Here is a 72,089-nt window from a genome sequence, read left to right on the forward strand (position 1 = left end):
TTAGGAAAAATAACATCATGCCATCGTGGTTCGGTCAATGACTGGTAAACGCATCTGCCTCATGATTCTCAAGACCAGGGTTAAAATCCATCCTCCCCTGTGTGGAGTTTGCCTGGTCTCCCTGTGCCTGCATGAGTTTCCTCCGGGGACTCCGGTTTCCTCCCAAATCCCCAAAACACGAGTGGTAGGTTAATATAAGACTCTGAATTCCCCATAAGTGTAAATATCAATGCGCATGATTGTTTGTTTATATGTGCCCTCCGATTGACTGGCAACCAGTTCAGGGTTTACCCTGGCTCACACCCAGAATCAGCTGAGATAGGTTCCAATATGCCCCTGACCTTAGTGGAGGTAAGCGGTACAGAAGATGAACGAATGCATGAATATCTCATCAACAGTCAAATGTGGTGATGGTAGTGTGACAGTCTTTGGATGCTTCACTCATTCAGGACCTGGACAACTTGCTCTGATTGATTGAACCATTAATTCTGCTGTTTAACAGCAAATCCTAAAGAAGAATGTTCATCCGTCAGTTTATGACTTTACGGCAAGTCACCACCAGTAAGTCAACTTCAGAATCAGATTTATTGGCCAAGTGTGTAAAATTACACAAGGAATTTTTCACCGGCAGTTGGTGCTGCCCTGGTATGACATTCAGAACAAAGAAGAACAAAGTAACAAGAACAAAGAACAAGAGACATTTCCGTTTATATTAACTATTCCTTATGAGTCATAGATGTGCAAGATGTAAAGTCTTCTGAATTTAGAACATGTAGGAGATAAGAGTGTGTCTACATCCCACATTGTGTTAAGCTTGTACAGAGTGCCTTTACCCGTTTGCGGTTTCCGTTAAAGACCAGTGCAATGTAAACTGTGCAAGGGGACCAGTTTAAAGTGATGAATCGTGCGTTAGTCTACAACAGGGGTGCTCAATGTGTCAATCGATAGTGAGGCAGTTTTGGTCGATCACATGACGGCGTGCCCAAAGAAAACCCCAAAATGCTGTTAGCCAATGTTCCCTTCAAGCTGCGCACATGTACGATTGTGCACCGCTGATGTGGTTTCTGTGCACAGATATTCTGCAGAGAACAAGTTTGTGGCATTTTGCAATGTGATTAAGTGAGTGAGGGGTGACTGGTTGCTACATCCAATGCCACAATTGACATACATACTGTAAAAAATGAAAAGTAGAAGTCACTGGATTCCGTTAGGCGATGTTTAATGAACATTTTGACAGCACACAGAATTTTCTCTGACAACGATCTGGTGCTTGGCCACACAATCTCTTGCCTAGTTTTGCTTACACTACTGGCCTCCTCTGCCCCTAAAGCGGTACACTCCGTTCAAGATGGCAGCTTCAAACTCTCAACAACAAGGTTGTTTTAATTTTTTTTGACAACCACTTTTTAAAAAAAACTTTAAAACACTTTATATAATTCATCAATGTCAGTACAGCTTGTAACTCAGTTACAATGTAAAAGAAATCAGGACAAACGTTTCAGAGCGTGCCCATTATGTTTGCTAGCACTAGCATGCCTTTTGATCACAAGTGATGATGGCAAGGACAGATACTTGCAGAGGAAATTCCAAACAAACTTGCCCTCCCGAAGGAACCAACACTCTCCCAAATTTAAAAACAATGTATTCTCCGTCCAACGGATGCCGTTTGATGTTTGGCCAATCTCATCAATAGTAAAAATGACACCTTGAGAAAATATTGGGAGAGGTACGAGGTGAAATAAAAGCATTACATGAAGAGCTTGATAATATGGAAAAAAAAGATAAAATAAATGAAAATTCCACAATGAGGACTGTGAGCTAGATTTCCAAATTGGAGTGCTATAGTCGGAGATGGAATTTGAGGCTCCTTAGCGTACTGGAATCCAGAGAGGAGGATGTCAACATATGTCAAGATGTCCAGCCAGAAGAAAAGGAGAAGCTTGCTGATGCCATAGACATGACACAGCGAATGGGAAAACCAAGAGTGGATTAGACAAAACCCTGACGAGTTATCATTACTGTAGATTAATTTCCCGAAGATTCAGGGATCCAGTGTGGAAATCGATAAAATGGAGTCTAGAAATGCAGAAAATGGGCTTTAAGTTTGCAGAGGATTTAACTCAGGATGACAGGGAGAATAGACAGAAGCTGTGGCCCTTCATAAAGAAGGATTGAGATGCAGGGAAAACAGCTTACTTTGTGGGAGGTAAAGGTTATGTGAACGGCACAGAAATTTCTCAATGACGTCAGAATTCAGAGGTCAAATTTGGAATTAGAGACCTCTTCTCGGTTTTGTTAACCTTTCTAGATCTACGTATTCATCAAAGACATGGTGTTTTATGTATTAAAATTCATACATTTAATGTAGCAGTTACAGGTGGAATGTCCGTTGGATTAAAAATAATTCTTAGAAAGTACTGTATTGTTAATGTGCTGTTGATTTCAGCAGCTCTTGTTTCTTATTTACACTGTATGCTATCCTGCCTTTTATTTCTTTGTTCATTGATGTTATATTAATGTTTCATAAAAATGTTAAGAAGAAAGCATTTTGTCGTTTGCAAAACAATTTAAAGCAGATGTATTTCTTTCAAGAATGTCACTCCACAGTGGATAATGTCAACTTCTGGTGAATACAATGAGGTAACAGCATATGTTGCTCTTATGGAACTGAACATTCAGCTGGGGTAGCAAAGCTAAGTAATACTTTTAAAGGAAATGTTATGATCACAGAATGCGATCCAAATGGTCACTATGTATGTCAAGATATCAAATGTAATGATTCAACAGTTATTATTTCAAGTATAAAGTATATGGTTGAAACACAAGAAAGGAAAATGAAACTTTGATGTTAACCATAGATATTGCATTTTGTCAGAATGGCTGATTCAATTCACAAATGCACATTTGATTCACAGTGGGGATTTCAACAATATGTTGCACAGCTCTTTAGACAGATTTCCACCTTCTCAGTTATATAGAGCTGACTCATTTTCTATGAACTTTGTGGAAAAGTTTAATTTGATTGAAGATGGAGAGTGAAGACCAAATAGTAAATTGTTCACTTGGAGTGATGAACCGGGATCTCAGCAGTCTTGTACAGACTACTGGCTAATTTGGGCACTTTTAGACAAATAGTATCGTTGTCCGAATATGCCCAATACCTTTAACTGATCATAAAGCGATAAACGTATTAATGAATACCTCTTCTCATTCAAAACCTGTCACTCATTCTAGTTACTGGAAACTTAACCAGTCTACATTACATAATAATGAAAATCAAGCTCAGGGTGTAGTCTGCCTTTCGCCCAAAGTTTGTTTGGGTTTGGCTAGAGCACTCCCACAACGCTTGTGAGGATAGGCAGCTTGGAAAATGGATGGATGAATAGAGAGAGGTCAAAATTAGAGAGTCAAACACATTTTACTGGCTAAAAACATAAAAACACCTTTGGAGTGAATTGGGCGCTCCTTAAATATGACGTAGGATTTCCTTTTTTTTTTTTTTAACAAGTGGGGCTCAAGCTGTCAAAGTGAAAAAAAAAGCAGAAGAATTAAAGTTTATCTCAATCTTGACATACTTATTCGGAAAAGATCCTGACACCCTAATGGAGGACGAAAAAGAAAAAAAGTAACTACTTTCTAAAACTTGAACTATACTGCCAAAAGGCGCCTTTGTCGGATCTCGTACTATAAGGTTGGAACAAGGGGTAAAAAACTCTCATTACCTCTTTAACCCCGAAAAACACCGTCACCAACATTTCTAAATTAAATATAAAAGTTGTAACTGACAACCAGCATAAAATAGCAGATTTCTGTTTCAAATGTTATAAAGACATGAATCATTCTGAATTGAACCGATGTGCGGCTGAAATTTTTTTTAGAGGCTCTGGTTGCGAAAACAATAACTGAGGAAGATGGAGATTGCAAAGATAGATATACAGTTTTTCTCTGTAAGAAGTACAAAAAATTAACGGACTGATACAAAGTCTGGGGAGTGGGTTTCTGTTGTGGTTGCATGGAGGTTAGATTGGGCGTGCGTGGTGTGAGTGGTGTGAAGGTGGGGCTGTTCACAGTGTGATGACTGGTGTGTAAGTCCTGATCGTCGGGAGCTGTGGTGGTTGCTCCGCCAAAGGAAAAATGTGTCGGCGGTTCCTCCTGTAAGTTGCCCCATTTGACTGGATGAGGTAGGAGCGGGTCTCCTTGCTTTTCTCCATGACAACCCCCAGCTGATCGACCTCCTTGGGTGTTTGCATGTGAACCACCTGTCCTTTTGTTAAAGGCTGCAGGGATGACTTGGCTTGTCTTGCTGGTGTTTTAAAGTGAGCCTTTTGTTGAGGAGCTGAGCACTGACCTGCTGGCTACATTTAGATGTTGGTTCAAGCAGTTTGGTACAAACAGGGACGGCTGTGCTTGTTTGACGCGACAATGAGGCATTCTGCAGGTAAACCCAATGTTCGACCTTGAGGGACGTTCGTGAGATTCAAGATGCTGAGGAAGACATCTGATTCCTCTCTGTGAGACTTTTCCATAACGGCTTTGGTGCTGTGCACTGCTGTCCCTGCAAGGCCATTGGATTGTGGGAATTCAGGACTGCTGGTAGTGTGGATGAAATCCCATTGTTTGGAGAAATCTTTGAAGTGCTGACTGGTGTACTGTCTGGGATTATCGGAGATGAGGACATGTGGCGTGCAGAAAAGTGTCTCTTTAGTTTGGCTGTCAGCTGTTGATTTTTGCTGGTGGAGAAGGTCGATTTGAAACCAGCCAGAGTATGAATCCATTAGTACCTGATAGTGTTTGCCGTGCCATTCAAACATGTGGCTACTGTGGACTGGATGGAGTTGTTGAGGCTCTTTTTGTTGGTGCGACTTGGTGCTGTTACACACCGAGCAGGTAAGCACCTCTTCAGAAATGTCTTTTGACATTACAGGCCAGAATGTGATGCCTGCGGCTCTGCACTTAGTTGCTTCAACACCTGGGTGGCCTCTGTGCATGATGGTAGTATACTCCTTGTGTAACGAGCGAGGGATGATTGCTTAGTGGCCTTTCATAACAACACCATCATCCACACTTAGTTCGTCCCTGAAGGGAAAGAAGGGAACGACTGGTGGTTTGAGATGATTCTCTTTGGTGGGCCAACCACTCTTGTTGACTGCACAGAGGGTTCCTCTGTGGTGTGTTGCCTGAGCTCTTCCAGGCAGGCTGTCGAGATGTAACTCACTGACATGACTTCATAAGCCTCCTCCTCTGGATGGCTGCGAGAAGCTTGAGCACATGGAGCTCTGGAGAGATTGTCAGCCACGTACATGTTGCTGCCCATAGTGACCTGCTGAACATTGGAGCTCATCCTGACGATTCCCATGTCCACACACGCATGATATCCGAGAAGTGGCTGCACATCCGAGTCCACTATGAAAAAGGGTAATGTGTGATGTTTCTGCTTCAGGCTGCATGACAGCATAGCGAGCCCCATTGTTTCAATCCTGGTGTCTCCGTAGGTGTGGGGATTGCATCAGTCTTTTTTAGTGTGATTTCCTGTCTTGTAGACTCCTACATGAAAGTCTTTTGTGGAAGCACATTACACTTTGCTCCAGTGTCCACTTTAAGTTTCACAGTTTTTTCATCCAATTGCTTAGTAACAAATCCTTCATCCTTACCATCTATGTTGATTTGGAAGGCAACATCAACACCATCCAAATAGAACGTGATATCTTCCTGTGCTAATGTCTGCTCACTGACAATCCATGCACTAGCTGTTTGAAGCGTTTTCTGTGCCGTTTGTCCTGGTCCCACGGCTTGGATTTGAAACAGGTTTTGTAATGGTTCATTTTGTTGCACTTGTGGCACTACTGTCCGTAAGCAGGACATTTCTCTCTTTTAACAGTGTGGCTCCACCTGCAATTGTTGCATTTGGTTATGGTCTGACTGGGTGTCTGGGGCCTGGACTGCTGCTTTCTGAGGTAAGATGGCTTTACTGCATCTACGTGGTTGACCTGGGTGGCTAGTGTTTTACTGTTTTCCTCAGTCATTTCATGGATGCGACAGACTGAGATGACTTTGGCCAGGGTCAGTTCACTATCTCTCAGCAGAGATTTTCTCAAAGAGTCATTGGTAATGCCACACGCAATGCAATGACATATAAGTTTGTCAGTCAGATATCCAAAGTGGCAAGTTTTAGCTTTCATTTTCAAGTCACTTATGTCGGATTCAATGCTCTCACCTTGTCTTTGATTCTGTGATTGAAATCTGCGTCTGTCCATTGTCCTGTTGCTTTGAGGATTGCACATTTTCCTGAATTTCCTCTTCAAGCACTCTGGATCCTCTCTGGACTACGCCGGGGTGATAATTGCTCCATTATCTCCAGGCTCACGCACTTCAGCCGCATACACGAAGGAGCATCCGAGGTCTATGACTTTAGAGCTGGCCAGGTGAAGGAGAACCTACGCCTTTGTCTTTGCAGGATTCTCCAGGTGTGCTGCAGCAATAAAAATGTCGTACTCTCATTCAAAAGCACGCCAGCTTTTTGCAACATTTTCGTCAAAAACGATGGGGTCTTGTCTGCGAAAACCCTCCCCCATGACTGGGCAAAAAACAAACAATGTCCTTGGCTTGGCTAGCCAGTTAGCATAGCATCGAGTCTGCCGAAAAATGAAAACAAATGGCTCAGAAAAAAAAGTTACTCACAGGCGATAGTTCGTATCTGCTGTCTTCTGGCACCATGCATATGCTACTGGCTTCTTTTGTGTGCATAAGAGATCACATAGGTTTCTGTAGAAATTAGCGTTTATTGGAGTCCGAGGACATGTAACACAGCAAGTGGCGATCATGGACAGACGCAGGTATATACGTAGAACAACATCATAGATAACACAGATAAAGGACCTAATCCATAACACCCAGGAGAGGTGAGATCCCTGCTGGGCATAGTGACAACCAATAATCTACACAATTTATCTTCGTCTCCGGTCAGCATCCACGTATTACTGATGTCCTTTATCACCAATCCACAGCAGGCGGAAACTGCACTTTTCTTTTTCAGCTCTGTTTTTAAGCGGTCCCGTGAACATCAGTTCAGCAAGTTGCTTGAATCTCCGCCACGCATCTGCTAAATTGGATGAGTTGGAACACCGAACGGCTCCTCGTTGTCTTTGGGTTTTTTTTTTCGTGAGGGTTTTCTTCGTAGGTGCATGTCCACTGTTTGAGAGATAATATAAAAACAAAAATCCAGAAATCACAATGTATTTATTTGTGTGATGCAGCTGCAAATAAATATTTGAACTGTACATCATGTTTAGCTTCTTCCATTTTGTAATGATTGCTCCAACAGTGGACTTTTTTTCACCAAGCTTCTTGGCAATTTCTCCGTAGCCCTTCCCAGCCGTGTGGAGTTGTACAATTTTGTCTCCGGTGTCTTTGGACAGCTCTTTGGTCTTGGCTATGTTACAGGTTTGAGTCTTACTGATTGTATGGGGTGGACAGGTGTCTTTATGCAGCTAACAGCCTCACACAGGTGCATCTGATTCAGGATAATACTTGGAGTGGAGGTGGACTTTTAAAGGTGGACGAATAGGTCTTTGAGGGTCAAAATTATAGCTGATAGAGAGGTGTTCAAATACTTATTTGCAGCTGTATCACACAAATAAATTGTTAAAAAAAATCATACATAAGTGGGAGGGTGTTCAAATACTGATTTTCTTCATTGTATACGAGAAGTACGATAGCTCAATCTAACAATAACGAGACGATACTTGCTCTTAAATTTCACATGTGGCTTCTTTATTCCTCACTCCAGCACAAGTCCCTCAATCTCCTCTGGTTACAGTGTTTGTTTGTCAAAGGACTTTCAAGATAAAAGATAAACGATAACTGTAGCCAAAACATTACAGTATACATCAGGAGTGCTCAACGCGTCGATTGCAATCGCGATGCAGTCTTGGTCGATCGCAGGACAGCGTGCCCCCCAAAACAAACAAAAAAACAAAAAAAAACGTCAGCCAATGGTCCCTCTGAACTGCGCGCGTGCGCAACTAATTGTGCAACGGTGTTGCAGTCTTGCCTATATTTTGCATTGCGTGTGAAAAAAATCCAATGCAAAATGAACGTTTGACATACAGCTATTCAGTTTGTGGCATTTTGCAATGTAATTCAATGAGTGAGGGATGTTACAAACAATGGCACAATTCACATACATACTGTAAAAAAATAAAGGAAGCCACTAGTTTATTTAAGATAGCATGCGGAACTTTCTCTAACAATGACCGCTGCTCTGCCATACTTTCTTTTCCTAGTTTACCTTACACCAACCCCCCTGCCCCTTAAAGGGGTACACTCTTAATTAGAAATGTGGCAGCACTTACGCAGCCCATCAATGTGTTTTATAATGGAAAACATTTTCTCTTTTCCGAGTGGGAAAGGTCTGGTCAAGAAGCCAAAGCAGAAAATGCAGGATGAGTTGTGTAGTTTTAAAATTCCACATTGGCACAGCCTGATCCAGAATGAAAGCATAGACAATACACTGCACAAAAAGCTAATTCTGTATTTTAAATATCGGAGGCAAGATGCCATTAAGCTTAAAATGTTTTGGGAGCATCAACATCATCCCCCAGGTCGTCGGTAGCTCGTGAGAGGCTGGCTGCTTGAAAAGTAGATCTTGGGGTAAAAAGTCTGGGCACCCCTGGCATACATTTTTAACGCTTCCCAGCCAACAAAGAAAGGTGCAACAGATGGGTATCTGCCATGAAGAGGGACAACTGGGCACCCACCGTGTACTCTTGACTGTGCAACAAGCATTTCATTTCTGGTAGGCACATGTTCTGTACATATCTATGTCGGTGGTGGTGAGGGGATTGCTTGTATCTTTTCTGTTTAGTGTTGTTTGTGATAACTGTCCAACTGTTGTGAATTTCTGATAAAACTGTCAAGTTTAGGTCCGACGATGACGAGTCCGCCATGACAAGTAGATCCGATTATACCGTCCAAGATGGCGTTGTAAACAAAAAACACGTGCTCGGCGTGACGTCACTGAAAAGTATCCATTAGCTCCTCTTTGATCATTGTATGTCAGATGTCAGGCTGGCTTTTTAGCTATTAGTGTGGATTTTCATGTTAACCTAACTATAGTAATGCCTGTTCATAAGTGGAGAGGATTTTCAATTAGTTAACACTGTTCGTTTAGGTTGGTATTTTCATACATTTTATTGATGTACGGTCCAGGCTTAATTGACAACCCACCAAGTGCTGTATATTTCTTGTCACTGTTTACAGTTTCACTCTGCTTCAATTGTTCAATAAAGGAGCTATAGAACGCTCATCTCCTGACTCTTGAACAGAGTATGGCTGGCTGTTAATTCTTCGTTCTACACTGAGCACGTTAACATGTCGAAAGAACAGTACACTGGGTATCCCTGCTGAAGCTACTCCCCCCGTGACCCGACCCGGAAAAGTGGTAAAAATGGATGGATGGATGGATAGATAAATAATGTAATGTGAAATGTACTTTTTACTCTGTACATGTTGATAAAGTTACCCATTTATTTTGGCATTCCCCCATTGTCAGAAAACTGTGGAGTGAGATCTATGACTTTATCCATCCATTTTCTTATCCGCTTATCCTCACAAGGATCGTGGGAGTGCTGGAGCCTATCCCAGCTGTCATCGAGCAGGAGGAAGTAAACACCCTGAACTGGTTGCCAGCTAATCACAGGGCACATAGAGGCAAACAGCCACACTCACAATCACACCTAGGGGCAATTTAGTGTCCAATTAATGTTGCATGCTTTTTGTATGCGGGAGGAAACCGGAGTGCCCGGAGAAAACCCACGCAGGCACGGGGAGAACATGCAAACTCCACAGAGGGAGGGCTGGGATTGAAAAAAAAAGAGACGGTGGACAACCGTGCACAACATGAAAAGGAGACATATGAGTGGATGTTGAGGGAAGAGAGTTATGCGAGTATTCCACAAGCGCGGGTCATGACAAGCGAGACACCGGTGCCCCATTTCCAAGTCCTGGTTTATGTGCTGGTCTGGCCATTGGTTTTGGGTGATAGCCCAAGGACCAGGAAATGAACTGGGGCCCCCTCTCGGAAACCATGTCAGTGGGAAGACCATGGAACCTGGATATGTTAGTCATCATGAACTCGGCCGTCTATTTCACGGAGGGGGCTTTAGGTAGTAGAATAAAGTGAACCATTTTGGAGAAACGGTCCACCACTGAGAGAACAGTGGTGTGACCCTGCAAAGCCGGTAACCCGGTCATGTAACCCAGAGAGCTATGTGACCACGGTCGACAAGGAATGGACATAGGGCGTAACTCTCCTGAGGGGCATGGCCGGGAGGGTTTATTTGCTGCACAAGCACGCCATGTGTTGACGTATTTCCCGACATCTTTCTATATATTCGGCCACCAAAAGTGTTGTTCTATTACCGACTCCGTTTTGGCCATACCCGGGTGGCACACTGTGCAATTGGTGTGGACTCAGTCAATTACTCGACCCCTTAGTGGAGGAATGACATACAACTTGTCATCAGGGAACCCTTTAGGACTGTGAGAGTAGCTTTAGCCTTTAGCGCGTCTTTAACCTGTGTTTCATTTTCCCAGGTGAAAAGTGAGACAAAACAAGCTTCAGGGATGAAAGGCGCGGGGAATAATTCGGTTGTCTTCCTCATGGACGCGTGACAGCGCATGGGGTTTCCCGTTCTTGGTTCCTGGCCGATTGGAAATCACGAAGAAAAATCGGCTTGTTGTTCCACTGGCTTTTGGCTTCAAGAATGCGGAAGTCAATGGTGTTGTAGCAAATCCTGTGACTCACGAGACCAGGTACAGTTTGGGGAATGTATTTATTCGGTCCAAGGTTGGTACACAGGCAGGCAGTCCAAACAGGCAGCAGTGTCAGAATCAGTAGGCGGAGAAGCAGGGTCATCAACGAGGCGGGGTTCGGTTCACAGAGCATCAAAGACAAGGACATGGAGTTGCGGGAATGTGACATGGAAGTACAACGATTTGGCAAGGACCAGAATGCATGCATGGCAATATATCTGGACCCTAATTGACCCCTCCATAGAAATTGCTTCATTCGTGTCGCTGACCAATCAGAGGCCAGAGATCTGCATAAACCACACCCCCTTTTTGGTCCCTCAGACAACGTTGCATGGTCCAGTATGGCTTTTGTTAGCGTTTTATCGCGTATTTGGGTTCTTTAACAATAGATATGGTTAAGAGGTGTAGTCACGGACTTTATAATAGTGACAACAGGTATCCTGAAAGGCTAGTTGGTGGAGTTCAACTCGTACCCTTTCCAAAACCGAAGACCCAGTACGAAAAATGTCTTCGATGGATCAAACTTTGTGGAAGACCGCATCATCAACTGAATCCATCTAAAATCAACCAGAACAGATATGTTTGCATGAAGGTAAGCCCTATATGCGATTTTCAAGACATGTCTCATATAAATGAATTAGCAGTTCTTCGCTTGCATAACATAGCTACGTGTGAATGATAGACACACTTGATCTGTGTTGAGCGATATTTTGCGATGATCTGACTGCACAAACGTGTCTCTGTTCGGCGGCTCCCGAGCTAAGCTAAACCGGACTATGTTTGCACGAAGGTAAGCCCTATATTTGATTTTCAATACATGTCTCATATAAATGAATTAGCAGTTCTTCGCTTGCATAACATAGCTACGTGTAAATGATTGACACACTTGATCTGTGTTGAGCGATATTTTGTGATGATCTGACTGCACAAATGTGTCTCTGTTCGGCGGCTCCCGAGCTCAGCTAAACCGGACTAGCGAGTCCTAAAAGCCTTCGACGTGCACCGAGACACCAAGACTGAAGGAAGGATGTTTGAGGACACTATAAAGTAGTGATTGTCGTACTCGGTCGGGACTTACGTAGGTTCGGCACTAATTCAAGAATAATTATTGAGGGGAGCGCGTGACGTTACACAAAGAAAACGAGAGAAACAACTCGTAAATCAAGCCTCGCCTTCTTTTCCTTCATACAGCGGTTCACAAACGGCTATACAGATACACATACAGATTGTACACCCAAGTGTGATATGTAACACGAAAATAGGAAACTGTCAATGACGAATTCGTCTTTGGGTTATAATATATTATATTATGTGGCTTCTCGGTCTTCCTCTGACTCCGGAAAGATCTCGCGCTAATATCAATGGTTTCTCCGTCGATATGCATGTAAATACCATTGAAATACCCCTCGCTGAAATACTTGAAGCCCTGCTGTCTGCTTTTCAACAATATTTCACTATTCGCTAAGAATGCGAGTGAGAAATCAGCTGGTAAATCGGACAATTTCGCTCTGGTCTTTTCTTCCTGCGAGGACAGACACACCCATGACAGATTCAAAATGTTTCATATGATTCTTTTGGGCATGGATCTAATTACACACTTGCGTAGCCTGCGTCGATCGAACAGGCACTGAGTGTGGGGGCAAATATAAACCCACACCTGGTCTGTGCCTTTACCCATGGGTAACTCCAAGTCCAATCCCTCTCAAGAGGACTGGTACCAACTTCGCACACCAACTTGTGGTCCTTCTCTGCCAAAGAAGTAACAACTGAATTAGTGATTTCCAACCTTTATAGAGCCGAAGGACATATTTAAAAAATCTCACAGCACACAAACAAACAAAAATGTCACAGAAAGTGGATACAACAATGACGATATATACTTCCTCCTATCTAATAGAAGAGTATTTATTTGTTCTGTCTGTCACGATGCCTCAGTGACATAAGTAGATGACCAAAGACTGATTATTTCTTGTCAAGAAATAATTTTATGGAGCAATTACATAAATTTTGATAATTTCCCATGGCACATACTGTATGAAGGGTACATTAGGGCACCTCAGGACACCTTGTGTCCTAGCCCAATGGTTGAGAATCACTGCTTTGGAGCCAACTTTTGTCGCTGAGAATTGGACCAACAACCTCAACCTCAACTGTACACACTTTTTGTGAGATATTTTATTTGCCACATCTGATTTGTAACAAACCTGTTAGAGAGATTGTTATGAGAAGATATATCAAAATTATTTACGTATCTGGTAGGTTACTTGAACTCTAAATTGCCCGCAGGTGTTAATTTGAGTGTAAATGGTTGTTTGTTTATATGTTCCTTTTGATTGGCTAGCAACCAGTTCCAGTTGTACCCTGCTTCCGTCCTGAGGATACCTGGAATTGCACTCCTGTGATGCCAGTAGAGGCCCTGTAGCTCATTGGTTAGCGCACTGGTTTGGTAAACCAGGGGTTGTGGGCCTCCACTCCCTGAGAAGGGTTGCGTCAGGAAGGGCATCCGGTATAAAAATTGTGCCAAACATATATGTGCCTGTGGTGACCCGGTAAGGGACAAGCCGAAAGAAACTTACTTTTACTCCTATGATAAGCGGCTCAGAAAATGGATGGATAAATCCTTTACAATTAAATGAAACCTACATTCGATTTGTAACTACTGTACATCAATTAATATGATTACTCTAAATACGCGGGCACAGTGATTAACTGGTTTGAGCGTCTGCCTCAGAGTTCCGAGGACGATGCAGAGTTTGTATGTTTTACCAGTACCTGTGTACGTATGCTCTGGGCACTCTTGTTTTCTCCCATATTGCAAAAACATGCATTAATTGGAGACTCTAAAGAGCCCGTGGGTGTGAATGGTTGTTTGTTTTCTGTGTGCCCTGTGATTGGCTGGTGGTGACCATTTCGGGGTGTACCCTGCCTCTCAGATGATGACTGGGATAGGCACCAGTGCTCCTGCAACCCTTGTGAGGATAAGCGGATTCAGATAATGGATGGATGGAAGGGTTGCAATTCAGTGGTGGGAGTTTCTACTTGCTCCAATGATAGCTGGAGAAGAACATACCATGATATAAAATTAAAGTGAAGATAAAATTCATGGGCGGCACAGCGGTCCAGTTGTAAAGATTTTGCCTCACAGTTCTGAGGACCCGGGTTCAATCCCGCCACCACCTGTGTGACATTTGCATGTTCTCCCCGTGCCTGCGGGGGTTTTCTCCATGCAATCTGGTTTCCTCACACTTCTCAAAAGCATGAAACATTCATTGGACACTCTAAATTGCCCCTAGGTGTGATTGTGAGTGCGACTGTCATCTGCCTCCATGTGCCCTGCGATTGGCTGGCAACCAGTTCGGGGTGTACCCTGCCTCCTGCCCGATGACAGTTGGGATAAGCTCCAGCACTCCCGCAACCCTTGTGAGGATGAGCAGTGAAGAAAATGGATGGATGGATGATGAATAAAATTCACAATATAGATACTGCATTGTGTTGGTTTGGGAGACACACAGTTTCAGCTGGGAGGTGGGGGTTGGGGGGAGTAGCTCTACCATAGTAAGCACATTTAAATTTAAGATGTCGATTGTTGAGTTACATACCTGACTTTTGTTCTATTCCTCTAGATTTCTAAAAAAAAAAATGTCATCTAGGAATAGGGGTCCGTGTGTGTTGAGATCTACTAGTTTATAATTAAAAGTATGTGTGGGCATGTTTTAACAATAACAAGGAATACATTAAATTATTTGGTATTGTTTGTTATATTTACAAATGGCTTGTTAGAGCTGAAGTTCCATTTTGTCTCAGGACAAGTATAATTTACACAAGTGCACAATTTTGTGTATTTTGTGCATCAATTATGTGAAATGTAATATTTGTTTGTAGCTGCGATTGTACGCCACTAGACGGCGGGATATTAAAGCATTGAGTTATGTGATCTTGAGAATGCACTGAGTACACATTCTTCACTTTTAGTTGACCAAATACGTGAAAAAAAAACCCAAACATCTGATTTACGTTAAGGTACGATGACAATGAGGATTCAGCATGAATAAATCTTGTATTTCCCCATCTCTATGGTGGGGTGTATGCAGTATGTGACAGCTATAATGACAATAAACATGACAATGTTATTCAATAAATTATGGGGTGAAAAAACAGCCTGATAATTGATGACCTACTGTCATGTATTCATATCTCTGTGGTGGTGACATGCCCTGGCTTTAGACCTTTCTTTCTGTTCTCCATGTGTAAAGGCCCATCCAATGAAGCGCTGCCCTCCATTTAGGAAGGAGGAGCGTGACTCACATTGAGACGTCTGGCCACAGCGTGGACACCCGGAGACCTAAATATTAAGGCAAAGAGCAGCGTGTTTACTTCAGCACTAAGTATCCTAGAAATGTATTTATTTTCCCCTAATAAGGGCATCTGCTAAAACAATAAATATGTATGTTCGCAAAGTGTAGCACCTGTAAAGAATTCGTTTGATTGTACCTGTTTGAATGCACTTGTTATGATCTTGCTATATACGAGAAGTCGTATCGCTCAATCTAAGAATAACGGGATGATACTTGCTCTAGAGTTTACGGCCATGCTACTCTGAGAATGCTCGATCTCGTCAGATCTAGGAAGTTAAGCGGGCTTGGCCCTGGTTAGTACTTGGATGGGAGACCGCCTGGGAATACCAGGTGCTTCTCTCCCCAGCGAAAATGCAGAGTTGTTGCGTCAGGAAGGGCATCTGGCGTAAAATGGTGCCAAACAAATATGTGTTCATCTGAGATGTCACGCTGTAGTGAGCCCTAATGGGACAAGCCGAAAGGAGAAGAAGAAGAAGAAGATTTGCTCTAGAGTTTCACATGTGGCTTCTTTCTTTATTACCCACTCCAGCACAAGTGCATCAACCACCTCTGGTTAGAGTGTCCGTTTGTCAAATGACTTTCAAGATAAAAGAACAAACAATAACCGGAGTCAAAACATTACATCTCCCTGAAACAAAATTTAAGATGTGTGGATGGAAACATTTAAATGGCTTGCAGAAAAACTGAGGGTCTTGAAACACTATTCATTGGCATTTGAAAGTCATACTGTATTTTTTTTCCAGTGCAATTAATTTCAGAGCATGATACAGCATTGTTACAAATCTTTTTTTTTTCTCACGGGCAGTGTTGGAGGACGCTTTGTCCTCGGCGTGTATCGGGTCGTGAGAATGTTTGTTTTCCAAATACAGGCTGGAGACGATGAAAAGTTTCTTCAAAGCTTTTTATAGAATATTCTGGGCATAAATGAGTTACAAATGAGTTACAGACAATGGCTGTAGCAGATGACAAATGCGAAGATACAGAGGACTTACAGCATTCTTATACTATCAGAAGGGTCCGCATCGCAAAAGTATGAAAGGAAAATAAAGAGCATCACAAGAGATCCCCATCATAAAATAAAGAGCATCACAAAATATCTGCATCATAATGACTAAACCAATTCTAGCTGGTATGGTCTCCAGTAACAGTTCAGCAAGGTTCACTTAAGGTTAACGGATGAGTTGGCATGTTTTAAACATCTGATTACAATACAGTGTTTAACTGAGGCTATGAGGGAGTTATACAGTCATGACTAAATATGAACAGAAGACACACTTCAGCAGCGATCCGCCGACACCCTGCACAATCAACCATAAGTCAAGGATTTGCCTCGGCTTAATGATACGTCCAAACTTGTTGCGTTGGTAAGGCCTAGCATCATCAGGTTAGTACTCAGACCCGGTTTGATGATGTTGTGCATCTGTGTCTTCTTGCATAGAACTGGAGTTGGCCTCATTGGTTTCTGGTTGCTCTGTGGTAGTTGCGCTGTTGTCCAGGAGATGTCACCAGTTGTGTCTGAAGGACTGGCAATCACTGACCTGGATGTATTAGCTTTGAGGTGTCTCAGCTGGTCGAGTGACTGTCGGTGGTTTCCAGGTGCTATTTTCATGCCAGAAACGGACGGGTGCACCAACAGGTAGTGTCAACATCAGCCGAGTGGATCTGCTGTAGTGTCGGTTCTGGCGCTGTTGACAGTTCTCCCATCTTGCACGGACAGTTGCTTCAGGAACCACCTGAGGTCAGAGTTGCTGTGTTGTCGCAGGCAGGATAGAACGCAATCTACGGCACATCAAGATCTGGGCTGGTGATTTGAAGCCGTCAACAGGTGTCTTTGTATACTCCAGAAAACAGATATGTGTCTTTCTTATCCTATTTGGCCTTGGTGAGGATTCGCTTTGCAGTTTGGACAGTTTTTTCTGTCAACCCGTTCCTCTGCGGGTAATGTGGGCTCAAGGTGACGTGGTGGAAGCCCCATGACTCTGCAAACTGCTTGAATTCTCTGGAGTTATAACATGGTCGATTGTCGCTGAGAACCTGGCGGGCGATTCCATGCCTCGCAAACACTGCTTTCATCTTCTGGATAACGGCAGCTGTACTGATGTTGTGCAGATGCTCTATTTCAAGGTACCTACTGAGGTAATAACATATGATTATATAGTTTTCAGAGTTCCATGTGAATAGATCAGTTGCGATAGTATCCCATGGGGTCTCTGGGATGGCATGTGGGAGCATAAATTCCCTTATACTGGAACTGCGGTGTGATTGACATGTCACAATTTTTCACTCTTTCTTCAATCTGTTGTCCCATGCCTTGCAAAAACATCACGTCTCTTGCCCTGTGTTTGCTTTTCCCGACACCAAGATGCCCTTTGTGAATGCATTTCAGCGGTGGTCCAGTCACAATGATTTGACGGGTGTGTACGTGCCCACGCACCATCGCACTTGCAAATCTGCACAATCGAGCACAAAAAAATCACTCGCGCAAAATTTGTTAAGAGTAGAAATACATAAATATTGAAAGACGTCACTTATTTTGTCGAGTCTTGAGCAATGTTCCCTCTAAGATGTGCCATGGCACAATTGCGCACTTGTCGCACACTCTCAGCGCTCATGAAAACCGATCCAGCGCAGTGAACCACAGCCTGATGTCTTCTTTTTTCATTTTTTTTTTTTTTAACATGGAAGCACAGGTCTCTGCTCAGCCTACTTCTTCTTCCTAGTTTACCTGACTCCGCCCCCCTCCGCTTTTCAAGGGGTACACTCATAATTACAAACACAACACACACAGGCAGCTTTTTATCTGCGGGCATGACTGGTGGACCACACTTGGAACTTTATATCTGGGGGCACGACTGACCACATTTTTCTGACCACTGACCATTTTTCAAATATAAGCGACTGGTGGTCTGAGCTTGTGTGGAATGATTATTTTCTTACCCTTTAGTAGGATCCCATCAGCTTCTGTGATCTCATCACGGTGGTTCCAGTACTCCCTGATGAGTGGGTGACATTGTCTTTGAATCTCTGGTCTGCCTGACCAAATGACTTTCTTCAGAGTGGAGAGCTGCTCATTCAGAGCTGTCTTGTGCCCTGATGTCATTAGCCTATCAGCACTTATTGGGGCTATGCTGATGACAGTGTGGACTTCTGTCTCTGTAGCCTTGGTTAGAGACTCATCCCCTCAATCCAGGGATTTACCTGACAGTGTTTCGGACACCGGGATCACTTTGCCTGATCTGTGGATGAGAGTTATGCTGTAACTTTTGCAATGCAAGCATCATGCGCTGTAAGTGTGGTGGAGCAAGATCTAAGTGTTTTCAGAGTATGGTCTTCAGTGATTTGTGATCGGATTCCACAGTGATGTTTTGCCCGTAGAGATATTCGTGGAAGATCTTATACCTGTACAGGACTGCATAGAGTTCCTTTTCAATGTATAAGTAATTTTGTTCAGTCCTGTTGAGCATCTTGGATGCATATGCTACTGGATTGCCTTCCTGCACGATGGTTGCACCTAGGCCGTGTTTTGATGCATCCACTTGTTGTGTTACCTCTTTTCCAGGATTAAAGTAGGCTAACATAGGCCCAGGCTCTGCTGTGATGATCTCCTTCATCTTCTGGAATGCATTTTCATGTGTTGCCCTCCGCTTGAACTCGGTTTCCTGCCAAAGCAGTTGTCTGAGTGGTGCGCACACGTCAGCTAGATTGGGTGCAAATCTTGCCAGGTAAGTAACCATGCCAAGTACAGTTTCGAGCTTTGCTTCACTATTTGTATTTATATTTTATATGAGTGGGTCTGGTTTCAGACCGTCGGCTGTGAGCTTTTGGCTGTCACATTTGTCTGGGTTCAGCCGATGCTCTCTCTCTGGTGCGATTAAGCATGGCTGAGGGATTGGTGTCGTGCTCCTGCTTTGTTTTTCCAAACATGACGATAACATCCACAATGCACGCGACTCCTCTCAGACATTCATACATCTCATCCACTCCTCTGGAATTCGTCTTGAACAGACACGATGCCAAAGGGCAGCCTGAGGAACCGGTACCTTCCATATAATGTGTTAAACGGCGTGAACATTGAGGACTCCTCACTGAACTTGCTGGCCCAATACCCGGATCTTGCATCCAAAGTGCTGAAATACTTGCTGAAGTACCTGCTAACTTGGATGTCACATCCTCCAATGTGAATTGGGGACAGTGTGGCCTCATTATGTCTTTGTTTAATGGTCTTGGGTCTAAGCACTCCCTAGGTTTGTGTGTCTTTGGCTTTTCACACACAACCAGGGCATTCACTCACTTGGTCGGCTCTGTCACCTTTCAGATAATCCCGTCTCTTTCCATGTTCCATCTTAAACGCTCTTGAAGGTCAAAATGTACCCTTGCTGGTGGGCAAACAACTGGTGCTACGTTTGTGTCAATTCTAAAACTGCATTGGCCCGTTACTGTGCCAATGCCTTTGAAAATATTTGAATATTCATCAAGAATGTGGTCTGACTGGATGCTCTTTTCTTTTTCAGAGTTGACCGCATACACCACTTTGATGAGGCCCAGGGCTTTGCAAGCTTTGAAGCCAAGGATTGGCAGACCTTTGCAGTTAACTATATAGAACTACTCTATTGTTGACTTTGCTTTGTATGTGCTTGTTATTTTACAGTAGCCATTCACTTCCAGCACATGTCCGCATTAACTTGCGGTCAGCCGTCATCAATTGTTTTTTAGGCATCAATGCATTAAAGTCTTTTACTGGTATGATGTTGGCCAGACAGAGGAATAGAGATGGGAAGGATGTGCAACAAGTAAAGGCGATTAAGGATAGGCATACCAGTGGAGGTATGGAAGCCATTTGGAGAGGTGGCTGTGGAGGTTTTGACCAACATATTCAATAGAATACTGGCGGGAGAGAAGATGCCATTAGAATGGAGGAAAAGTGTGTTAGTCCCCATTTTTAAGAACAAAGGCGAGATTCAGAGCTTTGGAAACTATAGAGGAATAAAAATGACGAGCCCCACAATGACGTTATGGGAAAGAGTAGTGGAGGATAGACTCAGGACAGAAGTATCTGCGAGCAACAATATGGTTTCATGCCAAGAAAGAGTACTACAGATGCATTATTTGCCTTGAGGATACTTGTGCAAAAGTACAGAAAAAAGGTCAGAAGGAGCTACATTGTGTCTTTGTAGACCCTGAGAAAGCCTATGAGAGAGTACCAAGAGAGGAACTGTGGTACTGCATGAACAAGTCTGGTGGTGCGGGGAAATATGTTAGAATAGTACAGGACATGTATGAGGGCAGCAGAACAGCTGTGAGGTGTGCCGTTGGTGGGTCAGAAGAATTTAAGGTGGAGGGGGGATTGCATCAGGGATCTGCGCTGAGCCCCTTCCTGTTTGCGGTAGTAATGGATAGGCTGACAGACGAGGTTAGACTGGGTTCCCCTTGGATCATGATGTTCGCAGGTGATACTGTGATCTGCAGTGAAAGTAGGGAACAGCTGGAGGAACAGCTAGAAAGATGGAGGTACGCACTGGAAAGGAAAGGAATGAAGATTAGCCAAAGTAAAATATAATATATATGCATGAATGTGAGGGGCAAAAGAGGAAAAGTAAAGCTCCAAGGGAGAAGAGATAGTGAAGGTGGACAACTTCAAAAACTTGGGGTCAACAATACAGAGCAATGGATAGAGTGGTAAGTAAGTGAAGAAACGGGTCCATGCGGGGTGGAACAGTTGGCGGAAGGTATCTGGTCTTCTCTGTGACAGAAGAGTCTCCGGTCAGATGAAGGGCATAGTTTATAAAACAGTGGTGAGGCCAGCCATGATGTACGGATTAGAGACGGCGGTACTGAAGAAACAACAGGAAGCAGAACTGGAGGTAGCAGAATTAAAGATGCTGAAGTTCTCGCTTCGAGTGAACATGTTGTATAGGATTATAAATGAGCTCGTTAGAGGGACAGCCAAAGTTGGATGCTTTGGAGACAACCTTTGAGAGTGCAGACTTCAATTATTTGGGCGTGTCCAGTGGCGAGAGAGTGAGTATGTTGGTAGAAAGGTGGTGAGGATGGAGCTGCCAGGCAAAAGAGCGAGAGAAAGACCAAAAAAAGGTTGATGGATGTTGTGAGAGAGGACATGAGGACAGTGGGTGTTAGAGAGGAAGATGGACAAGAAAGGTTTAGATGGAAAAAGATGATACACTGTGGAAACCTCTAACGGGACAAGCCGAAAGGAAAAGAAGAACAAGACTGGTATGATGTTTACTTGTGCACCGGTTTCTAACTTAAAAATTAATTTTCTCTTTTGTGACCCCAAACCTATGGTTGCATATGCACTTTCCTCATCATCCCTTTTTGTAGTGACAGTGTCCACAGCTCCGGGTCATCTTCCCCATCATGTTTTTCAACTGTGTGGATTTCTTTGTGCACAATTTTACCTGGGGTGTAGGACTTGGTTTTGCATACTTTGGCGTAGTGGTTGAATTTTCGACACTTCAGGCATTGTTTACCTTTTGCTGGGCATTCTGCTGATTTGCTGTGGTATCCTCCACACTTGTTACATACTTATACGGAGGTCTTTGGGCTGTCAATATGCCTACTAGCACCTGCAGTGAAACTTAGCTGTTCAGGTTTGCGGTGGATAACGTTAACCTCGTGGCTGTTGCTAGTCTTAGCCTTAAGCTGCACTTTTGATAACCTGTGGGAGTGGGTTATGTCGATCGTTTTTTCGAGCGTGAGCTCCGGCCCCTGGCTGAGTAACTTTTCACACACATTTGGTGAGTTGGTAGCAAAAACTACGCGGTCCCTGACTATCTCATCACTGTTTGTGTAGTTACAGTCTTTAACCAACAGCTTGAGTTCTGTCACAAAGTGCTCAAATGACTCACTGTTACCTTGTGCCTTCTTGTGAAACTTATATCTTGTAAATATTGGATTTGCTTTCGGAGTGAGGTAATCAGAGAATTTTTCGAAATACGTTTTTAGCAACTTCTCTTCGTCTCCAGTCTGTGTCCGCATATTGCTGACATCCCCTCCTTTATTGCCGATCCACAGCAGGAGGAAACTGCACTTTTCCTCTTCAGCTCTGTTTTTAAGCGCTCCCGTGAACATAAGTTCAGTGTGTTGCTTGAATCTCCGCCATGCATCTGGTCAGTTGGATGAGTCCCAGTCCATCCTTGGGGTTGGAACACCAAACGCCTCCATCGTGGAATATTCCTCGTCATCTTGATTCATTTTTTCATTTTCCACTGTGAGTCCGTAGTTATACTACCAATACTCTGACACCATGTTATGATCTTGCAATATACAAGAAGTACTATAGCTCAATCTAAGAATAACAGGACGATACTTGCTCTAGAGTTTCACATGTGGCTTCTTTCTTTATTCCCTACTCCAGCACAAGTGCATCAATCACCTCTGGTTACAGTGTTCGTTTGTCAAAGGACCTTCAAGATAAAAGAACAAATGATAACCGTAGACAAAATATGAAAGCACTTGTTTCTTTTAATCGTTATAATGATAACTAACTGTTCTCTGTGTGGGGGAGATGGGGATAGGGTTGCATGTTTTACTTGCCAGGAGGTGACGTTGGGTTGTAATGCTGATGCAGTTGACTGAAGGAGAAGGAGAAAAGTGGGAGCCCGTCATATGGATGCTATGTGGCTAGTATTGCTGTGTGTGTACTTGCAAGCCGTTGTTTTCCAGAGTTTTCCTGCTGTGACGGGAATAAACTCACATTTTCCCCACACCACCTGAGGCGTCTGTCATGAGTGGTGTAACAATTTGGAGGTTCCACGAAGATTAATATTGCTTCATGAGGGATAACTGCCTGATTTTGAACAAAAGATATACATGGAAATTGCTAGAAAAGATGGCAGAAGACAGAGAACAGTACCTGCTGGAACCAAAAAGAAGTTACTTGAACTGATTATGAACGAACTTCACAAAGTATCTGAATACTGTTCAATTGGTGGCAAAGACAACAAACTCATACAAGGCAAAAGTTGTAGTGATGTGCTACTGCTGAGGGAAGACAAATGCATCTCTGTGTTTATGGATTTAAACGGCACATTGAAGCAGTGCTTGAGAGGCGGTGGGAGACAGACGTATTCATGTGTTGCCCTGCGGTCGGCGAGGGGGAAGAGAAGGCGATCCAGACAGCGAACATATGAGGAGAAGGACGGCACTTCACATTCATCGCCGCTGCTCAGACCGGGCAATGGGACTCTGTGCCGATGCAGAGAATCAATGAGCACCTGCTGTGCGTCTGCCCCCCCACATTGGTTTCTTGAAAGACTTCCGAACCAATGGACTTGTAGGTGAGTCCAACTCTAAAGACAATTGGAGCTTCAGCAGCCTTGAATACCAGATTGAAAATGGTTTAAGAAAGCAGATGTGGGAATTGTAGAGGCAGCGATACGTTCTGTGAGTGCTAGATTTACATTCAGGAGTTACATGGAGGGAAAAGTCCGGTCTCACTCGTGCCACTCTGACAAATCTTAAGAGCTCACTAAGCAGAAAAGGATGTACCAACAACTGACAGAAGCTGTGTAAGGACCTTGTGAAACATCCCTTGACTTGCTTATATGTGTACTTGATCTACGCCAAAAACTCCTGTTTGCATCTGAGATTAAGAAGTGATAAAAGAATTGTTGGTTTCAGGACAGTTGTTTGAAATATCATAAATATTGCTTATTAGTATATGGTAATATTTGTTGAGAGCAGGATGTGTGAAGATTTCACGTAGTCACATTATCATAGCTATTTACGGTAAAGGCCGAACTTTGAACATTTTTTAAAAACCCTTTACTTGTTTCTACCTTTCAAAAGAAAGCCATCGCTATCGACAAAGTGTTATAACGGAAAGCATATGTTAATTCCTACATTTGTTTAGTCCATGCTGGATATCAGATAGCGAAGGGCTAATGTTGAGGACAATCTTTATTTAGCAGAGGAGCAATGTAGAACCTGTAAAGTATTTGTTTTGTTGCAGCTCCATGAATGCACTTATTTCTTTTAATCGTTATGATGCTTTCGAACTGTTCTGTGTGTGAGAGATGGGGATAGGTTTGCATGTTTCAGCTATCAGGAGTTGGTGGTGGGTTGTATGCTGATGCATTTGACTGAAGGAGAAGAAAAGTGAGAGCCCGCCAAAGGGAGGCTATGTTGCGAGCGTTGCTGCGTGTGCACCTGCAAGCCGTTTTTTGTGCTCTGAAGGCAATAAATTGTTTTCCCCACACCACCTGAGGCGTCTTTCGTCAGTAGTGTAACAAAAGCAACATATTGGTTTAACAAGTAAAGGCTGTTAAAAACTGTCTGTTGATTAAGTATAATTATACTGTATAGAGGGCACGTGGATGGAAGAAAACAATTGAAATAATTTTTTTCATGGATTTTATTTCAGGACTGTTACATTTGAAATTGTATGACGCTGGACTTATGAATTTGGTCTTACAAAAAGGTACAGCACCATTCAAAACGAACCCATACACCCACTCACATAGCACTCATTTATTCAGTTGACCTTGAATGCATTATTATCCTCCACTTTGAGTTAAAAACATGGATTTGTCACAGTCTTGCACAGTCTTTCTCTTGTTGGTTTCAGCGGGTTAAAAGTCTTCAAACATTTCCAGTGTTGTAGTGAGCCAACATTACTTGAACTCAGACTTATAAAAGAAAGGAACACTCAGAAAAAGGGAAAGAAACTCATTTGCAATCACCGGAATTCCCTTCAAATCAATACACCAATCGAAAGAAAAATCACATCTATGTTTGATGAACATCTTCATAATCTTCCAGATAATATTCTGAATCGTCTCCTCAATGTTCATTGAAAGCTCGTTGATCCCATCACCTGCAAAGCAAACACATATTTGAATTATGATATAAGGTCTCCTTGTATGTACTGCAGAACCCCAAACACAAGGATCCCTCTTAAAATTAGCATGACCATTAGACTTGATTGACTGAATTTAATAAATCCAATAAAATGTGTATGGCTTTTGCCAGGGGTGTAAAACTCATTTTTGTCACAGGCCACATTGTAGTTACAGTTTCTCTCAGAGGGTCGTTATGACTGTGAAAACCTAAAAATCTGAAATGGCCTCATCATATGCACACATGGAATTTATGGACTACTTTTGGAATCAGAAATCAAGGGTGATGTGTTTTTCTACTATTGTTGATGTCTGGTAACACAAAAATGCTTGCAATATCTCAATTTTATATTTTTTGATATGACTGTTTGAAATTTTGATACAGATTGGAACAAAAATCATGTAAGTTGGCACACATGACTTGCGTTCGTGGTCCACATAAAATCATGTGGTTTGGCCGAATTTTGCCCCCAGGCCTTCAGTTTAACACCTGTGGCTTATGGTTAAGATGGGGGATTTTCACTGTCAGTGTACAACTGCATGTGGACGTATATATCTGTGATTGGCTGGCGACCAGTTTGGGGTACCCGCCTCCTGCCCGATGACAGCTGGGATTGGCTCCAGCAGTCCCGTGACCCTCGTGAGGAAAAGCGGCTCAGAAAATGGATGTATGGATAGACTGCATGTTTGAATTTCAACTTAACCAAGCCTAAAACTAAATCAATGTGACTTACTTGGCGCAGGGGGATGTGTACTCTGTCACGGCCACATCACCTGCAAATAAAGTAAGGGCATAGTACTGTAAATGTTTGTGTACAGGGAAGTTTATTTTCTTCTTTCTGCAAAGACAAAATTCACTTGTTGGGAGCAGCAAAGTAACAACAAGCACAATTTTGAACTCTTTAAAAGCCAGTTTTATCAGAAAAACAATGACGGACACGGAACAGGGGGCCATCATAACAGAAGAGGGAGGCTCTTACTTGTCTGGTAGTAGTCATACACTTTGACCACAGCTGCTTTCAGGTTCCTGACGGGCACATCTTCCTCCAGAGTGATGCTGTAAACACTCATCTTACCTTTCTTCAGCTGAAAAGACAAACCAAACCCCACTGAAGCCACGTTTTGTCCATGTGGACACAGTTATACTCGTCATGACAAACCATATCTGATCGGGTTTGCGCTCACACCGCAAGGCGTGGAGGTGAGAGGCTGATAATTGTATCAGTACTACACAGTAAATTGAAGGAAACAATCCTTTTTTGGGCTCATTTGGGCACAGACAAAATGAGCAAAGATACACAGCCAGTGGTGCAATCAAGATTCACCAGTTTTTGCACCTTGCTCCAGATGCACATTTTATTAAAAAAGAGCCTTATGTGTTAAAATCAAGAGCAAAACTCACAAAAGGTGTGTTCCCTAAATGTTTACACTTCCCGGAGAAGTTAAAATTTGTATTTCAACAGTACTCTTCGACATTCTGTTCAGATGTTTACATCATAGGACCAAGATGTCACGTAAAAAATGATTGAAAGTACTTGTCACTGCAAGACTTCCAACTGGATTTTTCTCAGAGTGCCATCAGCAGATCATGATAAAAATTGATGTCACTGCAAAGTTTCATGGTTCAAACACCTGTTGTTAATTGTCCAGTTGGATATGCTCGTTCAAAAGTTTCGATTAGGTCAAACAAAATTTCCTCTGAAGGGTTTTGCATTTCAGGGGATCCAGGAAATTTAATCCAAAACCCACCCCGAACACCTTGTGAGTAGTCTAATCAAATTGAAAGTTTGAATATGTATGTGTGTAAAGTATGTTACAAAGATGTCAACTAAAGAAGCATTTTTTTCATTTATAAAATCCAACTCCTCTTTTTAGATATTATAGATTATGTAGATTGAAAACAAAAATGTTCATACCTCATCCAAATAGATGTTGATATAACCTTTGTCCAGTTCAACGCGCTTCACTGAGGGGTTTCTCTTTAACTAGAACGTCACACAGTAAATTGTCATCAGCGTAATTCCAATGCCATAAGGTGGCACAAACACGTATGTGAGGGCCATAGAATAAATACACCCACCGACTCCAAAGAGTTTTTATCCACAACGTATCCGGACAGGAGTTTGATGTTAATGATGACCATGTTGGTCTCATCTCGACTGCCCTGGTACCTGCAACCATAACACAATTCTTTCTCTCACTCATAATATCTTGCAGATTACTGTAGGGGGAAAGAGTGTGTCATTTGATTTGGGTATCAAAATATATATTCAGTCCATGAAGGGGCTCCAATAAAAACAGTTACTATGACAGAGCATTTTATTGTTCTGTTCTTGCCCTGAGGGAAAAACAGGAACAAAACTTTCAATGTCGATGGCCTGACAGCAGCAGTGTTTTGGAGCTAAAACAAAATCTTACACAAAACAGCCTTTTTTGGAGGTGTTTTTATGGATGCAAATCAGATGCTTATTCTACGAATGGACAGATATGCACACACACTGACCTGACGTGGACAAAAAGGATGATCTGTGGCCTAATGGGGTTGCACTTGGAAATGGTATTAGTGGAGATGTTGAAGGCGGAAAAGTCAGGAGGAGGGGGAACGTTGTAATGCATGGAGATCTGCCAGGGGACAGAAAGTGCTATTCAACCTTTCATCTCACAAATGCATGATGTTAAATGAGACAATCAAAAAACAGAGATGGAGCAGGAGTCAAATTATTTCCCTCAATGTAAAATCTACCCAATCGAACCAAAATGGACGAATTATTAGATCCTTGGTATCCATTTTTACCTCTTCTAGGCCCCAAAAGATACAAATTCCCAAGCAGAACCTTAATGGGTACTTAGAATTGTCTTAAGTCATTTTGTCCAAATGAGCATTATTAGCATGCCGAGGGGAGCCTTGTTAAGAACTGCTAAGATACCCGTTAAGATCGCACCTGTGCCAGAACACAACTCTGTCCCACTGCTCTGATCGTGTACTCTCCGGGGACATCGCTTAGCTTCTCCTCCTGGTACAGGAGCCGATTGCTCTGGTCAACGATGAACTGCTTGTTCAGACCTCCTAACGAGGTCACCGTCACGATAGTCCTGCCTTCGACACTATAGGTGGCAGCAGCATATTTAGCCAGCGCTTGGAGGGCCACCACGGTGTCCTAAAGAGCACATCAGTACAGAGTCATTGAGTCTTCTCACAAGTCCCGCTTCCAGTTTTTCCTACCTGTGTGGAAGAAAATCCACCGTAAGGATTTTGCTGCTGTGTGAGCCAGCGCACAATGCCAGAGCTGTAGCCCAGACCAAAATCTGGGAGGGAAGGCCCAGAGAGCAATGCCAGCAGTACATAGGAAGTCATCTCCACCTCCAGGGAGTCCAGTCCTTTCTGAGATGCCCCCACTCGCTCCCAGTGGCGGGTTCCCCCTGTCGCAAACATATTATGTATGTAAAATGTATTACAGAAAGGACTGGGAAACATGACTTTGGCTGAGAGCACAAAAAACTACTGGAATTGATCAAAATTTACTTAAATGTTCTAAAAATAAATTATTCCCTCCAAATAATGCCTCCTTGTTCAGATATTTCTGCCTGCGATGTACAGTGACAGGCCGAAATATTAAATATTCTTCCACTAAATTGTAGAAGGGACTTAATTATGTACTTTATAAAATCTGCAACACTTTAGTTTTGGTTTGGGGGGGGTTGTTGCCATGAGATTTTTTCTAATGTAAAATATGCAACTCGAACCAATACACGTTTGGAAACTCTGGCATGAGGCACGTGGAATCCAGCTCAGACTGTAGCTGAAGTTAAACAGAAATACTGCAACAGTTAGGCTATAAAATACTTTGAATAATCCTGTTTGGATAAATAATTTAAGTTCACTCTGCCTTTAGTTAACAGTCATCTTTGGTAACCTAATTTTGATACAAATACAACCACAATAAATCCATTCTCCCAACCTCAAATTCCAATTGTTCTTCCGTCTGTATACATTTAGCCTTCGTACCTTTTGAACAAACACCTGCACAGTGTAATGAGATATACAGTACAAGACTTATGTCAAATATTGCGATATTATTGTGAAAGTCTGTTTTGACTGACACTGTCAGAGATTCCTCTTTATCATAACTGGAGTCTACATGGAGCTGTTTCCATTCAACAAAAACCAAATGAGATTTGAAAGGAATCCAACAATGTGCAATTTGTGGAAGGTGATGATGTCCGTACCCATCGTGCTGGACTGCTGGTGCAGGTAGCTGACTAGCTTGATTCTCATCTCCTCGTCCCTAGCCAGAGTGAAGGTGTAGGACATAAGCGCTGTGGTGTACAAATTGTCCATTTGGCCGGCTGCCTCCTTCAGACAGCCCAAACACCTCTGGATCACAGAATCCTGGCATAAAACACACACAAAGATATGAGGGCTTGAGCAGTTTCAAGACCTAGAACTCAAAATATGACACCACGGTGACACTGCCTATCTGTTGAAAAATTTAACTGAAATTCCCACAGACTACTAGAGAAAATTGTAATTGTGTAAATCATGAGAGCTGACACCAGATGGTTACTTACACTGCGCAAAAATAATGTACATGCTTTTTGTCTAACTTTGTGACAGGAAATCAGATTAACCTGTTTTGATCAATTGGGAGTATTGTACCAGCATTTTTTATTTGCTAAATGTCACAAAAGTGAGAATTATTTGTAATGCAAATTTTTCATTACTTTCCACTTTGTATGAAATTTATGAACGCTCTGTTTCCCTTTTTCCCAAAGTAAAATTGTGTCAAATGGCCAACGCAATCAGTGCTAACCAGAACCAAGCACTGTCATATACTAACTCTACCATCTTTTGTAAGATGTACTGTATAAAGTTTGAAGGGGCTGTTTTGAGAATCATGGTTTGGAAAGCATCGACAGCGAACAGCTACAGTATGAACTCAGCACGCTGTGTGGGATTAATACAACAGTATGAACTCATTTAAAATGGATATCTAGCAATACATGACACCAGATGAGGTTGGGCTCCAAGTGCTGGATACAAAAGGCGAGCGACGTTCCACTCACTTCAATGTCAGAGTCCAGTTCTAACAGGGCGGCAACGATGTAAGCCGTCAGGGATACGTCGTCGCTCACACCTCCCTGATGGGATGGCCAAATATGCATTCATGTTGCTCTGTAAATCATATTCTATACCTTTTTTTGCTCTGTAGCATGCCAATGGCCATACTGACATCATTACCTTCATTCCATTGTGGATGAGTTTCCCCACAGATTGGATGCAGCCATTACGCCCCTGTTGAGCGTACAACCATTTCTTGGCCTCTAAAATGTGCTTGGGATCGACAAAGATGTAAGGCCTCGCCCCGCCAAATGACTTCATCACAAAGGAGGTCAGCCTAGAGAGAGATTGACACACGGATTCAAGGTTTTGAATAAAATAAGTATTTGAACACCTGTCTATCAGCTAGAATTCTGACCCCTCAAAGACCTGTTAGTCTATCTTTAAATGTCCACCTCCACTCCGTGTATTATTCTGAATCGGATGCACCCGTGTGAGGTCGTTAGCTGCAAAAAGACACCTGTCCACCCCATACAATCAGTAAGACTCAAACTTGTAACATGGCCAATACCAAAGAGCTGTCTAAAGACACCAGATACATAATTGTACAACTCCACATGGCTGGAAAGGTCTACGGAGCAGCTCGGTGAAAAAAGGTCCACTGTTGGAGCAATCATTCGAAAATGGAAGAAGATAAACATGACGGTCAATCTCAATCGGAGTGGAGCCCCATGCAAGATGTCACCTCGTGGGGTCTCAATGATCCTTAGAAAGGTGAGGAATCAGCCCAGGACTACACTACAGGACTTGGTCAATGACCTGAAAAGAGCTGGGATAACTGTTTCCAAGGTGACTGTTGGTAATACACTAAGACTTCATGATTTGAAATCATGCCTGGCACGGAAGGCTCCCCTGCTTAAACCAGCACACGTCAAGGCCTGTCTTAAGTTTTCCAATGACCATTTGGATGATACAGAGGAGCCCAGAAACCTGTCTGATCTGTGAAGATCTGTGTGGAGGAGTGAGCCAAAATCACTCCTACAGTGTGATTTCTAAGTGGGAGAACTTGCAATATAGCAGGGTGTTCAAATTCTCATTTTCATCACTGGATTTTTATATACCGTACTCCTCCAGCGAGGTGCGAAATCAACTGCACAGGTATTAAGCACACTTAGCAAGTGCAAACAAACTTGTTTTGCCCTCATTACAGTCCATCATGACTTCAAGAAAACACATTCAAGATATTTTGTCCAACCTTTTGGTGCAAATATGAATGTGATTGGACACTTGAGTCCTTGTTTCCACAAACAGGCACCCCCATACATACTCGCCAAGTCCCAAACTGGCCAGCCTCCAAAACGCTTGTTAAATGCCCCCAAGCGATGTGCTTTAAGACCATTTTAAGGAAATATTAACATTTTATGGCAGCCGCCTCATGAAGTAAACTTTATTAAGTGTGAACTTTAAGATGAATAAAGTCAATGTAAACAAAGTGCTCAGTCCTTAAAAATATTCGATGACATCTGAAGCAACTGCACTATTGTGTGTTACATCATTTATTCTGGTATTTTGGGTCTTTTCAGATAACCATCAAAGCTTCACGGAATATACGGTGAGAGTCTCAAATACACTAAATATTTTGGTGACATGAAAAAGTGTAACAATGCCAGATGAAAGAAAGAAAAATCAAACAATCACAATGTAAAACCAGCAATCTTTTGGCACTTCAAATTTAAAAACATGCCGACTAACATTTGACACAAATCTTCAAAAACTGCATTTAATTTTTTTAAGTGTACCAAGGCCTTAATATACAGAACACTGGAACCTCAAAAGTAGAACTGCAATAAAAATATCTTTAATTATTATTATTATTGTTATTATTTTTATAAAATACTTGTTTCTTCTTTTGTGCATTACTGTATTTTCAAGAATTTGTAAAGTGTTTTCAAGAGGACAGTTGAGTGTTAATAGGAATCTGCAGAAGATGGAAAAAAATCCGAGGAGATTCATGAATCCTTTAATTTGTAAATATAATCTAAAACAAATGTGGTCAACACCAGAGATTTCACCTATTGCGGGGGTGCTCTGAATCCTAACCCTCGCAATAAATGAGGGATTACTGTCATAATTTTTTTTTTTTTACTTTGCCTTATTAGCAGTCATTTTAAGTTACAATTCAGTTTAGCTTTACTTGACTTTTTTATTAATTCTCAAGAAAAAGTTATTTACATTATTTTTTGTATGAATAATGATTGCGTCAGCATATTCTTACATGCATTTTCTTTTCTCCTTTCAAGATGGTAGATTCTCACCACTGTTTCCACAAGTGAGCCATGTTTGATTTTTCAATTGTGACAAATTGCGACATCACTGATTATCTCCACTGCATTTCTACTGACCAGGTGTTGCCGGATGCATCGTTTTTCCCAAAGGCACTGTAGGAGCCATCGTCATGTTTGTAGGTGAGCTCCCTTTGGTATCCTGGAACACACGTATACACAAATACACGTCACATTCTCAATTGTGAACACATGCTATAGGAAATATGACCTCATTGTGTTTCACATACACAAACTGCAATCTTTCCTCTTAGTTTAGAATTATGGCTGCATGTTGTTATAGAGGACTAAAATCGTATGGCCATCATGCAATAGTTTCCACCCACCAAAAAAAAGTACTTAGCTCCCAAAAGTACCACGATCATGACCACAGTTACGATATAATAGCATAGTAGACCCATGTGTTCATCAAAAATGAAACAGATGTGAGTATAAATTGTAAGCCACTGTGACATGAAATAAACTTTGAATATTAGTAGGGCACATCATAATAGGAAATACTGTAGTTAAATAAGAGATCAGTTAAAATGTATTGCACATAAATGTTTGGAAAAAATGGCGCATCAATGAAGTGTAAAAAAATCCATTCATCCACATCCAATTTCTGTCACATTTATCCTCACTTGGGCCTATCCCAGAAATTGTGGGCAGGAGGCAGAATACACCCTGAACTGGTTACCTAAATGGTCACCTTAAATACAACTGAGCTGTGCAGTGACTCTTTCTCCTACCACAAGTGGTACATATACACTAAGGGTATATGTACCGTATGTTGAGATGCCATTTCATAATGTACGCAAATAATGTGTGTCTTAAATGTGCAAAATTGAGTTATGATTATTCACTTCCATATTAACAAGTGGCAAACAAACAAATTCACATTCGTTACTGGGTTGGTTTAGACTATCTACTTAGGTTATCATGTGTTTCAAGCTATTTTGATGATGAAAATTAGCTTGCATTTTACTGTACCAGGGTTAGGGTTCGGGTTTGATTCATTTTGGAGAGTCTTGTTTTGTGAGCTATTCTCTAAAGGTGGGAATGATGACTCACCGCTCTCAAGGAAGCGCTTTGCTTTCTCCAGAATCTCAGCAGTCAGTTGACCCGTGCTTTTCAGGTAGTTGAGAATGAAGATGTTGGGAGCAAACAGCAACATGTTCTGCTCCCCACAGCCATACGGCATTGCCAGGAGTTGGTCGAGGTTCTTAATGGCTCGGCCCATCAGGTCACCTTCAGTCAAAGCATCTCATGAGGGAGGGTTCCATGAAGAGAACCTTGATGAAAATGCTATCTGACGGAATAACAGGTATTTTTACCCAGTACAGAGACAGTGGCTCTGGCAGATCCAGCAACAAACATCTCTGGCATCACAAGAGAGATTTCCTTTTCCACTGGTCCCTCTGGCAACAAGACGTAATCAAAAAGAGCCAGTGAGTGTCATTACTTAGCTTTTCTTATTAAAAAAAAAAAAAAGGCCCACCTATTTCATCTCATATTGGCAAAAGGGTTTCAACATCCAATGGGAGAACTCACACCAAGACTAACATTGTCAAAACACTACTTGGACGTTGTGTACAGGACGTCCTACAGGACAATTAAACTGATTTAAGTTAATATAGCAAAGAATAATATAGAATTTAAACAGTAACTGCGACCATCTAAGATCTGGAAGAGAGGTAAAGTTTAATCAAATTTCATCTGGATCCAAAACGAACAAGATGAAAAATTGCAACCTCATCTTTAACCATGTTAAAGTGATTCTCCAAGTTTAATTCAACTCCAGCCAATTGCGCAACTTGCATTTGCGGTTTGTCATCAGAACTTCTGTTTCTGGACAGAGAAGAGCAAATTGTCTTTCTTTGTGAGAAGACAAGACTGCGATAAGAGTGTCTGAACAGGTTAAATTGGATCTTTAAGGAGCTTTCTTTTATTATAAACAAAAGGAACTCATCTTTTTTCATTACATCAAAAAATTTGTAGAAATTAGGTCGCACACAAACAATGAGCAAGGCTGCCCTTTGGTGACAAAATGAAAATGAATATGAACTCGTCAGATGCCAATGTATGTAAAATGTCAATGAGTCGAATTCAACCCCCCAAAATTGTGGCGCAGATTTCTCAAACAACTTCTAGATGGGAAAGCTCACCTGCAGGACAGAGCAGCGCGTTGTGACTGACTGACTGAGGTGTTCCTTCAGCCTAGAATGGAGACCAACATAGAAAATATTACAGTGGAACGGATCACAGCAGAGGTGTCAGAATCATTTATCTCACTGGCCACATTTTAGCTACGATTTCTCTCAGAAGGCCGTTCTCACTCAAATCACAGAAATATTGAATCAGTCCCTGATTCTATTACACCATCAGCAAATGATTACTTTTGAACTCAAAAGCCAAGGGTAATACTTTGTAATTGTTCTTCAGGTTAGTGTACTAAAAAGAAGTTTGGTAACAAAAAAAATGATTGCAAATACTTATTCTGTATGACGGTTTCAATTTTTTTCGTACAGATATTAGCAAGCAGAGTGGCGGTTCAAGCACATGATTTGCTTTCTTATGTGGCAGGATGGATCTGGCCCCCGGCCCTTGAGTTTGTCACCAGTGCATTACAGCGAAGCCTGATTCAAATTAGACATAGTTCATGTGTTCATCTACAGTTTGATATAGCCTTTGTGCACCTTAATTGTTTACCTCTGTTCAATTAGATTGTCATTTATCTAATTATTCTTAAACAGAGGGCACTGAAGAGATGCATGCTGCTGAAGGAAAAAAAAAAAAAAGTAAAAGGCTACAGTTTTGGCTTTCATTCTGGTCCACACTCCCAACTTGGTAAAACCAAGTGGACGAATATAGCCACATATGTCCATGTTTGATTTTGTTTATTTTTATTTTATTTCACTGGTGTTTCCTGACATTTTTCATCACTTACGCATCTAATGTCAACTGTGTCTGTTTGTTCCATGTCTGTTGAAACCCTTTTTTACTGGGTAAGAACTTTGTACTGCCGTGTACTGCTTGACAATGCCGTGACATTAAGATTGAGTTTGATTTGTTGTGGTTTGAAGTGACAACCTAGAGTGCGTTGCACCTGACACGTACTAACCTCCACCACCAGGCTGCGGACCACAGTGTCAATACGGCCGGCGTCAGGGACAGACGCCACCTCTTTGCCACACAGAAAGTTGGTCTTCAGGGCCTCGGCGCTCACCTTCAGGTCGACCTTGCCTTTGTGCAAATAAATTGAGAGGACACGCTAAGGCGTTAGGGTTAGTCCACAGCCTTCAACAAATTTACCATGAACATCTTTCCAGTCCAATTTATTTTTAGGGTTTTTGCTTTCTCCCCAAGAATTCTCTCTTATTCACTGTCATTAATCCCCATTTGTTTCCTCATAATGCACACTCTTCCCAAAGGTCTTTATCTCCCACCCCCTCCCTGTCTTTCACAGCCCAAAATTGTTCTCACTGAGGCCAAGTACAGATCAGCCCCTGAGGAAGACGTTTCCGAGTGTTTCATCAGAGATGCTACCTGACGTATTAGTACAAGTGATTGTCAGCATGTCTCCAAAAGGAAATGGAGCAGCACCATTTGACATTCAGCAGAGCCTCGTCTTCATCGCCGCTTCATGGAAGCAATTAAAACTCCGCAGCTTTCCGGCCAGCTTGCGTGCCAAATACAGCATTTGCACCATAATCTACCCAATTTTGTTTCACATTGTCATTCCCTCGCTCCCTTTTAATTTACTAAATTTGAAACACATTTTTGTCATGGTTCCGGAATACTCTGTTGTTGTAGTTTATACTCAGTCCACGCGGGAAGATATGTACTATTTATAGTGTATAAATCACATTCATTCATTTGCAGGTTTTTTTTTGTCTCAACCCATGGAGAAATATTTGCATTATAATATGTGATATTTCATGTTGTTTTTAAATAATTTAAAACGGAGGTGGACTTAAGTACTCTGATTTTCTCCTATACATCTTTTAAGTCTATGTTGGAACTTGGAGAGCTCAACATTCTTTGAGGTGGTACTTGGTGGAAAATGCTGCTAAACTGCAAAATGACTGTGATGACTATGAGGAACATGAACACCACCAATATGGGCAGCACGGTTGGGCAGCTGGAAAGCATTGGCCTCACAGTTCTGAGGAACCAGGTTCAAACCCGGCCCCACCTGTGTGGAGTTTGCATGTTCCCCTCGTGCCTGGGTGGATTTCCTCCGGGCACTCCAGTTTCCTCCCACATTCCAAAAACATGCAACATTAATTGGACCCTCTAAATTGCCCCGAGGTGTGATTGTGAGTGTGGGTGTTCATCTCTATGTGCCCTAATGTACTTTTCCGCTTTTATTATTTGAAAACTACAGGTATCTAAAACGTCTTCATAGTTTGTCTCACATATCGCTTCCACTTCATATTTCCATATCCTTGCTTGTTTTCATTTTGTTATTGTCTTAAAGTTGTCAAATATTGGATGTATTTAAACTATGATGAGTTCTTGCAAATGTAGTTCTGTGGTGCGCAAAAAAACCCAAAATATATAAAACAACCGGTGAGTTTGACGACCATGACATCAGTGATCTCCAACCTTTATCGAGACAAGGCACATATTTTACAATTGAAAAATCCCACGGCAAACCAACAAATGTAAATGTCACCAAAAATGGATAGATTAATTACTTTATGTATTTTCTGCCATCTAATAGAAGAGGATTTTTTTTTGTTCTGCCTGTCATTGTGCCTCACTGGCATAAATAGATGAATAAAGATCATCATCCAAAATCATTTCAAGTGATGTAGTCGGTATTACCAAGGGCACTTGGAGTGACAATCCACTCGAAGGTTCTGCTCTCATCTCCGCAAAGACACACAGCGTATAGGCAGTCGTCACAGTTCTTGAAGTTATACATGTCAGACTGAGCGAGCGTAACTTTCACCTGCAGACAAACAAACACAGACAGAATCTCTAAGAAAACCAGTATAGTCGAAAAAATAAATGCCTTGAGGAAGAGCTGGTTGCTCCTTGCATATGGGTGGAAAAAGCAACCTAAAATTCCAGCAGTTACTATGCACTCTATATGCTAAAAAAAGTAGGTGGGATGTCAGATTTCATAAAACAGTCCAATTTAAATTATTTTGCATCCTATTCAAAAGGTTAATTAATCTTGTTTTTATTCCACAGCTTGCTAATTCATATTTACCATGATGCATTTGGAGAGATAGTTGAAGACGGTGGCTTTTAGAGTAAAAGCTTCCCCACGGATGACAGAGTAGGGCAGCGTTAGACTGACAAAGAAGGGCTGGAAGGCAGTCAGTCCAATGGTGGGTGCCACACCGAAGCCCACAGAGGAGACACAGAAAGCTCCGGCAGCCCACTTGGTGATGGTGTCTGGGACGGTCTTCTCCACATTCACTAAACCCTTGTCTCTGTTCACACGCACACACAAGAGACAAATCAACATATTTTATTGAGATTAAAGAATATAGATAGAAAATTTAAAAATCTAGATGTGACAGAGAAAAATTTTAAAAATCTCAAAAGTTTTGATTTTCTGCATTTCGTCATCTTTACCCAACAGAAACTAGGTCCCACATCCACGTCTCCGGGAAGAATGTTCTAATGGTCTCCTTCTTCTCCTCATTGTTTTTCCTAAAATTACCACCTAATCCCGCCTCATTGAAAGCCACGGGGACTGGAGCTTCTACAACATTTCCAAAGAAGAGAGAAAATAATTTACCTTTCATTGGAAACCACTCTAATTAGTTGTCAGATTGCAGTCATTGTCACTACAGTTGGCTGAATAGAGGACAAAACCAGTGGCAAATCGAAATACAGCAAACTCTTTTCTGCAAGCGGGAACTATGTTCTTTGGCATACTGAGATGGGATGTTACATGCAACACCAGTGACTATTCGGTGAGCTGTATTTCCTCTGTAAAAGGAATCACTCTGTAACCTTTCCCAGCAAAGCAGAACATTTTCATGTCTTCAGAATAATATAGTTCAATGTAAACAACACAAGGTAGACATCAGATGACTTTCTATCAGCAGTAGAATTGATGAACAAAGATAAGTATGTTCCAATGTGAAATCCGTGAGCAACATGATTACTGTAAAAAGCAAACATACCTCGAAGGAAATACGGAAATGGATAATGTAGGCACTCATTGGGTTTCTTCACATCAGAATTTGTTACAAGCTTGACTCCAATTTCCTGGAAGAGAGATACATTTTCAAATTACAAAACGTTCCTGTCATCGGAGCATGCATTGATGGACTTTATTTTGTGCTTTGGGAAACTGTCATGTGGGAGCAGAAATACACATTTTCCAAAGTTAAAAATGATTCAAATGTAACATCTTATTGATAAAGCAAGGCATCTGGGGTATCACAGTTAGCATGGTGGGCATTTCATATTCCCAGGGGGCCCACTCGAAAACCTGCATGATGTAGAGCAGTGATTCCCAAACTGTGTGCCGTGAGTGCTATTCCGGTGTGCCGTGGGAAGTTATCCAATTTTATGTAATTGCTAAAAAAAACATTCATTTACAAGAAATAATGTATCTTTATTCATCTATTTATGACAGTGAGGCACAATGACAGACAGAACAAAAAAATCCTCTTCTTTTAGATGGCAGGAAGTATATACAGTCAATAATCTATCCTTTTTTGGTGAAATTTACTTTTGTTGGTGTGCTGTGGGATTTTACATTTGTAAAATATGTGGCTTGGCTCTATAAAGGTTGGAAATCACTGCTGTAGAGGTTCTCGACAATCACACCTCATGTGCTATATTAATCTTAATATGGGTCAGGTGGTAAAGTGGTCATCTCACAATCATATTTTTGTTCCATCCATTCATTTTTTTCGGCGCTTATCCCAATAAGGGTGGTGGGAATGCTGGAGCCAATCCCAGCTGTCATCAGGCAGGAGGCAAGGTACACCCTGAACTGGTTGCCAGCCAATCACAAGGCACACAGAGACAGACGACAGTCGCACTCACAGACCTCGGGGCAATTTAGGGTCACCAATGAATGCATGTTTTTGGAAAGTGTGAGGAAACCGGAGTGCCCCTGAGAAAACCCACACAGGCACAGGGAGAACATGCAAACGCCACACAGATAAAAGATAAGGGCCGGGATTGAACCCGGGACCTTAAAACTAGAGGCTAACACTCTTCAGCTTCACAACTGTGCCACCCACATTTTTGTGCCAGATTGTGTAAATGTGTGTTGGTATGACACTAAAATTCCTTCAATCTTTTCCTGAAAATATTCATTACATCGACAACGCCATGAGCACCCTGCTCATTGGTGGGATGCAGAACGGCAATGAATGTGTTAGATCTGCGTGGAAACTATTGCAAGTCAATGGACTGGATGGAATGCAAGCCAGGCTGCATGTGGCCCACGGCCCTGTCCTATACTGTAATTCCACCTCAGAAAGGCATTAAAAGCAGATAATGTCAGTACTTAATGTAGCCTACTTGATTTCCAAGTCTTACTTTAAAGATGCTGTAAACATCGTTCTTCTGAGAGGATGGTCCAAAGTAAGGTGAGCGCTTGCTCCGCCGTTCTAGAGCCACCAGCATCTTGGGTTCAGGCCTTGGGAATGGCCCAGGAAAGCAGTCTTCAAAGTCCTCAATCTCATATGAGTATCCTGACAGCTTCTGGAGAGGGAGTTGATCGTACACCTGCAAACACATATAATTCACAATCCATCACACAATTTGTAATCCATTGTTATTGTCGTCACAATGGTAATGAGTGTAACTGGTTGCGTTCGAGTTGAGAAGATAAAGTCGTGTTCCTAGAAAACAGGATGCGGTGGTATCGAATATGAGATTTTTATGGAGAAGTTTTACATAGTGCAAACGTGAAAGACCAAATTTGTCTTGAAGTTTGATTCCGGCATTACTTGCTATGTGTCCCACACTACCGCCATGTTTTTTCAAACCACCTTTATTGGTGGTCCGACATTTATAGCACTTTGTCAAACGTCACACAAGGCTAGAAACAAACAAACTATAAATTCATCAAAATGATTTTTACATTTCATGATTATGTATTACGTTACAGTCTGTATGAAAGCTGTCTTGAATTTGTTGGAAAAAAAAATAAAAAGTATCTCTGCCGTAGGTGTACTGCTAACAAGTGGATTTGGCATTTCATCTATAATCCAAAAGGGTTGTACAGTAATGTGATTTTTTTCATCTCTTCACCACACTGCAGGAATTTTCGTCCTTTAAAAATGTTTTCAGTGATAATAAGATGCAGGGGGAGCCTTGGTTAACGACAGAGCTCCATTGTGACGATGTGACGATAATTTGTAAGCAAGTCAGAATGTGCCATTGTCCATCATCAACACAGTCGTGGTAAATTACCTTAAAAATACAGCAATTACACATTTATTTGTATCACAAAAACTTCTATATGTATGTATTTCTTTTGACTTCTCCCATTCTTGGTCACCACAGAATGTAATCTCAGATGAACGCTCATATTTGTTTGGCAGTTTTTACGCCGGATGCCCTTGCTGACGCAACCCCTCTGCACAAAAATTTCTATATCATACTAGAAATATATAACAATCAAATTAAAATGGTAAGAAAAATAGTAAATAAGTCTGTTTTCTTGTGCCAGGAATACACGATGTGTATGTATGTATTACACAATATTCTTATTTTGCTTCGCACCGATACATTGTATAATTTTCCATGTTTTAGACAATGGAAAAGAGCCAGAGTGCCTAATATGAATCCCCACAGGCAGAGGGACTCATTTAAATTCCATTTAGGAAAGCCCAGGAGAACGGATTTGATCCCTGAACCTGAGACGCCTTGATTGCCAATCCAATCTTGTCAAATTTCATACAGGGAAGGGATCTTACATATTCAACAGTGAGTTCCCTCTCCGACTGCAGCAACAGGATGCTTTGATCAATGGCCCGAACAGAGCACAAGGAGCCTGGCTCAGCCTGGAGTTTCAATGTGCTCTTCTCTGCTGGAAGCTCTTGGAGAGATGAAAACTGAACAGAAACCTGTATAGAAGACAACAGTGGGTCAGTGGCGATAAATCCAGTGTTCAAAAGATCTTAATTCCATTGAAACAAGCATTTTTAATTTTTTATTGTACATTTAAAAATTAAACAGCTCCATCCTTGTTCTTGAGACAGAGCTGGATGGTGAAATCCTGACTGTCTGCCACAACCTCGCCACCAGGCAACACAGTGTAAACTACAACCTGTGCAAAAGGCGCCAGGTTGATCACTTCATGGAGGGAGATGGACAACTCTCCTTTGTTCACTGACAGAGGTAAGAACATACGTGAAATATTGTAGAAACCTAATAAAAATATTGCAAGCAATCCAAAATGTTTTGTTTTAATTATCTCTGTTTTCATGTTCGATGCATCTGCGACGCAACACAAAACCTACTGTATCTTTATTTTGGGGCAAGCGCAAGGTTCGCTGCGCGCTTTTACTAATTTGGCATACAGGTCTGGGAAAAGATGATCCTACTCGTCAAACGAGGTTATGTACTTTGACATGTGCCAGGCTCATGTGGTCATTTGGCTAATCTTACATCTGCACATGTAACGCGATTTTGTTGGATTTGGTCGTTGTCTTGGCCAGACAGATTTTGAAGTCTCTGTACCTGTAGTGGATTTTGGACATATTCTCTTTAAAAAATGTGTGAACAGCTCACATCAAGCCCGGTGAATCATTGTACAAATAAATTCACTGAAAGCATCCGTCCATCGATTTTCTTAGGTTCTTATCTTCACAAGGGTCGCAGGGAGTGCTGGAGCCTATCCCAGCTGTCAAAGGGCAGGAGGCAGGGAACACCCTGAACTGGTTGCCAGGCAATCACAGGGCACATCGAGACAAACAGCCGCACTCACAATCACACCTAGGGGCAATTTAGAGTGTCCGATTAATGTTGCATGTTTTTGAAATGTGGGAGAAAACCGGAGTGCCCGGAGAAAACCCACCCAGGCACGGGAAGAACATGAAAACTCCACACAGGCGGGTCTGGGATTGAACCCGGGACTTCAGAACTGTGAGGCCAACGGTTTCCAGCTGCCCCACCGTGCCGACTTTGTTGCAATTTTATCATTATAATTTAGACACGCAGCAGAACCTTCTCTCTCCACAAAGGCTGTTCATTCTTGATGAAAACTTCAGTACTGTCATCTTTTTTCTTTGAGCAACCTTTGTGAAAAGCGTTTCCATGATTCGTTGTTCCCACCCGATCTGCGTTTGACCCTTCTACACCTGCGCACATCGACTGCCACAGAAAACTACGGCAAACCCACTCAGACAAACTGTCTACATCATTTGTCTTGCCTGCACGACAGAAATTACAGTACAGTATGTCGTTATGAAGGCTCTGACCCCTCATATAGACCAACACAAGAGATAATGACTTGATGGATCGTTTTGGGAAATTAAATTGTTTCAAGGTGGCCCTTGCTAAAAAAAAATGTATGAGAGTCTTTGATTCAACTACCACATCTTAAGAATATGAATCCAGCCTACCCAGTAACAATCTACATGCGTATCAAAAAGAATAAATGTCATATTGAATCACCTGTACCCACACGAACAGCCATTTGGATATGACCGTGCTGCATGACTGCACCTTTGGACATCACCTTCGAAGTACACACACAACAAGAGGTCAAGTGCGAGTTGTCCCACACAGACATTTGGAACTTGTATATTCATTGGACACAGTGATGGCATTTCTCGTCAGACTGACTTTGGAGATATTGACAGTAACAGGACTCACCAAATAGAAAAAGTCAAGGGTCTTCTGTCCCTTCTTGAGCTCCTCTCCCTGGATGATGTACTTAGCTCTTACTGCGGCATCTTTGTCACAGGAGATCATTTCGTTGACCTGCATGAACTTCAAAAAACTACTGCTCTTGGAGTAGAAGGGAGAAACACTGTGGTAAGCTGTCCAGTACTCTGGTTTCCGTATATCTGGAACATACAGTTCATTGTCTTCATCTGGTTTGGATTTGGCCTGTTAACATCAAAACAAAACCATTGTGAAATTCTCAAGAGGAAGCATTAACGTGACCAGAAGCAAAGAGCCACTTTGAATTTAGTTTGGGCCAAGTTGACTTAGTTTAGTTTAGCTTTCAAACTGAAGGTCAGGGGCCACCCAAGGAATCCCAAGGAATAATGTTTGCAATTGGGGGGATCAAACTTTCATCTCAACAAAGGCGGGCTGCAAAAAGATTTTCAGAACTACTGTCTTAGGTAGAGTTTTCTTATACTTCTTTCTTTCAAAGGTATTTGAACACATAGCAGTGATTAACACAATACGTCATCATCTCATGTTCCCCATGTTGTGTGGGAAATAATCTTCTGAGTGTGTCTGTTTGATTTTCTATTCCTGCCTCTTTTCTTGTTGGGCTTTGTGCTAATATTATTGTGTCCCATAAATTCTGCCTAACAAGTGGCCAGGAGGCCATGCGACAAGACCAGGAAACAGAATCTGGCCAATGGGTGCGTCTTCCATATAGTTACAAAATGTATTCCAGTTGCAAAGATTTTGTCATGAATCAACTTGTTCGTAATGTACCACAGTTGCCGAAAAGAAAGGACTAGTCACAAACCTCCAGATTTACATGGTCCCTCCAGTTGCTGGTGTCCAGTGAAAACCAGGCCACGCCTTTTGTGTTTGTGGTGAGTGTTAACTTGACCGAGTTTGGGGCAAATAAGTACACAGGCTCATTGGCCACAGGTTCGCTGTCTGGACCAGTCATTTTGATCTGCAAGCAATATGTATCAGGACAAAATGGTCTGTTGTTAAAAAGAACATTCTTTAACCTTAAAAATGTCACTGAAATACCCTACAAAATTAAATATGTATACATTGTGCATGTCAGTAAGCTTATATTGGTGATGTTGCAAAATATGGTTGGGCTTGGGTTTAATACTTTGGTTGCTTGAGAGGCATCCTGGCTCCTGAAAGGCAGGAGACCCTGGTAAGTTGCAACAAAAGCCATAACTAGAGTGCCACCATCTTGACCCTTTTGTTTGATGTACTTGCTCCTCAAGAGCCACCTCAATGTAAATACTCTCTGTAAAACTAAAACAGCCCAATATTTCCGTCATGCTAATTCCCAATAATTGACCCAATAAGACCATAATAATCACAAAAATACATGACCACAATGGATTTTAAACAAATAAGATGTTTAGATTTCCACCTTTCAGAGATTTAGAAAAAAAAAATGATATTTAGCATTTCGGAATTGCAGCAATTTTATTAAGGATTAGGGATCCAAAAGGATTTGGATGGAATTGTAAATTTTTAACCCAAGAGAACCCATGGGGTGACATATGACCCAAAGTAATTAATGGCCCATTGTATAAACACAACACACCACAGTTACTCTTTTTACCCTTAAACCCCAACGTCTCTTATGTGTCTCCATTAAATCCATTGTTTTTTAGAAGTTAAGGACCACTGGGTCATATGTGACCCATTATCTCTTGGGTTAATGACAAAGCACTAGAGACAATGGACACATTCTAACTTTTCTACCTGGAGATACTTTGCTAGAACATTTAAGTTAATTTCACTTTTTTGTGAAACAAGTAACAAGGGCGCACTGTTGGGTTGAGGTCGTTTTTTTTTTTCAACTCGTGTGCAACTCAAGTCATTTGGAAGGTTAAAAAAATTCAAATTTTTCAGAAGTTTTTCATCCTTGCTTGGATCCCAGAAGGGAAAGTCAAGTTCAAACTTTTGTGCACTGAAGACAAAAGTAATGCGTACAAGCTAGCGTCACAAGTGAGGAAAACCTTTTCAATTAAAGCTTAAAGGCTACACTTCAATAACATCAACAGGACTGTCATTCATCGCCATTCCGGATATGTATTCATCTAAAATGCTGTCCAAATACATCTGGACTTGACTGTACTTTATCTTTTGATTCTTGGATTGACATGGTTTTAGACTAACTTTCATAATGCTTAAAAAATTAACTACCTTTCCCTCAAATGGGATGCCGGGCTTGTATGCTTGAGGTATATCTTCAAAAGTGACTGTTCTGATCTGGGCACTGAAAGTTGCCCGCCCTGTACCTACCAGGATCACCCCTACATGGGAAATATGATAAGGCAGGCATTAAAGTCACAGAATGAACATTACGGGAAGTTGAATATTCCACTGGTTTACCTGTGCCTTCCTCCTCAATTTCGGCATCCACCTCAAAATTATCGTCATACATATTGTTGTTGAGGGCAAAGTATGCCATGTTCACAATTTGTGTAGCACAACCACTCCGGTCAGTCTAGAAGAGTGTCACATTTAGACTCAAACACTTGATTGAAGCAACAATCAATAGTATGATGTCAAATACTCACATTTTATATGTCTTGCAGAGGTCCTTTACTAATGAGGGACGCCAGTAAAAGGGAAAAGCATTCCTACAAAACTCTGCTTTGACTGAGCCCACAACTGGTTTTCCATAAGTGTATCTGCAGGGAGAAGCACAAGTTTATTTCATACAGACTTTTTTATCTTTACTATTCGAACTCACATCAGTGATGATTGCCGTCTGCTGACAATTTCACACACACACACGCACGCACACACGCATACACACACGCACCCACACAAAACTGGTGATAAGGCAAAACAAGAACTATCAGACTGACTACTACAAAATGTGGGCAATAAATTGCTTACTCACAACCTACAAGACGTATTACTGATGAAGATGAAGAGCATGGAATAACATTAAATTATTAGTACAAAGCAATGATTTTCATACCATTTGCAAAACATTTAATGGAAACATGTTTTTTTTCTACAAGCTAAAAGTTTCAACACCTCCCTGAAGCTTTCTTTCCCTTTAAAAAGTGACGGCGAAGAGGCAGAGTAAAACTAAAACACTCACTTCCCACAAATCTTCAACGTGATCTGCTGGTCCAAAATTGAAATCACACTTGGGAGGCGAACACTCACCTCAAATTTGGGCAAAACTGAAAGAAAGCTCAAAATAAATAAATGTGAACAAAAAGAGATCACAACTGCATAGTAACTATAGCAGACCATATTCCTTGATGTCAAAGGTGTGAGAGATCTTCTCTCCTTTTTCTGTTGTGGCAGTGATTACGTAGGTTCCTTGTGCTGCCTCTGGAATTATGGGATGGGAAAGATCAAGGATTCCAGCGGCAACAAATTTATCCAACCACTGAGCAATTCGATTGGAATTGGAATCCTACATTAAAACAGACAGAAGAAAGAAGCTTATTAACATTGTAGTGGCCTCGTTTGGGGTTGAATAGTCACAATCACCAAACAACCTGAAGAGGGACAATATTACTGTTTACTTCCTGGAGCACATGATTGGTAACAATGTCCAGCTTTGTCTAATATCTGACTGAATAAAAAAAAACAAGTATTTCCACTGTATGTTGTGTATCGAGTGAGTGAATGAGTGAGTGAGAAGAGACCATTAGGATACGCAAGATTCTCCTGAGATTCATAGCAGTGATTCAGTGAAATCCCCCTTGAAGAAACATACCCATTATACCAGGTTTTAAACACAACAAAATTTCCCTTTCAGTGTGGCTCTCAATGACCACGCGGGCGAACAGAATGTTTCGGCGAGGCCCAAATTGGGCTTCTTACCTGAAGCTCCACCACTGTGTACTGAAAAAGAACAAAAACATGCCAAAGTCATGACTTGCTGTAATTTACAATAAAATACTTTGATATAATTTTACAGTCATGAAGTAGTTTCCATTGCACCGAGGAACCTTTATTGTCACACAGGTGCATGCAACAGAAGTGTGAAGCCGTGTACCTCCATCATGCATTCCGCCTTAAAATGTTGAACTTTTACCTTAGTAAAGATTTTTTCTCCTTCATCTTCATGAACGTGAAGGATAAACCACATCATTGATCATTTATATTCAAGGTACCCACAGTTCAATGAATGCTACTCTTAATTAACGCTCACTTTATATATTGTTTTTAATGAAACCCAGGCTGTGGGTTGTGTGCACCAGAGTGACAACCCAGACAGTTTTGGAAAGGGTTCAACTTTAGAACAGGTAAAAGAAAAGTGAGCCTCAAGTACTAATAAATGCAGAGAAATGTTCTTACTCTGCGCTCAAGTGGACCACCTATGCGAAGTCACTGTCAGAATCATGACACTTTTGCCAGCCAGATGGCAAAAGTATGGGAATGAAGTACTTTCGGAAAAGTTTTGATACTTGCCCAAAAAACAACAGTGGCGAAAGTGCTCAAACCTTTCCCTGGAAGTAAAAAATGTACAGAATTGTACATAAAGTCCCACTGACATCCCTATATACATTGTAAAATAGATTTGTGTGTTTTGACAATTACATATAATATTATTCACTTTAATGTCTATACACAAAAAATAAATATGGGCGGATGGCGTGTCATTCATGCGCAAAGTTGTGGAAGTCTCACTCGACATCCACATGGCTACCACTTGGTCGCCATATTTCCTGCTACATCATTTACAGCTGTCACACTAATACAGTCGCTATTGAGAAGATGCTGTGCCACCTGCTATGCTGTCGTCTATGGGAGACGAATAACAGCGATTTTCAGACTTTTCCAACGCCCCTTCTGATATGGAAGCTCTTTTCGAAGAAGAGAACAGCTCACAATCGAGTGAAGTGACAGGGGCAATATTACCCTATCATATAGAGCTATATTTAGTTGATATGCGGATCACCACAGGCTCCCGACCGTAGGTATGACAGTATGTAGCGTACTCAGCTGCGAGCGACGACAATGCCATAAAGCGGCCCGGCCTGGCCCCGATGAGCCATCGTCGTGTATCCCTGGGTGTACCCCGTCTCTTAACCAAAGTCCACTTACCTTCAGCTTGCCTATGTCCCTAACGAGGATAAGCAGTTCAGAAAATGGATGGAGATTTTCTGATCTGCCCAGATTATTGTAATGTTTTTACTCGGCGCCAAAATGGATAAAATAAATTAAAATAAAAACAGGTCAGATTAAATGAAAAGACCACTATTAATTTCTACTTTGGAAATTGAGTTTTTTACAGAACAACATAATCTTCCTTTCGGGTTGTCCCGTTAGTGGTCGCCACAGTGTGTCATCTTTTTCCATCTAAGGCAATGTCCTGCATCTTGCTCTCTAACACCAACTGCCCTCATGTCTTCCCTCACAATATAAACCAACCTTCTCTTTGGTCTTCCTCTTGCTCTTTTGCCAGGCAGCTTTATTCCCAGCACCCTTCTACCAAAATACTCACTCTCTCGCCTCTGGACATGTCCAAACCATCAACGTCTGCTCTCTTGAATATTGTCTCAAAAACATCCAACTTTGGCTTTCCCTCTAATGAGCTCATTGCTAATCCTATCCAACCTGCTCACTCCTAGTGAGAACCTCAAAATCTTCATTTCTGACAGCTCTGCTTCATGTTGTCACTTCAGTGCCTCTCTCTCTCTTCCACACATCATGGAGGCCTCACCACTGTTTTATAAACTGTGCCCTTCACCCTAGCAGAAACTCTTCTGTCACAAACACACCAGACACCTTCCGTTCCAACCTGCCCTGTTTCAACCTGCTTGGACTCATTTCTTCACTTCCTTACCACACTCACCATTGCTCTGGATTGATGACCCCAAGTATTATAATTCATCCACCCTTGCTATCGCTTCTCCCTTGAGCCTCGAACTCATCTCATTCACGCACATATATTCTGTTTTACTTCAGCTTCTCTTTATTCCTCTCCTTTCCAGTGCATGCCTCCATCTTTCTAATTGTTCCTCCACCTGCTCCCTGCCTGTCTGACAAATCGCAATGTCATTGGCGAACAACATGGTCCAAGGGAATTCCAGTCTAACCTCATCTGTCAACCGACTTATTACCACAGCAAACAGGAAGCGGCTCAGAGCTGATCCTTGATGAAGTGCCACCTCCACTTTAAGTTCTTCTATCATACCTACTACACACTTCATAACTGTTCTGCTGCCCTCATACATGTTCTGTACTATTCCAACATATTTTTCTGCAACACCAGACTTATGCAGGTAGTACCACAGTTCCTCCCTTGGTTATCTGTCATGGGCTTTCTCTAGATCCACAAAGACAAAATGTAGCTCCTTCTGACCTTCTCTGTACTTTTCTACTAGCATCCTCAAGGCAAATAATGCATCTGTGGTACTCTTTCTAGGCATGAAACCATACTGTTGCTCGCAGATACTTACTTCTGTCCTGAGTCTAGCCTCCACTACTCTTTCCCATAAATTAACTGTGTGACTCATCAACTTTATTCCTCTCTAGTTCCCACAGCCCTGTAAGTCACTTTTCCTCTTAAAAATGGGAATGAGCACACTTTTCCTCCATTCTTCACGCATCTTCTTGCCACTAGTGTTCTGTTGAATAAGTTGAATGAGTTGGAGAAAACCTCCACAGCCACTTCTCCTTAATTGCCTCAATCCCTCCACAGGTATGTGATCAGGACCAACTGCCTTTTCATTTTCCATCCTCTTTAGTGTGTTTCTAACCTCCCCTTTACTAATCATTGCCACTTCCTGGTCCTTCACACTTGCCTCTTGTACTCTTCCTTCTCTCTCATTTCCTTCATTCATCAACTTCTCAAAAATTTTCCTTCCATCTGTTTAGCATACCACTGGCACCAGTCAACACATTTCCTTCTCCATCCTTTGTCACCCTTACCTGGTGAACATCCTTCCCATCTCTATCCCTCTCTCTGGCCAACCTTCTCCTTCTTTCGTGTCAAACCTACTGTACATGTCGTCATCAGCCTCTTTAGCCTTTGCCACCTCTACCTTTGCACTACGTCGCATCTCAATTGATTCCTTTCGCCTCTCCTCAGTCCTCTGTGTCCCACTTCTTTTCTTGTATGACTTCCTGCATTTTGGGGTTCTACCACCAAGTCTCCTTCTCCCCTTTCCTACCAGAAGACACACCGAGTACTCTCCTGCGTGTATCTCTGATCACCATGGCTGAGATCACAGATAACGACTTCAAGACGGCTTAGAGGAAATTCTGGTCCACCAAGCTCCTCCCACACCTTTTTTTTTCTTCTCAGGAGGGGGAAGAAGTGCTACATCGACACCGTGTGTAGTGAAGATCTGGCACTGGTAACCTCAACTGGGGACGTTTTGAGTTGGTCGGGAGAATACTTCGAAGACTTCATCAATTCCACCGACACGCCTTCCCATGAGGAAGCAGAGTCTGGGTTCACTGAGGTGCTCTCAGAGGTGGTTCAAAGCTCCTCGGTTGCAGGGGCCCAGGGGTGGACGAGATTCGCCCGGAGTTCCTATAGGCTTCGGATGTTGGGTCGCTGTCCTTGTTGACATGCCTTTACAACATTGAGTGGACATCAGGGACAGGGCCTCTGGTTTGGTAGACTGGGGTGGTGGCCCCCCTTTTTTAAAATGAAGACTGGAGTGTGTGTTCCAACTACAAGGGGATCACACTCCTCAGCCACCCAGGTAAGGTCTAATTCAGTGGTCCTGGAGAGGAGGGTCCAACGAGAAGATAGATCTCTGATTAGCGAGGAGCAATGTGGTGGTTGTCCAAGCTGTGGAAAAGTGGATCAGCTTTATATCCTCTGCAAGATGCTCAAGGGTTAGTGGGAGTTCTCTCACCAGTTTACATGTGTTTTATGGACTTTATGTTTTGACCGTGTCCCTTGGGGATTCCTGTGGAGGGGAGTTTGGGGTACCGAAGGGTTGTTTATTCCCTGTACAACCAATGTCAGAGGTATGTTCACCGGCAAAAAGTCACACCTGCTTCCGTGTAGGGTTGGAGTCTGCCAAGGCTGCCCTTTGTCATCAATTCTGTTCAGAACTTTTATGGACAGAATCTTGAGGTGCACCCGAGGCGAAGAGGGTGTCCGGTTTGGTGGCTTAAGCATTGCATCTCTGCTCTTTGCAGATTATGTGGGTCTGTTGGGTAGATCAAGATATGATCTCCAACAGTCACTGCAGCGATTTGAGACTGAGTGTGAAGCAGCTGGGATGAAAATCAGCACCTCCAAATCTGAGACCATATTCCTCGGTCGGAAAAGGGTGGCGTGCCCTCTCCGGGTCAGGGATGAGACTCTGCTGCAAGTGGAGGAGTTCAAGCATCTTGGAGTCTTGTTCACGAATGAGGGAAGAATGGATCGGGAGATCGACTGCCGGCTTGGTGCAGCATCGGCAGTGATGCAGACTTTGTATCAGTCCGTTGTGGTAAAGAGGGCACTAAATTGAAAGGCGAAGCTCTCAATTTACAAGTCAATCTACTTTCCTAACCTCGCATATGGTCACAAGCTGTGTGTTGTGACCGAAAGAACAAGATTCTGGAGCTAAGCGGCAAAATCCCTCTGCAGGGTATATGGGCAATCTCTTAGAGATCGTGTGAAAGCTTGATATCAAGCCGCTGCTCCTCTGCATTGAGAGGACCCAGATGAGGTGGGTAGTGCATCTGATTCATCCCGAGACGACCCATAAAAGCGGAAGAAGATGGATGGATGGATGGATGGATGGATGGATGGATGGATGGATGGATGGATGGATGGATGGATGGATGGATGGATGGATGGATGGGTCAGATGCAGTGTGAGGCAAATGAACTGACAGCATGTTTATCACACTACTCCACACAGGACGTCACACGAACGCTGGCTTCAAAAAACAAAAAACAGCCCTCTTTTCACAACCCACTCTCTTCCACAAAAATAGAGGCTACTCCTTAATATTTCTCAGAAATCACAATAGAGAAAGTTTCCCATTAAATTCAGGTAAAGAACCCTTTGAAAGAGAAAAACTAATTGAAAACTTACCATTCGGTCCACAGGGATGAAACCGGAATCCATGGAAACAATTCGGAATTGCACTGTCGAGGAATGTAGTCAGTTAATCAAAAAGTCTTCAAGCATTGCTTTAAGTGCATTCCATAAAGGTAAAATATTAAAGCAAAAAGGAAAGGGGACATTTCTGTCCATGTTATGCCTCAAAACATGGTTCTCAAGTAGAAAATGAGCGTGCAAAATAAATTTGTGGAATAAAGAGCAGAATAGAGAATGAATGTAAAAAGAAGCCAAAGGAACAAGAATTGTGTCTTTTGCCTTGTGAAAAGACATTCCGACCAGCAACGGGGCCCAACCTTTCTTTCACTACAGACGAGTAACACACACAACAATAACTACACGGACAAGTGTGTTACAAAATACATTTCACAATGTACTTATCACGATGAGAATATAATAAGTACACGTAAAGTAGTATTTTATAATATTGTATTTGAATTGGTCAGTGCTGTCTGAGGAAAATCCCATGCATTTCACGATTTTCAATCTGCCACAGAGCTATGTTTGCTGTTCTCCATTGTGCACTGTAAGTCCCAAAAATACAAACTTTAAACAAGATGAGTAACAAAAGTGACAAATAAATATTTGTTTGTCCAGGAGAGCTGCTACACAGCTATGAAAGTTATAAATGTGTGTTATGTCTGTTCACAATATAAAATTTGTAAATGATGGATTTTGTTTTATTTTGAAATTGCTTCATGTATTTTAACAAGGGCGGCACGGTAGAGCAGCGTTGGCCTCACAGTTCCCCGTGCCTCCGTGTGTTTTCTCCGGGCACTCCGGTTTCCTCTCAAATCCCCAAAACATGCATTAATTAGACCCTATAAATTGCCCCTGGTTGTGATTGTGAGTGCGACTTTTGTCTGTCTCATGTACGCTGCAATTGGCTGGCAAACAGTTCAGGTATACCCTGCCTCCTGCCCATTGACAGCTGGGATAGGCTCCAGCATTTCCGTGACCCTGGTGAGAATAAGCAGCTTAGAAAATGGATGGATGGCTAATTTAATTAGCAATATTTTTCACAATTATGATGGATGGATGATTAATTATTTGTAATTAATTAATAATGCAATAATGAATATAAATATGTAATTATATCACTAATACATAAGATATACATTGATTGCAATTAACTGATTAATTAATTAACCATATGATAATTAATTACAATTAATTATTAATTTTGTAATTAACCAATAAAGTGAGATTTTATTCGGCACTTCTGACTCATAATTACTTACTACTGTTAATATATTGTCGTACTGTGTAGAGATAGACTAGTTATACAGCAACGAGCAATTCCAACCCAAAACAGTTCTCAACTCTCAATATTTTGATTGTGGTGACACTTACCAGTCTGTCCAGGTTTGTAGACAGGTTTATCAGTCTGGATAATGTGGATAAAAGCAGGGGGCACAATGAGGATTTTGGTCTTCTTGTTCATGGAGCCACTCTCTCCTTTGACAGTGACATTTATGATTGCCACAGTATTTTTGCGCACTGCTGGGACCTACGGGGCCCAGAATCACACACGTCAGACAGAGAAGACAACAGAAAAATTTTAAATTGAGGAAAGCGAGGAGAGACAAACAGATTTCAGGGTCCTTTGCACAAATATGATGAATCCCAATAGGCCCTTTGTTGCAAAAGAAAACCACTTAGCAGGGTCACCAATAAAACTATATAATAATATATATAATATAAAAAAAAAGAGCATATGATTTCACAATGTGAATGGATTCAACAGAAAGACATCTTTGTTGAGGACCAGTTCGAAAAATACCAGACAAGGACTCTCACGGGATTAAACTCTGGGGAACCGTGTCCAATCAGTTAGTCATTTTCAGAGACTGATTGGGGTCACTCGGATGGTCACTTCCCATTAAAAAAAAAAAAAAAAATGCAAGCGCTAGGCCAGCTGTACTCCTAATTTTTTCGTACATGGCGCCAGCTCCAGAATTTGGTACATAATGTTGGATAAATGGAAAGCTGGATGAATCAATAAATATAATTGAGGTGATGACAGACCTTAAAGTTCATGCATTGGTAAAAGTCCTGTCTGATCTCCTTCTCCAGGATGACAGTACTGCCAGAGTCCACATCCAGGGTGATAGTCAACGTGACGAACTCCGTGGGGCCGTGGATGAGGGCGCACAAGGTTTCCTGCTCGCCTCCTCTCACCTGAGAGCTCACAGTCACCACAAAGATGCTGCACAGATAGAGACAAGACAAAAATTACGCTGGGAAGCAACGTCCATGTCACATAACTGGAATATTTTCCAAACAGCAAAATTTCGCAAAATACTAAAGCGTGAAATGTCGGATATCTGTTTATTGCGTATAATTGAAACCAACAAGGTGTTTTAAGTGAACGTTCATGATCTTAATTGCTTTGTAAGAACAATGGTATCAAGTTTAGTGACCAGGTCTTAAAAACAACTAAACAAACAAAGAACAAATTTAACAGCAGACATATGCTTATGTTGAGAGCTCACATTGCATTATAAATTTGATTGAGCAGTACTACAAAGTAAAATGCAGATATGAAAATGACATTATAAAATAGAGATCAATCGACGATAAAAGCACATTATTCCAAAACTTGGATTTGTAATATGAATACACCCGTCGTGAGGACACCCAACTTGTGATGATGACGTCGAGCAGTAGCGTCTCCATTGGCCCTACTTACGTGTCATTGAGATGAGCCGAGGAGGCACTTTGCAGCACGACAGATGCAAGGATGGCCAACAATGATTGGAGGAGAGGTGCCATGTTTGCGGAGCACACACAGCGCTTTGTTCAGACGGGGCTCAGAGAGACTTCAGCACCAGAGTACTTGGACACTGGTGAACTGTCTGCAGAATGTTGTGGACTTGGCTTTTTTATAGTCCAGCTCCCCACCACATCCCCCCGCAAACTCTACCAATACTCGCCCCACATTCTGTGTTGTTTTGCAATCTCCATCCTGCTGCCAAACGAGTTTCGCTTCCCAAAAGTTCAAAACTGGACTGGCCTGGTGCCAATTGTTCACTCCAACAAGCAATTCATGAGGAATTTGAGAGACGTGGGTGTGGGGATCGCCAATGGCAACTATTGTTTTGCTTCTGTCACAATTTTCAAGCCTGCAGCATCACCTCCAAAAAGTTCCAAATTATTGATCATGTGTTATCGTAATTCCTGAGCCAGTCGGTAGGTAGGTGTGTATACAGCTAAAAAAATAATAGTTTGGGGGGCAGGGGTAACATAATCTTGTCAGAATGTAACAAAAGATCTGCGCATCTAAGTCAGGGTTGTTAATGTGTCGATGTACCCGTTAGCACCGAGCAAGGCTTCGGACGAGCCGTCGCTGAAGATGTGCCTCGTCCGCCACGATCACGGCTTTGGGCGGGAGGCTCACTCCGGCGCCAAGCTGGGGTGGCTCATCATGGCGCCGAGCCGGGCCAGGGTGGCTCGTCACGGCGCAGAGGTGGATCGGGCGAGGAGGTGGTTTTGCTGCGGCGGCGTCGCCACTCGCAGGTGGGGTTGTTTTTATCCCCGCCGCGCGGAGGTGGACCGGATGGGGAGCCAGTTTGCCCGTGGCATCGTTGTCACTTGTGGGTAGCATTTCTTTTAATCACCACTGTGCGGAGGTGGATCGGGCGGGGAAGTTGTTTGGCCGCGGCGTCGTCGTCGCTTGGAGGCGAGCTTGTTTCTTTCACTGCTGCGTGGAGGTGGATCGGATGGGGAGGCGGTTTTTCCGCAGCGGCGTCATCGCTCGTAGGCAGGGTTAGACTACTTAAATATTCATTCATACATTTCCCATACTGCGTGACCTCACAATGGTCATGGCCGTGCAGGGCAACAAGCGGTGTACACCCTTAACTGGTCACCAGCCAATTACAGGGAACAGTTAAACAAAAAAAAAATTGGCACCCGCATTCAGACCAACGGGAATTTTTGAGTTTTCAATTAACCTACCATGCTTGTTCGTGGGATGACGGAGGAAACTGCAAAACAAATTGGTGGACACAAACAGTGAGGGAGACCATCAAGCTGGAGAAGTTCTATTGTTCCTTTTTGGGCCGCGGGACTCCCAGGGCAGCTGTTGGGCACCAGTTGGCCAAGCAGAATACAGCTTTGATAGTCGCTGAGGCAAAAACCCGGTCGTGGGAGGAGTTCGGTCAGACCATGGAAAATGACTTCAAGAGGGCTTCGAGGAAATTCTGGTCCACTGTCTGGTGTCTCACGAGGGGAAGCAGTGCACCGTCAACACTGTGTATAGTGAGGATGGGACCCTGCTGACCTCGACTTAGAACATTATCAGTCAGTGGGGAGAATACTTTAATACCTCCTCAATTCCATTGACACGCCTTCCCACGTGGAACCAGAATCTGGGTTCCCTAATGTGGGCTCTCGTATCTCTGGGGTTAAGGTCACCGAAGTGGTCTGTGGAAAGGCTCTGGTGGTAGATGAGATTCCCCCAGAGTTCCTAAAGGCTCTGGATGTTGTGGGGCTGTCCTGGTTGACACACCTCTGCAACGTTGGGGCTGCGAATTAAGGGACAGTGCCTCTGGATTAACAGTCTGGGGTGGTGGTCTACCTTTTTAAAAAGGGGAGCTGGAGGGTCATTTCCAACTACAGGGAATCACACTCCTCAACCTGTCTGGTAAGGCCTATTCATGGGTGCTGGAGAGGAGGGTACATTGGGAAGTTGAATCTCAGACTCAGTAAGAGCAATGTAGTTTATGTCCTCAGCGTGGAACAGTGGACCAGCTCTACACTTTCAGCAGGGTCCTCGAGGGTGCATGGAAGTTGCCCAATCAGTTTACATGTGTTTTGTTGACTTGGAAAAGGCGTTCACCCACGTCCCTCGGGGAGTCCTGTGGAGGGTTCTTTGGGAGTATGAAGTACCAAACACCCTGATATGGGCTGTTCAGTCCCTGTACAATCAGTAACAGAGTTTGATTCACATTGCTGGCAGTAAGTCGGACTCATTTTGGGTGAGAGTTGGATGAAAGCTAACCTATGTAATCAATTCTGTTCATAACTATTATGGACTGGATCTCTAGGCACAGCTGAGGCATAGAAGGGGTCTGTGTTGTTGGCCTCAGTATTGCACCTTTGCTTTCTTTCAGATGATATGATTATGTTAGCTTCATCAAGCCATAATCTCCAACTCTCACTCAAGCAGTTCGCAATTCAGTGTGAAGCGGCGGGGATGAAAATCAACACCTTCAAATCTGAGACCATGGTCCTTAGTCAGAAAAGGGTGGCATGCCCTCTCCAGGTCAAGGATGAGATACTTTTCCAAATGGAGGAGTTCAAGTATAATTGGTCTTGTTCACCAGTGAGGGGAAAATGGAGCAGGAGATTGGCAGTTGGATCATTGCAGCGCCTGCAGTGATGCAGACTTTGTGTAGGCCAGTTGTGGTAAAGAGGAAGCTAAGTCAAAACGTGAAGCTCTCAATTTACTGGTCGATCTCTATTCATGCCCTCACCTCTTGTCACAAACTCTAAGTCATGAAGCTTGGTCATCTGGAAGAGGCTCAGTGGCGGGCCGCTGCTCCTCTGGATTGAGAGGAGCCAGATGAAGTGCCTGGGTGATCTGATCCGGTTGCCTCCCGTACACCTCCCTGGTGAGGTGTTCCAGGCACTTCTCACCAGAAGAAGACCCCAGGGACAATTCAGGACACGCTGGAGAGACTATGTCCCTTGGCTGGTCTGGAAATCCCTCAGGATACCTGCGGAAGTGCTGGATGAAGTGGCTAGGGAAGAGGAAGTCTGGGTATCCCTGCTAAAGCCCGACCTAGAAAAGCGGTCAAAGATGTATGAATGGATTGAAGGATGGATGGATGGATAGACAACTCATTTTGACATCATCAATTCTACACAAGAACATTAAGTTCTTAAGGAAATTATCCCCCTATTGTGCGTAGCAAAACTTAACCATGATGTGTTTAGTGAATGGGGTTCTCGCCATTGAACTTTGCATTCAGTGATACCTTAATGGCTTTAATACTGTTACATGTGCTGTATATGACAGAATAACTACCCTTTCTCAATCAAATTCAAAGAGAGGTCAGCGGGCCAGTACAATTTAACACTCTGAAATGTTTACTTGACACACACACACACACACACACACACACACACACACACACACACACACACACACACACACACACACACACACACACACACACACAAAAACTCTAAACTAACTCCTGCCAGGGAATATTAACAGTGATCTATATAAATGCAGCATAAATAAGGACTGGCAATAATAATAGTGTGTTGGAATTAGTGAAGTTAAGAAATGTGCCACATACTTTGGATTAAGATGAGTCCTGACACCATACCACTGGTGGGAAGTGTCATACGCTGTTGTTAAAAATGACACAAAGAAAATTTGTTTTTTTTTCAATCTTTGTAATTTCAGCATTTTATTTGAGCTCAATTAGCAGCATTTGTGTTTCCCTCTTGAGAGCCAAGACTCCCAAATTCAATCCGATTGTATTTTCCATAACAGGTGATGTCGACTCTACTTGGCATTTAATTTTATATGGCATGTTACAGTAAGTGGATATTTACTGAAGGGTACTGTTTTTGGCCATACAAAAATAACACGGAGCATTATAAAGTTAAATCTCGGGTTTAAGATTGAACTTTTTTAATGTAAAACTAGTTTATCTTGTATGCTTGTCAAGAAGTGGGAAAGTTATCCACAGTGTGAAAAAATGTGGTCTGACTCTTCCAGTTTTTCAACAATTTATCAACAACCTGTGTGACAGCCTTGTGGGTGAGTTCCTCTGGTGTATCGGACACAAATTTCCATTTACTATTTGCATTTGTGAGGGAGCAAGATCAACACCGGTGGACTTCTTTTATCTTTTGTCATCTCTAGGCTTTGATTGCCTCTGCGAGTGAGATTATCGGTCTTTGTGAATGAAGACTTGAACTACAATTCACATAGTTTTAGCCTGACTCCTGTGAACTAGCAAGTGCGAAACCTTGGATTCAGAATTTAAATACATTTTCATTCATTACAATAATTCTGAATTCACTTGACACACTAACTGCAATGATTCACAACTCCTGGGTCAGGAACCAGAAGTGGGTTATGAATGGGGTTGGCACCCCTTGTGTAAAATATGAAATTAGGATGTGGGCATTAAAAATATCACAAAATGTCACAAGACGTGATTTGCTTTGTATTTTCCTTAATGTCCTCTACAAAATTTAAAATACAGAATTAGCTTTTTGTGTGCTATATTGTCTATGCTTTCATCCTGGATCAGGCTGTGCCAGGGTGGAATTTTAACATCACACACCATCTCATCCTGCACTTTCTACTTTGGCTTCAGACTAGACCTTTCTCACTTGAAAAAGAGAAAATCTCATCCAGTTTCACAATTTTTTCTTCTATTATTTACATTCTCATTCATGGCATCTTAAAACAACAGCATTTCTTTTTTTTAACTTTTGCCATTATTCTCGCGAGTAAAGATAAGCAGCATGTCTAGCTCATCTGTGCTCTACGTTGCCCAGACTATTTAGCTAACTAAAGCAGCGGTGGAGGGCGCTGTCATTATAAAATACATTGATGGGCTGCGTAAGTACTGTGACATTTTTAATTATGAGTGTACCCCTTTAAGAGCGGAGGGGCGCGGTGTAAACTAGGCAGGAGATTATGTGGCCGAGCAATTCTTGTGCTCCGGAATGTTCCCAAAAAAAAAAAAAAAAAAAACATATCAGGCTGTCATCCTTTTTTTTTTTTTTTTTTATTTTTGCCACACCATCACGTGACTGACCAAAACTGCCTCGACTGGTCAATCGCGATCGACACATTGAGCACCCCTGCTATGCGCCATACAAACAATGGTCTCTGTACCTGACTATTCCTCTATTAATCATTTCAAACTGTTTTAAACTGCTCGAGGACTCTGCATCATTTGCACAATTATCCCCCAAAAATGCAATCATGTGTCACCATTGCTCCATTACTGGTTAGGTTTTTCTTCCTCAGTGACTCTCTGTAGTGTGTTTTGTGTTTTTATATTTCAAAAGTATTTCTGTCAAATGTTATTGTACTTGAGAGGCTCCAACTACCGGGAGAAATCTTATATGTGTTTTTGACCTAGTGACCTAAAGATGTATCTGATACTGAATGTTTACTTCTTCCAATGTATGTCTCAGTACCAATATGTGTATGCTTAGGATTATTACAGGAGGTACTTGGTTCATGAAGGTACTTACATCAGAAGTTTCGAGGTGAAGAATGTCACAAAATGAATTAATATTAATTAAACCATTCATTTACTGGATGGTGCAACCCATGCTCAGTTGTTGTTGAACATTTTTATTTTCATTTTGTTTTTGTTTTTTTACCGTTTTGTAAATACGTCTACACATGTATTTGTAGTTTGAATTTGCTGTCATTTTCACTCGAGCACTCCTAATTTTTTCTGCCATATTCATACTTGCCTACTTGCCTTGCCCTTTTCCTCAAAAATATAACTATTGATGTTGGACTTTTCTAAAAAGAGATTAATGCCAAGATAAGTGGGATTTTGCAGCTATATTTTGTCCAAAATCGTTTAATTTGACTTTTATTTTGTCCACGCAGTTATCATGTTCATTATCAGTTTCTTCAAGATTCTCATAAAGGCACTTTGAGCATATAAGAATGTTATGGTCACAAAAATTATTTAAATGTATATTTTTACCAATATGGTTTTATTGTTTTGTTAGGGTTACTTTTCCAAACTTCTGAAAGGTTAGAAAAATTTGAAAGCAGAGCAATTTTTCTCAACTGTTGTCATCCTGAGAGAACAACACCGTAATTTCTAATGTGTAATGCATTTTGAAGTATAATGTGCGCCTAAAGAAATCAGGAAAAGCCTTCTATCAATGTACAATGCGCACCCCCAAGGTTGACCAAGAAAAAACAGGTAAAACCTTCTTCCAATGTACAATGTGCACCACTAATTTGCTGCTATCCATATGCTCAAATTATTAGGAATTATCTGCATTTTGAATTTGCTCGGTTTGTACTTGTATTGATTTTCTAAAAGTTGTCTCTACAACGATCATCAATAAAAAACGTAGCGTTAATATATATTTCAGGACAGGCCACAGTTCACGCTTGTCCTGGTCCCTGTAATTGTCAAAACAGAATCCCTCCACCAACAAAAAATAAATGCTCAATGATGGCAGAACATTTTATTAATACTGTTGACAACACGTATTACAGACTTAAACTATTTAACACCGTTTAACTTAAACTTTGTGCAGAAACATATTTTCAATTAAACATTTGTGCATAGTTTATCCACTACATTACCCATCATTGGCCAAGCCTTCAAAAGAAGTTTCTGACTCATCTTCATTCTGAAAAAGATCCACAGTAACCACCTTTGGTCCATCACTGTGGAACTCATCATTGATGACTTGGTCCGGTTCCGGAATCTCCTGCATTGCATCATGAGCAATGATCCCATCTTGCTCCCACAGCATGTCGTCCTCTGTGCTACCCATGGAGTTTGTGAGGAAACATTTTATGAATCGTAAGAGTCTTGGTTGCTTTTATCCCTCATAATTGTCTACACTTTGAGGCGACGCTCCACAGTGCTAACAGCGTGGCCTCTCCCTCTATTCAGCTACAATTTGTAGCAACTCTTCATCGCGTCAGGTCGCTCCCAAAAAAAAAAAAAAACAAAAAAAAAACAAGAGCTCAAACTACGTAGAAATGGGCATAATGGGCAGATTTTAAAAAAAATGCAATCATTTTAATTGTGTGCGCTCTCCCATTTTTCTTTTAATCTGCCCATTACACTCATTTTGTACGTAGTTTGAACTAACTCGCTGCTTCCAGGTTGCCCACCTCTTCTGCAGGAGTGATGACACTTTTCTTTTAAAAGTGGCTGCAAAACTAGCCTTGCAGTTGACACTTTTTGTAGTAGTTTAAGCTAAAACAAACTCATGGGAAGCCATTTCTGATGTTTGGCACAGTCGCAACAAATATACTAAGCTAACAATCGTGAAAGACAACCTCCCGCGAGCAAATCAGGGAGCTCAGGTTGGAGAAGCACATTACCGTCTTTTTTTCTTTCGGCTTGTTCCGTTAAGGGTTTCCACAGCGTCTCATCTTTTTCCATCTAAGCCTATCTTGTGCATCTTCTTCTCTAACACCCACTGTCCTCATGTCCTCCCTCACAACATCCATCAACCTTTTCTTTGGTCTTCCTCTCGCTCTTTTGCCTGGCAGCTCCATCCTCAGCACCCTTCTACCGATATACTCAGTCTCTCGCCTCTGAACATGTCCAAACCATCGAAGTCTGTTTTCACGAATCTTGTCTCCAAAACATCCAACTTTGTCTGTCCCTCTAATGAGGTCATTTCTAATCCTATCCAACTTGTTCACACCAAGCGAGAACCTCAACATCTTCATTTCTGCTATCTCAAGTTTTGCTTCCTGTTGTTTCTTCATGGCCAACGTCTCTAATTCGTACATCATGGCCTGCCTCATCACTGTTATATAAATTTTACCTTTCATCCTGGCGGATAATCTTCTGTCACATAGAACACCAGACACCTTCCACCAACTAATCCATCCCGCTTAGACCCGTTTCTTCCTTACCACACTCTCCATTGCTCTCTATTGTTTACCCCAAGTATTTGAAGTCGTCCACCTTTGCTATCTCTTCTCTCTGGAGATTCACTCTTCCTCCTCCGCCCCTCACATTCATGCTCATATATTCTGTTTTACTTCGACTAATCTTCATTCCTCTCCTTTCCAGTGCGTACCTCCATCTTTCTAACTGTTTTTCTGCGTGTTCCCTGCTTTCGCTGTAGATCACAATATCATTTGCAAACATCATAGTCCACCTCATTTCTCAGCCTATCTGTTACTACCGCAAACAGGAAGGGGCTCAGGGCGGAACCCTGATGCAGTCCCACCTCTACCTTAAACTCTTCTGGCACACCAATGGCACATCTCACCGCTGTTCTGCTACCCTCATACATGTCCTAAACTATTCTAACATATTTCTCCGCCATACCAGACTTGCGCATGCAGTACCACAGTTGGTACTCTGGTATAGGCTTTCTCTAGGTCGACAAAGATCCAATGTAGCTCCTTTTGACCTTCTCTGTACTTTTCCACGAGGATCCTCAAGGCAAAGAGTGCATCTGTGGTACTCTTTCTAGGCATGAAACCATACTGTTGCTCGCAGATACTTACTTCTGTCCTGAGTCTACCCTCCATTACTCTTCATTAACTTCTCAAAGTTAACTTCATTGTGTGGCTCATCATCTTTATTCCTCTGTAGTTTACACAGTTCTGAACATTACCTTTGTTCTTAAAAAGGGAGACAACCACACTTTTCCTCCAATCTTCTGGTATCTTCTCTCCCGAATATTAGATTCTATTGAATAAGTTGGTCAAAAACTCCTCAGCCACCTCACCAAATTGCTTCCATACCTCCACTGGTATGTCATCGAGACCAACTGTCTTTCCATTTTTCATTCTGTTCAATGCCTTTCTAAATTCTCCCTCACTAATCAAAGCCACTTCCCAGTCATTCACGCTTGCCTCTTCTATTCTACCTACTCTCCCATTTTCTTCATTCATTAACTTCTCAAAGTACTTTCCATCTATTTAGTACACTACTGGCACCAGTCAACATATTTCCACCGCTATCCTTAATCACCTTTACTTGCTGCACATCCTTCCCATCTCTATCCCTTTGTTTGGCCAACCTGAGAGCTCCTTTTTCCTTCTTTCGTATTCAACCTGGAGTACGTGTTGTCATATGCCTCTTGTTTAGCCTTCGCCACCTCGAACTTTGCCCTAGGACGCATCTCAATGTAGTCCTTACGCCTCTCCTCAATCCTATCAGTGTCCCACTTCTTCTTCGCTAATCTCTTATCTTGGATGACTTCTTGTATTTTGGGGTTCCACCACCAAGTCTCCTTCTCCCCTTTCCTACCAGAAGACACAGCCAAGTACTCTCCTGGCTGTCTCTCTGATCACCTTGGCTATAGTAATCCAGTCTTCCGGGCGTTTCTGCTATCCATCGAGAGCCTGTCTCAGCTCTTTCCAAAAGGCCGCACAACATTCTTCCTTTCTCAGCTTCCACCACATGTTTCTCTGCTCTACCTTTGTCTTCTTAATCTTCCTACCCACAACCAGAGTCATCCTACACACCATCACCCTATGCTGTCGAGCTACACTCTCCCCCACCACAACCTTACAGTTGGTACCTCCTTCTGATTACACTGTCTGCACAAAATATAATCCACCTGCGTGCTTCTACCTCCACTCTTGTAAGTCACTCTATCTTCCACTAATAAGAAAAAATAAGTCTTCACCACTGCTAATTCCATCCTTTTTGCGAAGTCCACCACCATCTGCCCCTCAAAGTTCCTTTGCTGAATGCCGTACTTACCCATCTCTTCTTCATCGCCCCTGTTCCCTTTGTCCACATGTCCATTGAAATCTCCATCAATCACAACTCTCTCTCTCTGGGATGCTCAGGACTACTCCATGATAAAATAATTTAAACCCTGCACCTAAACTTCTAGCCTTACTCCCTTTCCACTTGCTCTCTTGGATGCACAATATATCAACCTTTCTCCTAATCATCATGTCAACTAACTCCTGAGTTTTTCCTGTCATAGTCCCAACATTCAAAGTCCCTATATACAGCTGCAGGTTTTGTGCATTCTTCTTCTTCTAAGCCACTTTCCTCCTCTTTTTTTGTCTTTGACCTACATTATCTTAATTTGTACCTATGGCTTGTAGATTAAAATTTCCGGGTGCGGGTGTAGGAAGCCCGGGCCACGACCTAACTGTTTTAGAATTCGTATGATGAACGCTCATATATGTTTGGCACAGTTTTACGCCGGATGCCCTTCCTGACGCAACCCTCCGCATTTATCCGGGTTTTGGACCGTCTGACAGGTAGCACAATAATGTGCTGCCCAACGGGCTGCAGATAATCTGGTGCACATTACCGTAATACATATAAATGTGTAACATAAGACATTGAATATCATATTGAAATGTGAATGTACACCCTTTTTAATCACTCTTTGTACCTGTATATGAAGATACAATGTGATTTTCTTTTCTATTTTTAAATCACTATCTAAATATAATGTGAATGTACACCCTTTTTAATCACTCTTTGTACCTGTATATGAAGATACAATGTGATTTTCTTTTCTATTTTTAAATCACTATCTAAATATAATGTCCTCGATTGACTTTTTGAAAATATATTTGGAGAATTTAACACATATATACGAGAAATTGCGTGGCACGGTAGATCAGGTGGAAAGCGTTGACCTCACAGTTCTGAGGTCCCATGTTTAATTCTGTACCTGCCTGTGTGGAGTTTCCATGTTCTCCCTGTGCCTGCGTGGGTTTCCTCCAGGCACTCCGGTTTCTTCCCACGTCCCAAAAACATGCAACATAAATTGGATACTCTAGACAGCTCCTTGGTGTGATTGTGAGTGCGGCTGTTTTTCTCGATGTGTCTTGCGATTGGCTGGCAACCAGTTCAGGGTGTACCCTCCCTCCTGCCCGGTGACAGCTGGAATAGGTTTCAGCACTCCCACAACCCTCGTGAGGATAAGTGGCTAACAAAATGGATGCATGTATGGATGGATGGATGGCTTGAAATAAATGATAAACATAAACAGAGACAATTCTTCAGATCAATTTTCCCCATGTTTCCCAAGTAAGATAAGTCATAATCAACCTGTTCACCCACAGTCCAGTTTGGCTGTGCCCACATCTAAATTCATTCTGTTCTCAGTAAGTTTCCTGTTGGTTCCTCTTTTGTAGAGTATAACTCACAATGACTGTGTGCTATTGAGAGCTTCTACTGATTCTAAAAACAACACACACAACAACACATATAGCCACATGCTCCACTCCCCTACTCCCGCCTATCAACAACAAAAAGAAACACATACAATTAAAGGAAAGAACAAAGCACTCCCTATCTGGGTAAATCAGGTAGACTGCCAGTGTGCCCGCCTTTTGTGTTATTCTGCCAGATTATAGGCAACGTACTGACTGAAGTTTCAAAAATCAGTCACATAGTGCTCGAGATAAATGGGCCGAAGTAGGTCCCATGTCAGATGATGGCACAGTTGCACAGGCTCAGCTGGCTCAGCCTGTCGTCTGACCAGGCATTCAGGTCCCGCATTGGGGAAATCCCAGTCCATGCCTTGAGGTCCAAAACCTGTCGCAGCCCCTCTGTCAGAAGAATTACCTTGAGGCAAAGATGAATCCAATGTCATTTATCAGCAAGACTAGTTTACGTGACCCGGTGGGTCAGTGAATACCAACCAAGTAACACTTTATGAGTGAGTGAGCCACAATGCTCCATACACTTATTGGTTGTTTGTGGGGAGTGGGTTTCATCAGGAAATCAACGAGAATGTTTTATATAATGAAAAATGGTTTTACACTGAGAAAATTACCAAAAAAAATGCAATTGTTATTTGGAAAAAGAAACATATTGGGTAAGAAATACAAAAATCTTATTTGCAACAACCTTCCCTTCATTTCTTTTGTGCAATGTAAGATGTATGTTGCTGGAATTCTTCATTTGCTTAATTTCATTTAATCTTTGCTGTTGCTTTATACATTCATATGTTTTTATGTTCTGGTGTCTGTGCATTCGCATTTCTCCTCACTTCACAACATATGTGACTGACAGCCCTAAAACTATTCGTCAAAATCTCAGAACCCACTCTATCCGGTGGCAAGCTAGGAAAGGGCCTGGGGCAGTGGACCCTATCCGATTGACTCCTGCCTGGCAGCGCAAATTGGTCAATTTAATAAATGGCCAAATGACAACTGGTTAGATGATTGGCTTCACAGTTCTGAGTACTGGGGTTCAAATTCTGTCCCCGCCTGTGTGGAGTTTTCATGTTCTCTCCGTGCTTGCATGGTTTTTCTCTGTGGACCCCGGTTTCTTCCCACATCCTAAAAACATGTATTAGATGGGAGACTCTAAACTGCTCGTAGGTGTGAATGTGAGTGTGACTGGTGTCTGCCTCCATGTGCCCTGAGATTGCCTGGCAAACAATTCAGGGCGGTCCTTGCCTCCTGGCTGTTGATAGCTTGGATAGGCTCCACCACTCCCGTGACCCTCATAAGGATAAGCAGCTAAGAAAATTGATGGATGGAAGGATGGAGGGATAATGAAGATGGAAATTTATGCTGCACTTGAGATTTTTTTTTCTCAACCATCTTATACAGGTAATGATAATATCATATGAAGGAGATATGTCTATCTGGAGGATCAGCCTCTATTTGACCTTCTTTGTGTTTTACTATAATTATCACCTTTTCACATGCTCATTTGGCTTCCTGGTAAAATACCCATCACTCTACCAATTTTCTGAGTCATCAGGCAGGAGGCAGGGTACACCCTGAACTGGTTGCCAGCCAATTGCAGGGCACACGGAGACAGACAACAGTCGCACTCACAATCACACCTCGGGGCAATTTAGAGTGTCCAATTAATGTTGTATGTTTTTGGGATGTGGGAGGAAACCAGAGTACCTGGTGAAAACCCATGCAGGCACAGGGAGAACATGCAAACTCCACACAGCTAAGGCCAGGATTTGAACCCTGGTCCTCAGAACTGTGACGCCAAGGTGCTCCAGCTGCTCCACCACGACGCCTTGTTTAACCATCAATCCATCCAACCTTCCATGTTCTACAACTTCTTGGGTCACGGGGGAAGCAGCTTCAGCAGGATTACCCAGACATCCCTTTCCCAAGCAACTTCTTCCAGCTCTTCCGGAGGGATCCCAAGATGTTCCCAGGCCAGACGAGAGACATAGTCTCTCCAGCATGTCCTGGGTCATCCCCGGGCTCTCTTTTCGGTGGGACATGCCTGGAACACCTCACCAAAGAGGCATATGGATCAGATGCCCCAGCCACCTGAGCTGACTCCTCTCAATGGTAAGGAGCAGTGGATCAACAGTGAGCCCTTCCCAGATGACCAAGCTTCTCACCCTATCTCTAAAGGAGAGCCCGGACACCCTGTGGAGGAAGCTCATTTTGGCATCTTGTATCCGGGAATTATTCTTTCGGTTACGACCCACATCTCGAGCCTATAGTTGAGGGTAGGAACATAGATTGACGAGTTAATTGAGAGGTTTGCCTTTTGACTTTTTTTTTTTTTTTAGAATGACCAATAATGAAATAGAATGACCAAGCCATAAAGATCTACCCACCACAAAAATGCAAAACATATTTATTTTAATATACATTGAGGATTCTTTATGTGTAAATGTATCTTTGTGTGCCTTGGATAACTGCATGACCCAATATTGCACAACACAGCATAATGAACCATAAACATTTTTTATGGTGTTTCAATGATGATGGGACGAGCACGGAAGGATACCTCCGAAGCGACTTTTGCTGTTAAACTATATTGTGTGAAAAAGTGACTGCTGTGCGGCCAATTCGGATTTGAGTTCATTCATTTTTTTTCATTCTCAGCTTGCTTTTCGGCGGAATGTTCTTGTCATATTTGCCATAAACAGTTTGAAAATGCTGCTCAACATTTCACTACACTAGCAGATGAGGCAAACGCACTTCGAAAATGACATCGTGGAAAGAAGACTCACATTCCGTATGAAAGTGATATGTTTTTGTCTTCTTTACCTCAGCATCCATTCATCTTTGATATGATTTCTTAAGTGATGGCTTAAAATAGCGGGAAGTCGCTGGTCATATTATGTCAGTCTATGCACAGACAGCTGCTTCTATGAGAGCACTCCCATGTTTTCCTGGACTGTGCCGTTGTTTGAACATGCGCAGTGAGCTAAAAGTCCAAAAAATACGGCTGATGTCTATTTCTCTCTCTCTCTCTCTCTCTCTCTCTCTCTCTTCTCTCTCTCTCTCTCTCTCTCTCTTCTCTCTCTCTCTCTCCCTCTCTCTCTCTCTCATCGAGCACCTCTGCTCCATGGCATCGCCGAACTCCTCCCACGCCTGGGTTTTTGCATCTGTGACCACCGAAGCTACATTCCACTTGGGCAGCTGGTAACTATCAGCAGCCTCGGAAGTCTCACAGGCCAAAAAATGCCCGATAGGACTCTTTCTTCAGCTTGACAGCATCCCTCACTGTTAGTGTCCACCAACGTATCCGGGTGTTGCCACCACGGCAGGCACCGACTACCTTACAGCCACAGCTTTGGTTGGCCGCCTCAGCAATGGAGGCGTGGAACATCGTCCACTCGGACTCAATGTCCCCTGCTTTCCCTGGAATGTGAGCAAAGTTATTTCGGAGGTGAGAGTTGAAATTCCTTCTGACAAGGGAATCTGCCAGCCGTTCCCAGCAGACCCTCACAATACGTTTGGCCCTGCCACAAAGGACTGGCATTTTCCCCCCAGCATTGGAGCCAACACACCACCAGGTGGTCATCAATAGACAGCTCAGCTCCTCTCTTCTCCTAAGTCTCCAAAATATGCGGTCGGAATTCCGATGACACAACCACAAATTCGATCATTGAAATGCGACCTAGGGTGTCCTGGTGCACATTTGCACACCCTTAATTGAACTCCCCCAGCAGAATGATTAAGTCCCCAGAAGAGAGCGCTCTACAGCACTGCCTCTCAGGACTCCAAAAAGGGTGAATACTCTGAACGGCTGTTTGGTGCATCGGCACCCGTCCCCCTACCTGAAGGTGGAGGGAGGCGACCCTCTCATCCACCGGGGTAAACACCAATGTACAGGCCCGAGCATGCATCCTGCATGAGTGTACCACTGCACCACTGGAGAGGGTTCCTGTACACTTGTACAATGCAACTGAACAGACAGAGGGCGGTATTACATAAAAAGCCGCCAATCATATTGACAATTAAATTAGAATCGTAAAAAATGACTGAGGGTTCATAGGAAATTTACAATTCTAAATTCCATTGAAACTTTCACTCTATTTTATTGTTTTCACTTTCCCAGAAACATTTCAAACAACTCCTATGTTGCCTATAGGTCTTTTTTTCTTTTCTGGATAAAATCTCAATTGGACTGGTTTAATTACCTTTTGATAAAGAGTTTAAAAAAGATTTAATTTTGAAAAAATATCAGTATATTTGATTTTTCCAACAAAATACTACTTCAAAAACATTACTCCTTGATGAGGTTCATTATATTTCTTCATAAATAATTTGTTAAAGTTTATAGAACAGATGGAATCCAAATTTCTTGCATGGGTATTGCACACAGCACCCCGTTCTGTTTCCCCGAGACCCAGAACGATTCTGATTTATTGCGAGACTAAAGAGACACATCTTCTTCTTCTTTTCCATTGGGCTTGTCGGGTTAGGGGTCCCACTGCGTGACATCTCAGATGAAGGCACATTTGTTGGTCACAGTTTTACGCCGGATGGCCTTCCTGACCCAACCCCTCTCCATTTTAGCCAGGGAATGAAGCTTACAGCACCTGGTATTCCCAGGAGGTCTCACATCCAAGTACTAAGCAGGGCCAAACCCGCTTAGCTTCCAAGATCTGACAAGATCAGGCGTTCTCAGGGTAGTATGGCCGTAAGCTATTAAAGAGGCACATCACTGCTCTATACTATACAATAAAAAAAAAGTGCACCGTTGTCAAAAATTGCTAGATGCACACTGTAAACCAGGGTTGTCAAACTAATTTTTGTCACGGGTGTCACGACCCATCGGAACGGAGGTAGGAGCCAAATGCAGGACTCGGAAGATGCAAGGTAGTTCGTGGAGAAACGTTTATTATTCTGTGGTAGGGGATCGGACAGGGAGTCAGGTGCAGCAGCAGTAGTTGGGACGTCGGGCGAAGAGAGCAGGTGAGCGGGCAGGCAGGAGTCGGTACACAGGAGAACGATCAAAGCAGGCAGAAGTGTCAAAGGACTCAGGCCTACGGGGTTGGTCGGAGAACAGGCGAAGGTCAGTACACACGGGTTGTCGATCAGGGATACGGAAGTACTCGAACGGGGCATCTGGCCCGGACCAGTCGTCATCGAGGTCATATAAATACACAGGATAATTGCCCGCATGAGGCGCAGGTGTGCGCCTCCCAATCAGCGCAACGGCGCGGGCACCCGCACAGCCCGGGCCGGAGTGACAACGGGCCACATTGTAGTTACGGTTTTTCTCAGAGGGCCTTTAAGAGTGTGAAACCATTCATGTCTTTAACTGCTGCAGCACCTTTTCCAAATGAAATTTATGACTTACTTTTGGAATCAGAAATCAGATCTGATGGGGCTTTCAACTATTGTTGTTTGGTAACACAAAAATGCTTGCAATATCTGAACGCTATCATTTATGATACCTCAATTTTAATTTTGGTACAAATTTTAACAAAAATCATGAAAGTGGATACACATGATCTGCCTTTATGTGCCATATCTGGCCCCTGGGCCTTGAGTTTGACACCTGTCCTTTAATCAAATGCCACATTTGCTATCAAGCCACAGAGGAATAATTTATGAATGACCGTATTCTGGTCAAATTAACTTTGGCTTTTGGCTCTTGACACACCAATATGCCCTACTCTACAGACATAATCTTAAAACTGGATAGAATGTCGTCATAGAAAGAAATTGGAGCTAGCAGTACATCTATTTTTTTTATCCATGTGTGCTTGTCCTATATATTGACGTATGATCTAGGCGCATCGGATGTGTTCCCGCGAATAATAAACACAATCAAGCGAAGATGACTGAAAAACAGACATCTTTGGATAACTTTTTTATCTGTCCATAAAAAGGCCACCTGACGAGCCAGAAGAAGACCCCACAACCTCGAAGAA

General features: G+C 42.4%; 2 pseudogenes; both read right to left on the reverse strand.

Moving 5' to 3' along the window:
- Nucleotides 1–24,584: 24,584 nt before the first annotated feature.
- Nucleotides 24,585–55,058, reverse strand: LOC133504610 (alpha-2-macroglobulin-like protein 1; annotated as a pseudogene).
- A 15,678-nt stretch (nt 55,059–70,736) lies between these two features.
- Nucleotides 70,737–70,855, reverse strand: LOC133505443 (5S ribosomal RNA; annotated as a pseudogene).
- Nucleotides 70,856–72,089: the final 1,234 nt, after the last annotated feature.

Source organism: Syngnathoides biaculeatus, chromosome 8 (genome assembly GCF_019802595.1).
Source record: "Syngnathoides biaculeatus isolate LvHL_M chromosome 8, ASM1980259v1, whole genome shotgun sequence".
Taxonomy (NCBI): Eukaryota; Metazoa; Chordata; class Actinopteri; order Syngnathiformes; family Syngnathidae; genus Syngnathoides; species Syngnathoides biaculeatus.